General features: G+C 38.3%; 2 protein-coding genes across 6 annotated transcripts in view; one reads left to right on the forward strand and one right to left on the reverse strand.

Annotated features, from left to right (window-relative positions):
* The first annotated feature begins 2159 nt into the window (after positions 1-2159).
* FAM3C (FAM3 metabolism regulating signaling molecule C) lies at positions 2160-55424 on the forward strand. Of its 5 annotated transcripts, XM_032401692.1 has the most exons (12): positions 2203-2353; positions 3287-3381; positions 4125-4330; positions 14997-15051; positions 19633-19737; positions 27791-27820; positions 28947-29070; positions 38783-38841; positions 39982-40032; positions 42050-42134; positions 52283-52409; positions 53015-55424. In XM_032401692.1, exons 4-12 carry the CDS (start codon positions 15039-15041, stop codon positions 53102-53104), a joined length of 684 nt encoding a protein of 227 aa, XP_032257583.1. In that variant the 5' UTR covers positions 2203-2353; positions 3287-3381; positions 4125-4330; positions 14997-15038; the 3' UTR covers positions 53105-55424. The 5 variants fall into 5 exon arrangements, with proteins under 5 accessions (XP_032257585.1, XP_032257583.1, XP_032257584.1 ...); XM_032401693.1 differs by lacking the exon at positions 3287-3381; XM_032401694.1 differs by lacking the exons at positions 2203-2353; positions 3287-3381; positions 4125-4330 and adding an exon at positions 2160-2196.
* A 7808-nt stretch (positions 55425-63232) lies between these two features.
* Positions 63233-72089, reverse strand: part of WNT16 (Wnt family member 16) — a 10820-nt gene continuing 1963 nt past the window's right edge. The window contains exons 3-4 of the mRNA XM_032401184.1: positions 71071-71357; positions 63233-64082 (exon numbers count right to left, since the gene is read on the reverse strand). Of these exons, the coding sequence (XP_032257075.1) occupies positions 63618-64082; positions 71071-71357 (752 nt within the window). The 3' untranslated portion in view covers positions 63233-63617. The remainder of the gene's footprint in view (positions 64083-71070; positions 71358-72089) is intronic.

A 72089-nucleotide genomic window follows, 5' to 3' on the forward strand; every position in this document is an offset into this window, starting at 1 on the left:
CTCTGTATTTAGAGATTGTTGTGAGGATTAAGTGAGTTAATATAGCTAAATTACTTTGCAAGGAGCCTGCACACAGCAAATACGCAATAAATATTTGTTGTAAAAATACAAATTATTAATGCTTATTATCATGTAACATAGCAACGCCTGTTTGGATTAAACCTCCTGGAGTTGCAAAGTCTCTGTTCTCTATAGTCTCATTAAACTTAATCATTAATCTTGATGAATTTCTCTGCCTCCTCCACCTCTTACCAAGTAAAAAAGTAGGTGAAACTACTGGTTGCTTACCAGGTGTTCTTTTTTTTTTTTTTTTTTTTTTTATTTTTTCTTACCAGGTGTTCTAAAGAAAGCACTTACCAACTTTCAAACACGCAGTCCTATGAAGAAATAGAATTTACATTGTAACGCAGGACACTGTAACCCAGACACTCACTCACACTTAATACTGTACAAATATTTCATGGAATAATACTTACCCTCACGTTGTGCTATGAACTCTGAAGCTTTTGCCCTATTCTATTTAAGTGATTTGAAAACAACAAAATGTTGGTTGTGCCCCACTATTATTAATTTCATTACCTACTGATGGGTTCTAACCTATATATTATGGCCATTGGCACATAGCATATTAAACACATTTTCAGATCACGAATTGTTTCAAGTGTGGTGCTATAAGATTATGGCATACGTCATTTCTATACAGGCCAATTTGGCTATAGATCAGAAAGCCATTTCATAAATATGGCCTCACCACCCTATATGAGAGGCTTCATAAATTCTTTCAGTGAGATAGGGGGAAACTAGGGGAAATACATGTAGAGTAAATATTGTGGTTTTAGGTACCCTAAGAAACAAAGTGCCTTGGAGTGCCTGGGTGGCTCAGTCAGCTAAGCACCTTACTCTCAATTTTGGCTCAGGTTGTGATCTCAGGGTCCTGGGATTGAGCCCCCATTCAGGCTCCCTACTCAGCTGGGAGTCTGCTTGAGGATTCTCTCTCCCTCTTCCTCTGCCCCTCTGCCTACTCTCTCTCTCAAATAAATAAATCTTTAAAAAAGAAAAAAAGAATAAAAGAAACAAGTGCCTCATTTGTTTGAAGCTAGATGGACCTAGGCTGGAATTCCAACTTCACAGCTTACTACATTGTATTTTTGAGCAAGTTATTTAAACTTAGTTTTGGAGTCTTGATTTTTTGATTTGTTAAAAGTAATAGGCAAATAATATCTATTTTGACTAAGTTGTGAGCATTAAATGAGAACACATACCCAAAGGCCAGCAAAGGTCCAGCAAAGTACTGGGCACAAAGAAGGCTCTCAGAATGCATTTCTTGCTTCCTTCGATGGAATACAAACTGCAGAATTCACAGCTATTATTTAGGTTCTGTGTTTTATATTTTTGGAGAAAAGCTAAGGCTGGGTAGAATACTTAACTATGGCGAAACCCTATTATTTTTTTAATGCAATTTAATTTCTACAACCATGTATTGTCCTGACATTCTACTTAACAGTATTTAATAGTTATTAATTGTTCTGGGATGTGGATATGAACTATGAAACAATTTTGTGTTGTCGGGTCAGCTTTCATATAATGGGATTTGGACTGACTTCCCAATTAGCAACCCAATTGTAGGAAAAATGTGTGTAGAGGAGAAGAACATTTCTAACTGCTGTGTTGCTAAATAATTTAAACAAAAACTACGTGCAAATACACGTACTTTTTTTCCTTGGGCCAAATGTTTAAGGTTATCAGAGATCCAGTGCTTCAGGTAGCATTTTCCACAATAGGTTAGCTAGCTCTTAAGGAGTCAAAAGGTAATTGCCTAAGATGCTACGTTGATTAAGACTACCTCATAGAATCGATTCTCTAGAATGGGGCTGGTTATCTTAAATTCCTTTAAGGTCAGGATTATGAAAGCGTGTGAATGAGGGGAAGGGGGGCGCGACACCTTTTTCCCACTCTCGGGTGCTAGCCGCCGCCAACCACCGCCAACCACCGCTGCTGCCGCACCCACGTGGCAAGTCCAGCTAGCTCAGCGCCGGGCGGGGGCCGCCGGGCCCACCTCTCCCTCCGCTCGCCGGCCCTTCCCGCCCGCCGGCCGGGCGCCCGCTCGGTCCTCCACCGCCAGGGGGCGGGCGCGGCTTCCCGGCGGCGGGGGCCCATTGGTCGCGGCGGGGAAGCGGGGAGGAGGCCCAGCGGCGAGTGAGTTGGCTTCCTCCTGGCCACTTCGGGGGGTGAGGGGAAGCCGGAGGAGCCCGGGAGGAAGCGGAGGAGGGAGCGGGAGGCGGCGGCGGCAGTGGGTGCCGTCGGCCTCCGGTAGGACTGACCGCTGAGAGGCCGGAAGGCAGGCGCGAGGCCGGTGAGACGGACGGGGAGGCGGAGGGAGCCCCGGCGGAGGGCGGGGAGGGATGGTGGGCGTCTAGGGGGAGTCGGACACGCACCTTCACCTTCATCCTCCGCTCACGCGGCCCCCGCCGGCTGGGGGCGGGCCCCGGGGCGCGCCGCGGTGGTCGTGGCGCCTCCTGCGGGGGAGGCGCGGGGGGGGCGAGCGCGGGCAGGACCGGGGCCCCCGGAGCACGGTTGGCGGGGGTTCGGGCCGCCGCCGCGGCGGTGCTTCCCCGGCTCGGCGTCTCCCTGCCCGGGTCCGCGGAGGGCGGGGCGGCGCCTGCACCTGGCGCTCGGCTCGGCGCCCCAGCCGGGACTGCACCTGGGTGCGTGGCTCGCTGGGGCCCCGGCTCGCCGTCGGAAACCGGGCCCAGTGCTCTGAAGAGGCGAGGGTGGAACTGGATGTTGCATTTGTACTCTGTGGAGGGCCGTCTTGGCTCACTAGTAAAGTTTTAGCGTCTCCTAAACTGGAGGTACTTCTCAGTTTTAAAATTCATCCAGCTCATTGATATTGGGTGTCAATGATGAATGTGCTGTTCCTTCTTTCTTTTTCTTCCCCATTTTCTTCCCCGTCTTCAAAATTCTCTACTGTGTACCATGGTTAGTGACCCTAGATCTAAATAATATAATGACAAATTGATGATTTGAGGTTGAGATCTACCAGCTGTGTTTCATCATCTTCTCCCCCCACCCTTCTTTTTTTAAGTTTCATGTAATAGAGAGCTGCTGCCTAATCGACAGAACCTTTTGTTTTTATTTTCTTTAGTCAGAAATATATAGATACAAGATATGATACTAGGTAATTTTAGATTGCTTATTGGGCACTGTGCTGTATGCTTTCATATGCACATTTATTTCTCACAAGCCAAAGAGTAAGTCCTTTTATCTGTTTTTCTGATTTTTACAGTTGAAAATGTGAACTCTTCTGGAGGTTAAGTAAAGGTTGACGGTGACAGTAGATGCCAGACCCCTTGGACCCTTGACTACCTTGTGGGATTAGTGGTATGCAGTCAGATTTACCAAGTTTTTGGAAACATTGCTGATATTCATACCGTGCATTATAGAGTACAAAGAGATCTCCATTTTAACTTAGAAAATAAATAGTTTATGCTCTTCAACAAGAAATTGGCAGAATCGGCATCAGTTTGGGTCATATCATTAATTGTACCTCTTTCTTAAGGCTGCCAGTCTCGAGTTCTTTAGCTGTTTACTGAAGTTACCACCCCCCCCCCCATTTTATACAGGTGTTAGAAGCTTTGTTTCACAAATTCCATGTAATGTTTCTCAGCTCGCTGAAGACTAGCATTTCTTGATAGTGAGAAATAAAGAGTCCGATGCAGTGATTCTCAACCAGGGGATCTCTTAGAATCAAACACAAATGAGGCTTCTTAAAAAGGCCATAGGCCACAGTCTGCGATCCTCCAAAATCCCCATGGGAGGGGACTTTTGTTTCAAAAGGGAATCAGAATAAGACTGAGCACCCCTGGGTTAAAGTGGCTTTCAAAATAAACTTAATAGATATTTTATTACAATTACAAAATTTGGATTGCTACCTTAAGCATTGGTAATTAATCTTTCATAATTAATGAAGATACATTAATGAGGGAAGGTAATTGGAGAGAGGGACAAAGGGTTAAGAGATTGTTGAATGGCAAAAAGTGGTAGTTTCAGTTTTGGGTCATCAGTCTTTTTTTTTTTTTTTTTTTTTTTTTACCACATATGTCCCTGCAACTTTTTCTCCCTAGCACACAAAAACTCACCAGGGGCCATCAGTGGATGACTAAACAAAATGTGGAATGCATCCATACACGGAATATCATTTAGTCATAAAGTCAATGAAGTATTCTTACATGCTGTCCTACGGATGAACTCTAACCATGCTGAGTCAAAGAACTGAGACATAAGAGATCACATCTTATAGGACTCCATCTATATAAAATATCCAGAACAGGTAAATCCACAGGGACAGAAAGCAGACTAATGGTTGCCAGGGGCTCAAGGGAAGAGGGGATGGGGAGTAACTGTTTAATGGGTATGAGGTTTCCTTCTGGAATGATAAAGTGTTTTAGAACTCAACAGAGGTGATGCCTGCACACCACTGTGAATGTATTAAATGCCACTGAGTTGTACGCTTTAACATAGTAAATTTTATGTTAAATGAATTCAATTTCCTAAAGAAAGAAATCAGAAAAAAACTCACCAGAGTAAAACTGGAAAAATCATAAAGAGTAGATGAAAAATTAATTGGATTAGAAATAAGGGAAATGTAAGTCATCTTAGAACAGCTTCAATCAAATGGAGGAGGCCAATGAAAAAGAGAATGAAAATACCAGTGGGGTAAGCAGTGGAAACTTAGAAGAACTGGAACACTTAATTTCCTCCTCTGAAACTCAGCTGACTGTATTTTAGGAGCGGAATAAAAGTCACAAAACCTCTTAAAATTTAAATATCTTAGGAATCTTGCTCAATTTCCCCAAATTAAGAAAATAAGGCCTTGCATGGAATTAAATAATTTGGTTAATGCCATTCATGAATCAACTAAATGCAGAACTATTGCTTAAAAGCCAGATACGTGATCCCAAGGACAGGAATCCTTGTGGACTAAGTACAAGACAAACGTACGCTACTATCCGAAGCTCTGAGCTGGCTGGATTTTTGTGAGACCTGGGGTCAAAATTGGTTGGTTCTTGGGTCTTGCACCTTTCAGCCTTAAGAATGTTAAATGTATTCAGTTTTATTTTTGCCCTTGTTCTCAATGATAGGTATTTTTGTCAGTCCATCTCTCTTTTCCTGGATGGTACAGTGTGGGATTAAGTGGTTTACGTTAGAGCTGTTTAACCCGCAGTTGTAGAACTCGGAAGGAGCAGGCCGAACTAAGTGTCATTTTCTGTTTTTGGCATGTTGGTGCTCCCAGTTACAGAAATCTGATCATTTGATTTCTTCCACTGGATTATAACTTTTTAAGCGAAATTCTGCTTTGGTGGGTGAGGAAAAACTGCAAGAAAACATTTGGGTAATTTTGAATCTAATACTGTTGTAACCATTGCAAACAAGAGTTCTCTCTGCTCTGTTCCTCAGTACTTGTCTCCAGATTTATTCACTGCCTGCTTTTTCCCTCCTCACCCCAACAGGAGACCTGGCCCAGAGTCAGGCTGATTTCCATTCATTGTTAAGGAAATAATGAAATTCTTGTTTTATAAGTTTTACCTTTGGGCTTTTTTGGCCTTGATGTGCTCCCCCCCCCTCCCCCATCTCCAAACTTCTCTGTGTGTTTGGATTGCTGTACTGTAGATCTGAAGTTCTCAGATCTGAGTGAAAGTGAGAACCACCTGGGGAGCTCATTAAACATGCAGGAGTTTTAATCCTCCTAGGGATTCTGGGCTCAGGAATTTGCATTTTAAAAAGCCCACCAATAATCGTGGTGTCTGTGCTGTGGGTTACATTGTAGTTAGGGCTTCAAAGAACCAGATACGCTGTTTCATTGAATCTAAGATATTTGTAAGGTACACCATTATTTTATATACTACCATGGGGGAAAATGTGATTGTAAACCTCATCCTAGTTTAAGACATGTTATAGTGGACATGTTAGAATGAGGGAAGTAGTGTATACCTTACAATCAATAAAATCATCTCAGGTGCCCCAGGAACCACAGGCCGCTCTTAAGGTAAATGATTATTATGAGTCATGGAAGCTATGAGATACAAGAATTACAGTGTAGCATTTCTTCAGATCTTTTACCATGTGAAGTATTTGTTTACAATACGATTTAATGTAAGGTGTCCTTACCTGACATTTATTTGTAATGAAGATGATACTGATGACTTGTTTTAAAATGCAAGGTAGCTGGATGGAAGGGTGTAATGCACTCTAGTTTGGCCCCATATCATTTTCATCCTATCCATTTCCAGTCATTTATGTGTTGATAGTTCAGTTCAGAAGTCTTATTTCTAGTTTCTTTGTACTTTAGTGATTTCCATTTTGTAATTACTGAGATATTAATGTAATGTCACATTGACATCATGTGTGGCTTGATCATTTGATTTCTATCTTTCTTATCACCCTTTTTCTTTTAGAGAGTCCCTCTTGATGCCAGGAGGTGATAATATGCATGTATACCAGCCATCTACTATCCGATCTTGAGTAGTTACAGGATATAGTGGTAATAATCAGGGTAAACAGCAGTGTGTCTCTGAATAAACCTGAACTCTGGCTGCCAACTCAAGAAGGGCCTTTGTGGCGTATCAGGTACTGAATGACAGAATGCCCGTGGGTTCCAACAAACCTTTCTCCACTAATGAGCATTCAGCAAAGAGCAACCCCACCTACTTATGGTGCTTCCTTCAGTGGTATCATCTTAGAAAATGAAATATTTTTGTCAGGAAGAGGTTGGTTAGCCCTGTTAGATTTGGGAGGGGAAGCAGAACACATGTCCATTTAGTTTTTAATCACCTGAAGTGTTTACAGAAAATGTGGTTAAAAAGCTTGTTGATCAACTGAAATATTTCCGAAATCTGATACCTCAAAGTTCTGAAGAGGTAAGAACTTTAGATCTCTAGCTAATTCACATTGGTTGAAGGAGTTGGACTAGGGAATCCTTAACATTGAGATGAATCATGTTGAAATACATTTGCTCTTAGGATGTAGTGTGGGTGGTCTGCCAGGTGTGGTTACTTCTCCCTCCGTTGAGTCTTTGGGGTGAGGTTGATCTAGGAGAGGCACGGGCATGATTTTACTTAGCAGGGCACCTTCGCTTTTGTACATGGAGAGACAGGTTGATTGTTACAGTTATACTTCGTCATATTTCATTGTTAGAAGAAAGGCATTTTATCTAGCTGCTGTAGATCAGGTAGAAGTTTTCAAAGGGTTGCTCTCTCCATTCCCTGCCTGGAGAACCAACTAAAAACGAGGTGTAGGTATTTATGGTGGACTGTGGAGGAAAGCAAAATTCACCCAGAACAATCCCAGTATGCTTCATATTAAGCATTGGTTAGCATTCTGGAGGGGAGTTAGAAACACTTTCTGGCTCATCTGTGCTTTTTCATAGTATGCTTTTAATTCTGTTTGTTTTTTAGCCATAATTAGCTACTAATCCTCTTTTTAATGTATTTTGAATATGATGCATTACAAAATAAGAAAAGCCATTTGATGGTAGTTCAAATAACGTAAAAAATCTAGGCATAGATTATATCCCTCTCTTCCCAACGTTTTCAATAGGAAATTAAAATTCTTTTCTGAAAGACTTATTTATTGGTACTCTTGAGCCATTATTTAAGTTTTGGTCTGTTGCTTTACAGTCTCACCTTTTTGAAAGCCGCTTTGCAGAAGGAGTAGTTACATTCATGTTTTTCCTCAGTGATCATTTGAAAAAAATGGTTATTCTTGACATTATAGAATCCATACAGATCTCCTCTCCCCATTCCCAGGAGTGTGTGGATTTTTTGCTCCTTTTTTCTTCTAGTCAAAAGAAGGTTAGTTTGGTCCTTTAAAAACCTGGGATACTTTTCTAATTGTTAGGTAGTCATTTAAAAAATTTTTCCTCTGGGGTGCCTGGGTGGCCAGGTCGGTTAAGCGTCTGACTCTTGATTTCCGGTCAGGTCATGATCTCAGGGTTGTGAGATCGAGCCCTGTATTGGGCTCTGCACTGAGCTTGGAGCCTGCTTAAGATTCTCTCCCTCTGCCCCTCACCCCCACCCCTGCTTGCATGCACTCTCTCTTTCTCTCAAAGAAAAAAAAATTTTTTTCCTTTAATTATTACCAGGTTAAACCTACCCAGTTTTTAAAAGGTGTGTAACGTGTGTATGTTGAAGTGGTAGACTCTTTTAAATGGATGCATTTTCTAGGATTGAGAATCAGAGTGGCCTACTAGTGCTGAAATACTTTCTGAAGTTAGTAATGAGATTTTTTTCTATTAAGCATTCAGTTTTAATAACACCAAATTCTATTAAATTCACAATATTCATAACACAATGAGAGCAGCTCAGATGTCATAATCAGTTTTTAAATGTTCTGGTGCTTTCAAATGAATGCAGTCTTCTCACCCCTCTTCATTTTGTTATTTCAAAAATGTATCCAGCCTGGCAAGGATGAGTGTGCGGTGAGACAGGGTACTTGATAGCAGTCTGCAGCTACTATAGTGATAGTTTGTTGGGTTTTTTTTTTTTTTTTTTAAAGTAAAGATTTTTGAAAGCTTAATATTTGCAATTTTAAAAGTTGATCAGACATCGGATACACACCCACCCCCTTTAAGCCTATCACAAAAATAATCACTTTTAAATACATATGTAAAGAAAACAGTAGTGTCAGTTTTCTTCACCAACATAATTTTACAGTTAATGAAATGGGTTGTAATAACATTAATTTTTATCCATTTCTTTATACCTGCTCAGATTGCTTTGGAAAACATTCCAAAGTCTAGATTATACCTGTGTTTGCTATAGATGGATTGCTTCATTTATAGGAAGGGGAGGATTTTTTTTTTTCCTTCCTTTTCAAGAGGATCCATTATGTTGTTCCTCATGGAGTATCTGCTTCTTTCCATGGAGACCAGGGGAGTAAGAAACTGTATGATGAACGCATACAGAACACAAAATTTGGGGTTGTTTCATCTGTCCTCCATCGGTAGTAGTACTTCTGAGAGGACCGATAGGAGCCTTGTGGAACTTAGGTCCTGCAAATAACCCTGCAAGAAATGGTGAAATATTAGAGCATGGTCTATTTTAAAAGTTTGTTTTTTTTTTTAGTTTAAATTTTACTTTTGATTTCTCTGTCTCAGGTTGTCAAATTACGACCCATGGGTCACTGTGGCTCATGAGCCAAGATAGATTTTTATGTTTTTAAGTGATTGGGAAAAAAGTCAAAAGAAAAGTATTATTTGGTAACATGAAGACTTTATGAAATTCAAATTTCAGCGTTCATAAATAAAGCTTTATTGTAACACTACTGGGCCCATTTGTTTACGTATGTCTATGGCTGCTTTCCAGGTACAACTGCCAAGCAGAGTAGTTGCCATGGGGACTGTATGTATGGGCAACAAAACCTAAAATATTTACCGTCTGGCCCTTTTACAAAAAAGTTTGCCAACATTTGCTCTGTTTTGTTTGCATAAGTGTGGGTATTTTTCGCGAATTGTTTTTAACGCCATACTTCTGTTTGTAACTTACAGGAGAGTCACTCACCCTCATGACCATTAGGTATAGAGTCGTTTTGTTTTCAGTGTTTGCTCATTTCCCTCTTTAAGTGCTCTAGGACTGAAAATGTAATCTCTCACGTTCGGATTTTGAGGAAGCCTGTTATTAGGCTGGGTTCTCTAGAGATACTGCACTGAGAGGAGATAAAAGACCTAAGACTGATCGGTAATCATGAGGAATTGGCTGCTGTGGTTGTGGAGGCTGAGAAGCCCCAGGCGGCTGGGGGAGCCAGTGAGTCTTCCTCCAGCCGCGAAACGGCAGAGCCCGCGTGTGAGTTTCAGTCCTGATTCCAAGGCAGCTGAAGATGACGTTCCAGGCGGAAGACTGTGTGGGCAGGGAGAGCGAATTCTCCCTTACTCAGATTTTTTTGGTTCTGTTCAGGCCTCCAATTGGATGAGGCGGATTTTTGTTGGGGAGAGCCACCTGCTTTACTCAGATGTTAGGCTCATCCAGAAACGCCCTCACAGATGATCCCGTAATAACGGTTAAGCAGATATCTGGGTATTCCATGGCCCAGTCAGGTTGACGCATGAAATGTAGCCATCACAGGGCCTAAATGTACTGAAATCTATCTGCTTGCACTGACCTTTGTTTCTCTGCGTCCTTGTGAAAAGCCCTAGTTTGCATGAGTATTACAGTCATCCGAACTTCACTCCGTTGATGCATGTGACATTGCCATTTGACCAGCAACGAATTAAAGTTGGATTGAATTAAGTGATGTTTGTTTATATTTGCAGAGAAGGATTTATAGTACTTTCTTCCGGTTTAGTTGATTGTGGCTTGTTAATACTGAATCCATCAGTGGGTGTTTTTGTATGCTTCATTTTCTTCTTTCTGTCTTGGAGGGGTGTTTTAATACGTGTGCTTAATCATTTTGACGAACTGTCAAATCTCTGGAGTGGCTAGTTGGCAGCAGAGGTTAACAAATTCCCGAGCAATTTACAAAAGCCACATTGATTGGCATGGAATTTGGTCAGCAAGTTGCTTCTATTAGAGTATGTCAGTGAGCTGCTGAGGTGAGAGGGAAGTGTATTTGTACTATCAGCTTCTTACCCTTTGTATGACTTGAGACAAACCCTTTGACCTCATTTGTAATGCCATCAAAACATGCACTACACCTAGGGGGCTGCTGGGAAGATTACATAAAATAAGAATGTGTACAAAAAGCACTGCTGAGTGCATTACCTAGTTTATTTTAATTGACAGGACCTTCCCCTCTGGTAAATAATTGTTTTTATGGCTTATTTAGTTGATGTGGAATGGTGTTCTTGTCGTGCACCTGTTGTAACTCAAGTCTGCTTCTCAAGGAGAGAATGAAAGTATCACTTGACCTGTGGTTTTATCTGTTGTTCTCAAATTGATTAATTCTAGGTTGAGGCCTGTTGATTCAGGCCTGATTTAAAAAAAACTTGACCAAATTAGAGCAAAGTAGGTAGTTGGGTTAAAGAAAATGTTTAAATGACAAGGTATTCAAAGAAATTCAGGACGTCAGTCTGAGATCCTAATGTGGGCTCTCTTCTGCAGTCCAGGTCACATACTTACTGTTCCGTGGCCCAGGGGCATCGTGGTGGCCCTCCTTGCAGCAAACTCTCAGATGATTGTGCGCTTCTACACATTAGCAGCCTGATTGGGTTTGAGCATTTATTTAACACACTGAAACTTGTTGTTTTGACTTCGGCTACATTCTTGGGGAGCAAAGGTACTATCAGAGGTTTTTTTGGTTTTGTTCCTTTTTTTAAATTTTATTTTATTATGTTATGTTAGTCACCATACATTACATCATTAGTTTTTGGTGTAGTGTTCCATGATTCATTGTTTGCGTATAACACCCAGTGCTCCATGCAATACGTGCCCTCCTTAATACCCATCACCGGGCTATCCCATCCCTCCACCCCCCCCTTCCCTCTAAAACCCTCAATTTGTTTCTCAGAGTCCATAATCTCTCATGGTTCGTCTCCCACTCTGATCCCCCCTGCCTTCATTTTTCCCTTCCTACTATCTTTTTTTTTTTTTTTTTTAACATACAATGTATTATTTGTTTCAGGGGTACAGGTCTGTGGTTCATCAGTCTTAACAATTTACAGCGCTCACCATAGCACATACCCTCCCCAGCGTCTATCACCCAGCCACCCCATCCCTCCCACCCCCCACCACTCCAGCAACCCTCAGTTTGTTTCCTGAGATTAAGAATTCCTCATATCAGTGAGATCATATGATACTTGTCTTTCTCTGATTGACTTATTTCGCTTAGCATAATACCCTCTAGTTCCATCCACATCATTGCAAATGACAAAATTTTGTTGTGTTTTTTTTTTGATGGCTGCATAATATTCCATTGTATATATACACCACATCTTCTTTATCCATTCATCTGTTGATGGACATCTTGGCTCTTTCCATAGTTTGGCTATGATGGACATTGCTGCTATAAACATTGGGGTGCCTGTGCCCCTTCGGATCACTACATTTGTATCTTTATGGTAAATACCCAGTAGTGCAATTAACTGGGTTGTATGGTAACACTATTTTCAACTTTTTGAGGAACCTCCATACTGTTTTCCAGAGTGGCTGCACCAGCTTGCATTCCCACCAACAGTGTAGGAGGGTTCCCCTTTCTCCACATCCTCGACAACATCTGTCATTTCCTGACTTGTTAATTTTAGCCATTCTGACTGGTGTGAAGTGGTATCCCATTGAGGTTTTGATTTGGATTTCCCTGATGCGGAGCGATGTTGAGCACTTTTTCATGTGTGTCTGTTGGCCATTTTGATGTCTTCTTTGGAAAAATGTCTGTTCATGTCTTCTGCCCATTTCTTGATTGGATCATTTGTTTTTTGGGTGTTGAGTTTGATAAGTTCTTTATAGATTTTGGATACTAGCCCTTTATCTGCTATGTCATTTGCAAATATCTTCTCCCATTCTGTCGGTTGTCTTTTGGTTTTGTGGCCTGTTCCCTTTGCTGTGCAAAAGCTTTTTATCTTGATGAAGTCCCAATAGTTCATTTTGCCCTTGCTTCTCTTGCCTTTGGCGATGTTTCTAGGAAGAAGTTGCTGTGGCTGAGGTCAAAGAGGTTGCTGCCTCTGTTCTCCTCAAGGATTTTGATGGATTCCTGTCTCACATTGAGGTCTTTCATCCATTTTGAGTCTATTTTTGTGTGTGGTGTAAAGAAATGCTCCAGTTTCATTGTTCTGCATGTGGCTGTCCGATTTTCCCAACACCATTTGTTGAAGAGACTTTTTTCCATTGGACATTCTTTCCTGCTTTGTCGAAGATTAGTTGACCATAGAGTTGAGGGTCCATTTCTGGGCTGTCTGTTCTGTTGGTTTTGTTCTTTTCTAGTCTATCCTAAAAGTGCACTTCCTACCACCAGTATTCTAGTTTTGGTAAATAGCTCCAATTTCTATATCTCTACATTTTTAATGAATGTATCAGAAAAACTGTAGATTCTTCCACCTGTTGCTTCTGGATTAAAGAGCTGTGAATTTCTAGCCCAGGACTTTTTACTTTTTTACTGTTGTATTAATTTTCTGTGAAGCTGTTTTATCCCTGCTTGATTTTTGGAGGTTCAGCCTGAGGTTTGTGCCAGGTATATTCCACTAAATTTCTGCTTTTTTTTCCTTGAGATGATTATATGTAATGATTTTCTTTGTTTTTTATTTTTATTTATTTATTTTTTTAAAGATTTTATTTATTTATTTGAGAGAGAATGAGAGAGAGAGCGAGTACATGAGAGGGGGGGAGGGTCAGAGGGAGAAGCAGACTCCCTGCCGAGCAGGGAGCCCGATGCGGGACTCTATCCAGGGACTCCAGATCATGACCTGAGCCGAAGGCAGTCGCTTAACCAACTGAGCCACCCAGGCGCCCAATGATTTTCTTTGTTTTTTAAATGTCATCCTAAGAAGACAAGTTAGGGATGACTTGGAATTAGCATACTGTAAACACGTTCCTTGATTTGCTCTCAAATATATTTGATACTTTTTCCTTATGCTGATCTGTACTCTTGCGTCATTAATTTGTCGTAAGCAAACTAAAAATGTGTTAGGCTGAGATTTTATGAGATTTTAATTTAGAGATTTTATGAAATGTTCTCTCAGAAATTTAATGGAAAACATGAATTCCGCTAGACATTTGCAGTTGCTTATTGCAGTCCTGTTAGTATGAGTGTAGAAGCAGGCCTATGGGACCGTGCCAGTAGGGGGTGGGTTTGTGAGGCGGTGACTTCGCTGGTGCAGGGGTCCTCAGCAGGGAATGGAACTAGTGAAAAAGAACAGCACGCGTCTGCCCAACTGCTTACCCACTTCCAAAGAAATTTTCTAGGCCACATTCGGATAAGAGCGAAGTTATTTTGGAATATTAACTGGGAGGAAAGGTCTGTGAGTGTTGTGAGCGTGTAGTGTTCCATTTTGCTGGAAGTCAAAAGAGGATTTAAAACCAGTCAGGGATTTCATTTGAAAAGCCAAGGATTTTTTTTTTTTCCTGCTTTTATGTGATGGCTTGTGGATACTTTAGTATCTGTTGTTTCCTTTTAGTATTTCCCTAGCCTGTGGATAAGTAGTTAGCTTAAATAGATTGATAACACTGGCTTTTCGTATTATGTGCAACGTGTTCAGATAACAGAGGAAAAGAAATCAATAATGTTCCATTTGCTATTAGTTTAAATGTTGATATTTTCTTCAGGGGAAATTGGGCAGAAGAAAGGGAGCTCTCCTAAGAACACTGGTTCTTGGATGCTCACCACCCCCACCCTGGCCTATTTCTTACTGGTGAATGAACAAACTGGATGGTTCACTTCCTTTCTGTGTCCTTCAGGGGTGTGCTGCTATTTTTATTTAAAACATTCTGTGAATTACTAGATCAGACATCAGCATTGAAACATCAGTATCAAGGACAATCTAAAACAAAGGTCTCAGATACATTAATCAAAATTTTCTTTTGAATTCCTTTCCTATACCGTAGGTGGAGTAGACTGAGGCAGCTGTCTAGTTAAACCTGTGCATGAATTTCCTGTCAAACTCATTTACTTGCTTTTTCATTTTCTTTTTAAAATTTCACCAATCTTGGGCACCTGGGTGGCTCAGTTGGTTAAGCGACTGCCTTCGGCTCAGGTCATGATGCTGGAGTCCCTGGATCGAGTCCCGCATCGGGCTCCCTGCTCGGCAGGGAGTCTGCTTCTCCCTCTGACCCTCCCCCCTCTCATGTGCTCTCTCTCATTCTCTCTCTCTCAAATAAATAAATAAAATCTTTAAAAAAAAATAAATAAATAAAATAAAATTTCACCAATCTTGAGTAATTTCCTAGGAGGGAAACACACACAAATGTCATGACATTTGTCTAATTAGTTTATTATATATACTTCAAGTCAAACTCAATCTAGGCAGGAATGCTTATTCTAGACCTAATGATGTTTGCCTTTTCTTTTGATTTTAGGAGGTTGTTTAATGAAAAGTGCCATAGACTGAAAAACGAAACATGAGGGTAGCAGGTAAGATACTTAATTCAGTAGAAATAGTTTTACTTTTCACATAATTTGTTTATTTAAATGGCTAAAAGAGAGAGTAAATAATCTTTTTCTATATTAAGAACAAAGCTGATATATATATGTATAACAGACTAAATCACTACTTCGCCTACTTTTTTATGTAGTCAGTAAATCACAAATTGGACAAACTTGTGAAAATTATTTATATGAAATTTTTTTAAGTTACGGCTTTAATGTTTATGTTCTTACACATTAAGCTTATTTGCCTAATAGAATAAAATGCCCATATAAGTAACAATTTTGATAACCTAATAAGGAGACTGATTTTTGTTTTTGCTAAGTTCTTTTTGAGAAAAATAAGTCATAAAGTTTAGAAGAAGCTTACGTCTTTGTTATATATGTACTTACCTGGAAACTGGAAACTAGTGTATGTGAACAATTCGGTAAAATGTATGTTTGCTTAAGTGAATATTTGCTGGTTCGAGTTCAATCTGCATAAGTGAGGTTATGTCTAAGATAAGCATATTGAGGAAATTGCAAAACACAGCTTGATGTTCATAGTATTAAGGGAACTATCTTTAAACATTATATAAAGTTGCATAAATAATGGGAGATGCTGATGACCTCTTCCTGCCTTGATTGTGAAAATGTTTTCTCCCAGCGCCACCCCTCCTTCAGCACAGCCAAGGCCCTAGAGGAAACGCACACTTTACGTAGAAATTTCTACTATGTGTGTTTCCAACATAGAAGGTAACTTGTAATTTCTCAAAATCAAGATAGTCTTTCTTGTAATTATCATCTTCTCACCAGCAAGCCAAGTATTTTCCTACGGGGGGGCATCTCTTAGAAGTGTCTAAAGTCAAGGCGGGTGAACAAAACGAGGCTTCGTGCTTCAGTCGTCATTCTGTGGAATCAGGTGCAGGTGATTAAACATCATGCTCGTTAGGCAGAGATACCAGGGTTCACAGATGCCCTTGTGGAAATTTGGAAATCTGGACCCTTTGGTCATGAACTTACAAAACTGTCCTTTTTTTGAGTAGCTATTCAGTTGTTGAAGGAAAATATTCCCAGAAACTAAGAGCTTATTTGTGGTTTAAAAAACATACTACAGTGTCTTTTTTTTAATGATCTTTGAATATGGCAGGACTGACTATTGATGATCATGTGTCTCCACATGATTTTAAAAGTACATTAATTAAACATAGTGATTGAAATACAAGTTTTCTCTTCCTCACATAACTCTACATTCATTCTAGTTGAAATTAAATTTTCATTTAGTTCATTTCTCTGATTCTGACACTTCCAAGGTTAATTGATAAATAATTATTCATTGAGTATTTATTTTATGTTTGGCAGTATTCCTAGTATAGGTCTTGAAGGGATTGGTTTTGATGAGCAAAGAGAAGATTAGCTGTTAATTTATTGCCTTTAGTGTGCTTAATCTCATCTAATTTAAGAAAATCTGGTTGCTTTGAAATATTCTTATAGCCTTTATTTTTACAGTAAGGCAACAGTGTCTAAAGTGTATGCTTTTTGGTTTGTGAAAAATAGGGACACACTCAGATTAGTGCAGTCCATGGCTAGAAGGAAGAGAGAGTCTCATGGAAAGTTAAGAATGGGGACTATGACAATAGCCAAACTATGGAAAGAGCCTAGATGTCCATCAACAGATGAATGGATAAAGATGTGGTATATATATATATATCTACACAATGGAATATTATGCAGCCATCAAAAAATGAAATCTTGCCATTTGTAATGACGTGGATGGAACTAGAGGGTATTATGCTAAGTGAAATAAGTCAATCAGAGAAAGAGAAGTATCATATGATCTCACTGATAGGACGAATTTGAGAAACAAGGCAGAGGATCATAGGGGAAGGGAGGGAAAAATGAAACAAGACGAAACCAGCGAGGGAGACAAACCATAAGAGACTCTTAATTTCAGGAAACAAACTGACGGTTGCTGGGGTGGAGGGGGGGTGGGAGGGATGGGGTGGCTGGGTGATGGACACTGGGGAGGGTATGTGCTATGGTGAGTGCTGTGAATTGTGTAAGACTGATGAATCACAGACCTGTACCCCTGAAACAAATAATACATTATATGTTAATAAAAAAAATTAAAAAAAAAAACAAAACCTTGTAAAGTTGTTGAAAGGATTAAAATTTAAAAAAAACCGCCCCCCCCCCCCCCCGCAAAAAAATAAGAATGGGCACTATGGTGTGGTATGGTCTGGCGCCTTTATGTCCAGAGTTGAATGGTGACTAGCTCTGGAGGAGACCCCTCTGTAACGGAAGTTCTAGAACTCTAACATTACGGAGGCTGTGCTAGTATTCACCTGCCTGCTCCTTTCTGGGGCCATCTGTTTATTCTATTACCAGTTCATTTCTCCATCTCAAACTTTTCTCTGCCTTAGAGCTTTTATTTCCTTCTAGTTCCTCTGATGGTCCAGTGCCAGTGAATAGGTCTTGGTTGAAGACTCACTTCTGCCAGTAACTAGTTATGTGACCTTAGGCAAGTGATCAAAAGATTTTCAGCCTTGATTTCTTTTCTGTAAAATGAAAATAATACATTGGAAAGCTGTGCTAATGCGATTATGCTTGTAAAGCATTTAGCTCCATAGAAGGCACTCAGTAAATGGTGTGTGTGTATTGTATACACAAATGTATATATGTACGTATGCGTATATATGATGTATATGACGTATGCAGTTTGTTTAGTGTAGGCTCAGATCTAACTTGGTATTGAGTTTAGTCTAGAACTTTCATGTATTATAACCTTGATATTTTATTCATTTTAATATTTTAATCTTAAACAGTAAAGGTTTCATATATCTGTTCTAAGGGACAGGGAAAAGTTATCTCTGGTTGCACATGCTCATGATTGCTAGAAAATGAGTGGTTAAGGCTGTCATGTGATATACAGTCTTCCAGCCCTTGGTCTTAAGTGATCAAGAAGGAATGTGTCACCTCTTGCCATTCATCTATTTAGCAAACACTTGTTGAGAGGAATGACTATGTCCGGGCACTCTGCTAGATCCTTGGGGGCAAGAACTCAAAGCCTATTGGAATTTTGCTCTCTTAGGCACTAAACATGTAGGCAGCTTGTAGTTGCTTTTGAAAATAAGAAGTGATTTTTGGAGGGGAGAAGGTTGGACACAGGCGGTGCGGAGATTGATTAGGTTAGTGAGGCTTCCTCACTGCCATCTCATTTCTGTGTTTGTAGAGTGTTTCTAAATAGAAGTGAGGAGCTCTGTGAAACCAGCACTTCTCAGCATCACTGGCCCTTTGAGAGCATCGGTTCATTCTCTTCCAGCTCCTTGAAGGATGTAGTCCTAGTTCTTTAGGTTTAGGAAATTAGAGCGAACACATAGTTCCTTTTTTACTCTTCCTTACCCACTGAGTTGAGTTTTGGTAGTGTTTTAGGAGAATGTGGTAATTTGGTGCTAGAACGGAGTACTGTACCAAGCACTGGGCCCCGTCAGGATCCCTGGATTCTGGGCCTTCTGCTGCTGCGACGTTATTTGTAATCGGGCGCGGTTGCCTGACCTCTGGGCTTTTGTTTCCTTAAGGCTGGAGAGATGCCTGCTGATCCCATCTACCTCTTTTAGATCAATATAAATTAAACTTTTGGTAAGAGGGGAATGGAGATGGTACAGGCAAATATTAGTATTGTTCCTGCACAACCTAATGAGATGCTCTGAGATCCTAGGGGAGAGGGGAGGATATTTCTTCCTTGTCATTTTCCATTTCCTTTCCTGTCTTGCACTTTTTTTTTTCTTTCCTAGATTTGCCTAGCTATGGAGAAAAAAGACAAGTCTTCGATTCCTGTTAAGCAGTTAGTTAGCTAGTAGCTGGTAGCGCTAACTCTGTGAGGCACCCAGAAATGGTTAAAGGTAGAAAGGTATGAAAGTCTACGAGCGTGTCTTGATGGAGCTTATCATGTAACCGCATTATGAAGCATGTGCAGTAGGTGCTAGATTAAGTCCTCTAGGATTCCAGGAGGGTAAGTGTAAGGATGAACACTTTGTTGTTCGCCATAGCAGGAGTGCTTGTGTAGCTCTAAGAGACAGGATGGTTGGTGATAGGACAGTAAACCTGTTATATGTCACCTGAGAGTTCCTTACTTAGCGTCATGGTGTTGCCGTAGTATCTCCACAAGGTCCAGCGTTTTTGTATTATCCCTGTATAGTGTTGCCCTTTATATTTGGAAAGGGTTAGGAATGCGTCATCCCACATACTTGCTGATGGTGTTCCATTTGCCATGATACTTTTGTGTAGTTTTGGTTTTTTGTTGTTGTTGGTTTTGTTTTTGTTTTTTCATGAGAAAACTAGGCAGATGAGTCAAGCAGTCCTGTGTTTGGGTTACTGGCCAATCTGATAATTCTTTGATCAGGAAAATCCCTTATCTTGATAGATGGTGGGTGCAGTTTTTGTTGTAACTCAAGTAAAATTAAGATCCAATAGATAAAATTTATTAGTTTTAAGAAATTTTTTTATAAACTTAAATTTTTCATGAAAATGCATTCATAAAAGTTCTGTGGTCTCAGGAGCTCATGCCGAATTATTTCTGCCCCTTTCTAGGTGCTGCAAAGTTGGTGGTAGCTGTGGCAGTATTTTTACTGACATTTTATGTTATTTCTCAAGTATTTGAAATAAAAATGGATGCAAGTTTAGGAAATCTATTTGGTAAGTTCCATTTTTTTCCCCTTCCTTAAATCTTGTTTTTGATTGGTTGTCTATAAATTTTTACCATTTATCAGCATCAAGTCACTCTGCTGTTTAGTCTGTCTAGAAAAGAAAATGTAAATATGTCAGTAAGTGTGATCCATTAGAATATTCTAAAATACGCAATAGGAAGTCTTAAAATTAATTCCGTATAAAGCATGAATCTTCTATTCAACATTTGGAATAGATTTAATGGGGTCTATTTCATTCATGGCATTCTAAATGAATATTCTGGAAGATATCACATGCTATTCGAGTCAGCTGCTAGAAAACTTGGAACCAATTCTAGCCCTCAGTTAGTAAGTGGAGTCATGATAATGCATTTTAAATACCAGCCACAGAAATCCATCTTGCTTTCCTACCCTTATTTCCTTCTGCATCATTTTTCTCTCTGCCAATTTATTTAATGCTATATTGTAAACATACCATTGTAAGCTACTTTAACTCAGTTTTTTAACAAAATTCTTAAGTTAGTAAATTTGGAATGTTTGAGCTTTGGTTGAAGCGTTAAGGTATTAAAAAATTATGCATGAAAAGTGAGAATATGAAACCTAGAAACAGTATTTTGACCCATGAGACAGAAATCTGTTGGAACAACTTTGAGATCTCTGGAATAGGGAGTTTTGCTTTCCATAAATTAGTATTTGGAAGGGATCCCAAGACCTCGTTCACTTCTTCTCACATCTAGTTTCAAGACTCCCTTAAACCAGTGGTCCTCCAGCTTTAATATCAAAGGAACCTCCCCGGGATCTTGGCATACAGACTCGGATTCAGTGTCTGGGATGGGGCCTGAGAGTCTGCATTTCTAACAAGCTCCCAGGTGATGCTGAGGTTTCTACTCACAGACCCACATACTGAGTATCAAGGCTTTAGACAATTCTGATCTGTAATCATCAGTTTCTGTATAAACATTTTCAGGTCACTTTTCTTGCAAAAACTACTTAAAAGTACTTTTTATATTGCACTGAATTCTGTCTTTTATACTCCCCAGGAGTATCAGTGCACTGATCTTCTGTCTGCTGGAGTTCCCTTCCACACCAATGAGCTCTCAAATAGTTAAACTGCAGTCATACTCCTTCAGGCCATCTTTTTTTGTAAGTTTTCATCTTCTCCAGTTATGGAATTCCCCCCACTTTGAACCATTCCTCTCAGTGTACTGGCTGTTTTCTTCCTGAACCATCTGTTTTTCGATACCCATTTTAAAATGAAGTATCCAGGGGTGCACCTGGGTGGCTCCATGGATCAAGCGTCCAACTCTTGATTTTGGCTCAGGTCATGATCTCAGGGTCGTGAGATCCAGCCTCCTGTCAGGCTCCGCACTGGGCATGGAACCTGCTTAGGAGTCTCTCTCTCCCACTCCCTCTGCCCGCCTCTTAAAAAAAATACACACACACACACACACACACACACACACACTAGGATTCAGTATAGAGGAGTCATTACAAAGTACAGTGATATCTTCTACCTACTTCTACCTACTTCTGTTACTACGAAGAGGCCTGCCTGGTGTCCTTTGAGAGCACAGCTGGTTGCGGTTGAATAATGGGGCAGAAAAACACTGAAGGCTTTGAGGACTTGTTCAGGGTCACTGGGAAAACAATGTGTATGGCCAGGTCACCTAAGAAAGGTTGATGGTAAGGGAAGAAGATTGTGGCAGAAGCAAGTTGAATGTTTTGTTTTGTTTTGTTTTGTTTTTTAAGATTTTATTTATTTATTTGACAGAGAGAGACACAGCAAGGGAGGGAACACAAGCAGGGGGGTGTGGGAGAGGGAGAAGCAGGCTTCCTGCAGAACAGGGAGCCCGACGTGGGGCCCAATCCCAGGACCCTGGGATCATGACCTGAGCCAAAGGCAGACACTTAACGACTGAGCCACTCAGGCACCAGTTTTTTTCTTTTTTGAAGTACTGTAGAGACTCGCTTGTCTATAGCTTTGGGCAAAGATTCAGGGAATTACAAGTCAATGGGATGAGACTGAACAAACAAGAAAAAGAGGGTCCTTGAAAGAAGGAAGGCAATGGGACCATTGGTACACATAAAAAAACTACTTTGGGAACAGGCCCAGTGTTTTCAGAGAGAAGAAGTTTGGGCGAATCCACAGCCGCGCTCGCCCTAGTTTGGCTCTTCATCTCTAGTCTGGACCGTCTGTGTAAACATCGCAGGGATGCTCCATGTCTGTTTCTCGTCCTTGGTATCTGTGTTTCATTGCTGCCAGGGCAGTTCTCTTAACACTCATGAACCTTTGGTACTTCTGACAACTAGAGAGTAAAATCAGAGTCCCTACTTAGGATGGCACGCTCACACCCTCAAGCCGCCTCTGCCCCTCCCCTCCTTACCCCGTGCCTTGCACTCGCTGTGCCGGTCTGCACAGCATCTGTAGACCCACACCCCAGCCTTGCTCATGCCGATTCCTCACCCTGCTCATCTTTCTCAGCCCCCCTTCCTCCGTTAATCCTTCTCATTTTTCAGAACTGCATAAATGCCCTTCTTGAGAGAAATTATATTTGAACCTCCCCCTTTTCCTATTAGAATGTGTAGCTTCTTTTTTGAACTGTTTGTTCCTAAAGCATAGTACTTATATCTCAATTTGGCACTCATTTTATTCTGCCTTACATTGTATAATGTCTTTTATTTTCCACGTATCTGTTTCCCCTTATTAGAGAATGAATCTTAAGGGCAGTAACACCTTGGTGCTTCACCCGGCTCTAGTGCTGGGCCGTACATGTAGACAGTACATGCTGATTGGATGGAAAATGGACGTAGGTGATTGAGGATTAGGATTTTTACATGGGGAGGAAGAGTATTTCCAAAGTGGGACTCATTTAAGGCTGTATTAATTGAAAAGCCACTGGTAGTCAGCTATGAAAAGATGCTGAGCTATTTTAACTAGAATAGTTGTCTCTTAATTTTCATTTTGATTTTTCCTAATGTTGGGAATCTGCAAGGTTTTACTGTGTGTGTTTTAGGTATTTGATTTACACATTCTTAGGACAGATGGCTTATTTTGTTATCATAACTGAAGTCTTACACTGTATCCACAAAACCTTACTGGATTCCAATTTATTGAATTGGTAAAAATTTAATTTGTTATATTTTAATTCTCATCACAGAATAATTGGGCAAAGATGAAGATAGGGTTGTCTTTGCCATTTGCTTAGCATTTAACTCAGTTTACCAAAGGGTGATAAGTTTAACTCAACATTAGAATTGTTTCTATAATCAGTATATTAGTGGATCCCATGAGGTGAACAACAGTTGTATTGGTGGTGAATTTTTCCTTTTTTTTCTATGTGTTGATATAATAGCTTACTTGATAGTTCTATAAATTTAGATTCAGGTTGATTGTATAGTCCTATTATAGAAAAATAAAAACTATTTCTAGAATGGAATGAAAATTTTGCTCACAATTAGTTGAAATTACTAAAATACATTGTGATTTTTTAAAAACAAGCTTTTCACACAACTTTTTGAGATAATTGTAGGTAGATGCACATGCATTTGTGGGAAGTAATACATAGAGATCCTGCATACCCTTTACACAGTTTCTCATATGGGTAACATCTTAGAAAACTATCTACAGTGTCACAACCAGGATATCAGCGTGGATACAATCTGAGTTTTAGTTATGATTGCATTTTAACACAGTGTTAGTTTTCAGCATGGATACTTAAAACTAGTGAATGTACTAAACACATTCCAAATTATTTTTGCATATATAACTGCAGTACTTACTGTTCTATTGAGTTGATTTATTTTTACCCTCAGATTTAAACCATTGAAATAGTATATACATAAATTACTTGACATTATTAAAAACTAAAGTATGAAATAGTTCTGATTTCTGTAGCTTGACTTATTGGATGGCATTCATTGATAAAACCCAAATCTGAAAAAAAAAATTCCAAGTGAATTCATTTTATCAGCTCATCTGATAAGAGTAGGTAATAACGATTAAGCCATTAACCTTTTTCTTGAAGAAAGTAAGTGTTGTAATTCTATTTGATATGTTACTTATTTCATAGATATTGGAGACCTTTGTTTTTCAGTCATTTTAAATTATTTTTTAAGAATTCTTCAGTCATCATATAAGCCATAAAAACAACTAGTAATTTGAAAATTAAATTCAGTTAATGTAAAAGATTCAGCAGTCAGTGAGCTTCTTTAGCTTTCCAGAGAGATTTTATATCTAAACTGTACAAAAGCTCAGTTTATCTTGATGCAATTTAATCTTGAATAATTCATGATTATTATTCCACAGTTAAAAATGGTGCCTGGCTGTTTATTTTCTTAAAATAAAAAATTTTATTTTATTTTATTTATTTATTTTAAAGATTTTATTTATTTATTTGCCAGATAGAGACACAGAGAGAGAGGGAACACAAGCAGGGGAGTGGGAGAGGGAGAAGCAGGCCTCCCACAGAGCAGGGAGCCCGATGTGGGCGGGGCTCGATCCCAGGACCCTGAGATCATGACCTGAGCTGAAGGCAGACGCCTAACGACTGAGCCACCCAGGTGACCCTAAAATAAAAAATTTTAAATAAAACTTCAAAAAAATGCAAACCAAATAAAAAATGTTTATTATTGTTCCTTAAAGTGAAAAGTTGTATGTATTGGAAGAAACTAAGAATTAAAGCTTAGCTCAGGGTAGTTGGAAGAATACAAGTTGCAGGGAAGGAGGGATTTTTGCTGGCCTGCTGTGCCCATACTCTACATGTGGAGAACATCCCATTTTATTTGTGACAATTTACCTGTTTGGCTTTCAGGTGTTAAAATTCTCAGAATTGCAGGCTCAGTAGAGGGCTTTTGGTTTTGGTAAATATTAGATAAAAATTAGTTTTCATCTGGTCTGGGAAGAGAAGTCTTTCCAAGACTTGTTTGTTGTTGTTTAAAGATTTTACTTATTTATTTAGAGAGCGTGTGTGCACTCGAGCGGGGGAGATACAGAGGGAGAGAATCTCAAGTGGACTCTGAGCTGAGTGCAGAGTCTGACAGGGGGCTCAATCCCACGACCCTGAGATGGTGCGTGACCTGAGCTGAAACCAAGATTTGGATGCTTAACTGACTGAGCCACCCAGGCTCCCGTATTTGGTTTTTTTTTTTTAACCTTTAGCCTCTTTTCTCTTTATTCTTACACAGAGTAAATGGAGGTGATGTTAGTATTTAAAAGCCTAATGATTAAAAAACTGGTTTTCCCCAAATCCTATCCCAGTAACATTTTTTTGAATTAAATAGCATTTACCTTTTTTTTTTTTAATCTCTTTAAGTTTTACAAGCAAACTAGCTTGACCATTTTATAGGCTCATCCCTGGCTTTTCTTCTACCTCCCTTTGCTCAGCCACACTCCTCTTTGAGCATTAGTTGATTATTGATGTCTCTAAATTCTCTAATCAGCCTTCTGATTTTAAATCCAGAGGCCTCTCTGGTCAGCCTTTGTTAACTTTCCCATTTATATCTTCATCCCAGATCTCATTTAGGGTGGCTTTGAGACTTTCCCACTTGGATCGTCTCCAAGTATCTAAAATTGGCAGGTTCAGCAATGAACCCATTCCTTACCCCTATCTCCTCACTAGATTATGAGCATCTGAGTGCAGACATGGTGTTTTTGTTCATTGGTTCATGTGAATGAATAAATGAAGGCTTCTAAAGCCAGAAGTCCAAGAGACAAACTTGACTGCTCCCTTTCCATCATCCCTCCATCTGGTCCATTCTCAAGTCCCATCAGTGTTGCTTCCTTAGTTGTTCTGAACTGGTCTACTTGTTTCAAACCCACAGTCATTACCTTTGTTCCAGCTGCTATGCCTTTTTACCTGGACTACTTTAGCAGCATCCTGGTCCTTGTGGACTCCTATTGAATCCTCTCCAGTCAGAAGGGTTGTTCTGAAAGCTCCCTATCCTGGCTTCCTGCCCTGAGCAGGACTAGCAGTTTTTATGCATGTGATCGGAGGACCTCAGACATTTCCCATTTTGCAATGCAATAGGAGTTTGGGTGCTAGAGTGAAATAGGACTTTGAAAACGATCTCTGCCAGTTATTAATTATGACTTGAAACAAATCAAATCAGTAAACCTCTCAGTTCCCAGTTTCTTACTCTTTGAAACAGGAATGATGATTACATCAGTAATACATGCAAAAGTACTTGATAAGAGTACCCAGCATATATGAATGAGCTCTGTTATATTACCCCTATTCTGATCCCACTGTCTTCCCCGTATCTTGTTACCATAAGTTAGGCATACCAGAATCCTGATTTGAACAATGTTTTTCTGTAAATATCTTAACACCTGAGTCTGATGATATGTGTTTGTTCAGGGCAAAGTGAAGTTGAGAATATCTAGTGTTTATGCTGCTAATCACTCTCTGGGCTTTAATTTTGTTTACAAAAGTGAGAGCTTTGGACCAGATGATCTCTAGAATTGATGTTTCCCTTACTTTTATGCCATAATTAAGGAAATTAAAAGAATGAGCCCAGTAGTCCCAGCACTCTAATTTACTAAGTGGTCTTTTTTTTTTCCTTCAAGTCTTTGTCCTTATCCATGAATATGTTTCGTGTAGATAAGGCTTGATTTTTTGCTTTATTTCATGCATTAGACTTTCTCCATGTTACTCCATTGCTTTTATGACTTCAGTGGCATGTAATATTTTGAGTATTTTATAGAGTTAATGAGCCTTCATTTACTTGGTCGTTTTCCTCTTTTTAAACATTTACATACTATTTTTCAGCTTTAACTTTTCTGTTTCCAGTTTCAGTTCTGGACTTACAGGAAATTCTCAATTATCTAAAATAGTATAGAACTAAAAACCCAGTGACTATTTATAGTCATACAGCTGACAAATATTTGTGACACCGCATACTTATTAGCCAAATTGGGAAGTGGCTGCCCACAATACTGTTGATGATCTGAACTGTAATCCCCTAGACTGGGATCAGATGTTAGTGCTTTTTAAAAAGCTCTAAATGTAGGTGGCCAGGTTGAGATCTACTGCATTAAAGTTTAGATTTGATCATAAGATTCTGGCTTCCTTGAACTGATAAATTATAAAAGGCTTACTAATTGACCTTATTTTGTTTATTACACCCAATACATTTCTATTCTAGAGAAATTAAACTCCTCACCACCACCATCCCTCTTGTGTTCCCTGCCCCCGAATCTCCTAGCCTAACCACCAAGATAAGTTTATATATATTTTCCAGGACTTTATATGCATGTGTACACAACACTTGTGTACAGCAGGATCAACTTTTAAACGCCATAATAGTCACCAAGTATATATTTAAGGTCATTTAAAGGGAAGTTTGAAATAGTGTATGGTATCAGTTATATGTGAAATCTAAAAAGGAAAAACTCAGAGAAACAGTAAAATGGTGGTTAGCAGGGGTTGGGAGGAAGGTAAGGGGGAGACTTTGCTCAAAGGGTCTAAACTCCCAGTTACAAGATTAACAAGTTTGGGGATCTCTAATGTAGCATGGTGATTATAGCCAGTAATAACTGTATCATATACTTGCATCTTGATTAGAGAGTAGATCTTAAATGTTCTTGCCACAAAAAGAGAAATGGTAACTATGTGATGGGATGGAGGTGGTAGCTAATACTATACTGGTTATCATTTTGCAATTTATAGATGTATCAAGTCAACATATTGTGCACCTAAACTTACAGAATGTTATGTGTTGATGATGTCTTAAGAAAGCTGGAAAAAATTGAAAAAGAAATTTAAAAAGAAATTAAGTTTGTAGAGTATCTTTCTGATTGAGATTTAAATTATAACTAGAAATAAAAATAAAATATAAAGAATAAAATGTTCTATCAGTAATAAGATACTACCATCCATAATTCCTCTGCATAATTGTTTGTAGTGAGTTTTGTAGCCTAAAGTTACTTTCACACTTTTTCTCTAGAGCAATATTGTTTTTTTTTTATTTTATAAGTCTTCTAGTTCCAAATATGTTTAAAAAGTGGATATTTGACAATAGCTTTATTCCTTCTAACAAAGATAACCTTTTCTTTTTTTTCCTAGCAAGGTCAGCATTGGACGCAGCTGCACGTTGTAAGTATTTCATGTCAATATTTTGCAGACGGTTTATTCTGTTTTATCTTAGGCATATGAGCACTTAAAATCAAACAATGGAGAGATTTCAACTTGAGCAAAATTGAGTTAGAACTTTTTAAGTTATAAGGATGCTATTTGAATGGACAGCTTAATATTCTTGGTATATATTGGTATTCATAATGGATATTTTATTAGTGTTTTTAGTTTCAGTAGTATAAGTACAGAAACTGTGTGAAAGAAGAGTTCCTCGTTAGAACTAGAACGTGAGCAGATATTCAGTGTCAGTGATGTGTTAGGCTTTTTACTCATTCTAGAGTTAATGGTGTATTGTGCATATATGGACTAGAAATGTAAAGTAGCAATTCAAAACCTCCCCTATCCTGAATTTTTTTAAAAAGATGTATTTATTTATTTTAGAGAAAGAGAGAGTGAGCATGAGCAGTAGGGGCAGAGGGAGAGGGAAAGAGAATCTTAAGCAGACTCCGGGCTGAGCACAGAGCCCCACGCGGGGCTCAGTCTCATGACCCTGAGATCATGACCTGAACTGAAACCAAGAGTCTGTCGCTTAACTGACTGTGCCACCCAGGTGCCCCTCCCCATCCTGAATTTTAAAAATAAATTTAAAAATAATTAGAAGGGAGATGGTTGGGGGATGGGCAAAAATGGGTGAAAGGGAGTAGGAGAAATAAACTCCACGTTTAAAAATTAACAAGTCAGAGGAATAAAAGCTATAGTGTAAATAATATAATCAGTTGTATTTTGTTAGTGTTGTATGGTGACAGATGGTAGCTACACTTGTGAGCATAGCGTAATAACATGTAGAGTTGTTGAATCTCTATGTTATACACCTAGAACTAACGTAATATTGTTTGCTAAATTAAGAACTTCAGAAAAATAAAAAAAGTAATTAGATAAAATATATTTACCTTCATCAAGATCAATTACTTGATTCATTTATGTCAATTATTAGCTTGTTTCCTAGGAAGTTCTGTTTTTTGTTTTGTATGTATTTCAAGATACATATATCTTGGTGTTTTTACATAATGCTCTTTCTGGTTTAAGATATGAAACAAACTGATTATAGAGTCTACTAATACTTTTTTAAAAACATTTCTCCCCAAAGCTACAAAACCCCCCAGATATAAATGTGGAATCTCAAAAGCTTGCCCTGAGAAGCATTTTGCTTTTAAAATGGCAAGTGGCGCAGCCAATGTGGTGGGACCCAAAATCTGTCTGGAAGACAATATGTAAGTATTTATCAGTTTGAAAGTATATGATCTGCTATTAAATTGTAGCAAATTGAACCTGAGTTTAATGGATCTTTTGAAAATGTATTGGGCGTGTTTTAAAAAGTGATATCAGTTTTCATTACACAATTTCTTCTCCCACGTGTTTAAAGAGCCTTAAAATTCTGAAATTTTGGGGTGCCTGGGTGGCATAGTCGGTTAAGCTTATGCCTTCGGCTCAGGTCATGATCCCAGGGTCCTGGGATAGAGCCTCGCATTGGGCTCCCTGCTCTGCAGGGAGCCTGCTTCCCCCTCTCCCACTCCCCCTGCTTGTGTTCTCTCTCTAGCTGTGTCTCTGTCAAATAAATAAATAAAACCTTTAAAAAAATTCTGAAATTTCATATTAGAGTGACATAAGAACATAGCATTTATTCAGCTTCATGTAAAGACGAGGGATTTCCTCTCTGAATCCTCTAGACGTGGGCTGTCCCATCCGGTAGCCATAGACACATGTGATGATTTAATTCTGATTCTTAAGTAATCAGGGAAAAGTTAATTCATTTAAATGAATTAAAATTAAAAGTTCAGTTCCTCAGTCACACTAGCCACATTTCAAGCGCTCAGGAGCTACCCATGGCTTGTGCCTGCCCAGCTGAATACAGAGCATTCCCACCATTGCAGAAAGTCCCATTTGATAGCACTGCCCTAGATGACGAATGCTCTGTCTCACGAACATTCTTTGTTTTAAACGTCTGAGTGCCTGTTGAAGTGTGAAATAATCCAGTAATAACCTCCCCCTGTTGTGATACAGAACTGTTTGCCACTAAGTGGAATGGTTTTCTGTGCTGAGATGCTCTACCAGGTACAGTTTTTAAGTTTTCAGTCTCCTGCCTTAGGGTTGACGATCACTTGTATGTGAAGTTGGTGTCTGAGGTCACAAGCCCTTCCTTTAGGTTGTTGCTTTTAATCTGCTCTTCCCTGGACAATCAGACAGGTGAGCTGTGCACAGCAGCAGGGTGTGATGCAGGGCAATGGGGCTGAGGGAGATGAGATTGAGGGAGAAGGGCCAGGCCGGTAGGAACTTAAAGGCCGTGCAGGTAAGGAGATGAGATCTTTTTCTGAGTGTTTGAGTCGTTGAAGGTTTTCAGATTCTGGCATGTCATTTGATTTATGTTGAAAAAATTATCTGACTGATGTATAAAATGATTCGGGAAATAGAATAAGAGAGAACAACTGGAAGGCCATTGCCAGTCGCTGCCAAGGCTCTCACTGCCCCTCTCCACAGTGGTGACAGGGCTTTTTTCATGTGCATTCACTAAATCTATCAATAGATGCTAAAAATATGTAAGTAGAAATTTTAAGATTTTCCTGCACATGCCCTGAGTACATGCACACTCATTTTGGAGACGACTAGTCCAGATCAGTGCTTCTCAGTGGGGATGATGTTGCTCCCAGGGGACATTTGCCAAGGTCTGTAGGCATTCTGCGATGTTTTGGCCAAGTGGCTCTACTTGGCTCTGCAGTGGCTGGGATGCTCTGACCCATTCCCCCAGTGTGGCAGGACGGCCTTGCCACGTGAGTTATCGGGGCCGTAACGTCCTCATAAACTGAGTTTGAGAAACCTCAATATAGACAAAAGACGATATTAAGATTAGGGTGGTGGTTATGGTTTTAAGGACAGGTTAGATGCATCAGATATATTATGGAGATTAACATGGATTTCAAACTTCTCATTAGCTTGGGATAGAAAATCCTGGGTATAAACACCAAGTGTCACACAATACAGGAATTGTAGCTTCTTTTTATTTTGCATTAGAGAACCCATTAGAATTATCTAACGTTCAAGATACAGCTTTTATTTTAGGCATATACTCATTTGATTTCAGTTTATATGAAGTTGATATTAGGATAATACTTCGCCTTTTATTATAATCTTAATGTTTGGTATAGGAACATACAGCAAACTATTTCGATGGATTTATTCATTTACTTTACCTTGAGGAGCCAGATAGTATTTTTGACTGTAAGGGTCAAGAGGTAAAATCAAGGAAAGTGTGTAAGTACTTATATAAACATTTAAAGTGTAACCATTTAAAAATAAAAAAAACCATTCTAAGCTCAAAAATAATAACACCCCCCCCCAAAAAAAACAAAAACAAAAAACAAACCACAGGCAGTTGGCTAGATTTGTCCCATGGGCTATAGTTTGTTAAACCCTGCTCTAAACTGATCATTTTAAGATGTGGTATTTAAAACATAAAGTAGGTATTTTAAACAAAACTATGTGCAAAGATGTAGAATCTGTCTATAGATTACATAGTATTTTCTTTAGATTTTTGTCTGGAGGTGTGGAATGGTTGTAGGGGAACCTTCATATTCATGAAAGATAAAAGAAAACACTTCCACTTGTGTGAATAAGACCGGTTTATATATTTATAAATTTATATATTTAAAAATCTTCAGTAGTTTGTCATTTGCTAGTTACAGGTTTTCCCTGAATGCCAGGTTTTAAAAATTGATTAGCTGCTGCCCTCTTGTGGGAAGCCTGTGCCATACTGCTTCTTTGTTGCCTGTATTCCTTTGCTCTGAGATAGACAGGGCAGCAAACTCCATGATGGAGACACTGTGAAACTCTAATTATTAAATATTAAGACACCATGGTACACAGTTATTAATGTAACAGGTTAATCATTGGTGTTGCTTCTTAACATTAATGATGGAGTTCACTTACATATTTCTCACAGGAGCAGAGCAAATGCATTTCTAAACTGCCTTCTTTTGGGGCAGCACGTTTATTTGCTTTCCTTATGGCTCATCTTTCAGAACTACTCTTGAACACACATGGAAAACGTCTGTGCTTTATTACATGTAAATTTTAGAGAATGAAAGGTGAGATTTTGAAGGCAGATATGCAACCCATATGGGTAGATATGAATAGTTAAATGCTACTAAGCTTTTCAAAATCAAATTTTTATCCTCTTCCTTTTTTAATGGACCTTCAAGTAGGGTTATTTTTTTTAACTCTTTATTTTGAAATATTTACAGAAATCACGGGCAATTGCAAAGATCGTACGGAGTAGTCCTGTGTATTCTATACCGGTTTCCCCATGATTGTATCTTACTTAATTAGAGTACAGTATCAAAACAGGAAATTGGCATTGGTACAATGTGTGTCATTCTGTGTCATTTTATCACATGTGTAGATACAGTAGATACATGTAGCCAATAGAGCAATTAAGATGCAGAATTATTCTATCGCCATGAAGATCTCTTTTATACCACCCTGATATCATCTCCCTACCATCACTGACCCCTGGCAACCCCTCATCTGTTTATCATTTCTATCATTTTGAAATTTGAGAATGCTATAGAAATAGAATCATAAAGTATGTGACCATATGAGATTGGCTTTTTTCACTTAGCTTAATACTCTTGAAATATTGGTTCATGTTAATTACCTTTTTTTTATTGCTGAGTAATAGTCTGTGTTATGGATATACCACAGTTTATCCATCACCTGTTGTCCTCAACCAAACAATTTAGTTGTTTCCAGGTTTTAGCTGCTAACCAATAAAAGTGCTATGAGGAACCACATACGTGTTTTCTTGTGGATGTACATCTTTATTTCTCTGCAGTAAAATCCCCAGGAATTGTAGGTTGTGTGGTAAGCGTATGTTTAATTTTGTAAGAAACTGCCAAACATTTTCCAGAGTGACTGCACCGTTTTACATTTCCACCAGCAATATATGAGAGATCCAGTTTCTCTGTATACTTGTCAGAATTTGGTGGTGTTACTGTTTATTTTAGCTATTCAAATGTGTGGTGATACCTCAATTGCTAGTGATGTTGAGCATCTTTTAATGTGGGGGGTTTTTTTTGTTTGTTTTGCTATCCATATAGCCTCTTCAGTGAAATATCTATTCATGTCTTTGTCCATTTTGTAATTGGATTGTTTGTTTTTCTTTTTTTAATTACTGCAATTTGAGTTTTTGAGATACATTCTGGATATGACTCCTGTTGTCAGATATGTGGTTTGTGACTATTTTCTCCCAACCTATAGCTTATCTAGACATCCTTTTCACTAGGATCTTTTCTAGTGCCAAAGTTTGCAATTTTGATAATCCAGTTCCAATTTATTGATTTATTTTTCTTTCATGGATGTGCTTTGTTTATGGATTGGTGTCAGGTCTAAAAATCCATCATTCATGGAGCTGTAGGTTTCAAAGGTTTTCTTCTGCATGATTTTCTAAAATTTTTATAGTTTTATGTTTTACATTTAAATCTGTGATCCATTCTACATTTATTTTTGAATAAAGTATGAGATGTAGGTTGAGGTTCAGTTTTGGCCTATGAATATCTAGTTGCTTCAGCACCATTTGTTGGAATGACTATCCTCCCTCCATTGAATTGCTTTTGCTCCTTTGTTGGAAAATAAGTTGCCTATATTTCGACTGGTGCATTTTTTGGTTCCACTTGGCTTTGGGTTCTCTATTCTTTCCATTGATCTGTATATTTATCTGTCCACTAATACCACATGCTCTTGATTATACTAGTTATGGAGTAAGTCTTAAATAAGGTAGAATAATTCCTCCCATTTTCTTCTTCTTTTTTTTTTTCCCCCCAAATTAGCTACTTAGTTTCTTTGCCTTACCATATACATTTTAGATAACTTGCCTATCTACAGAAAATCTTCCTGGGATTTTTGTTAGGAATTGTGTGAAATCTATATATTAATTTGGAGAGAATTGGCCATCTTTACTATTCAGTTGATGAATATGGCATTTCTCTTTATATATTCTTTGTTTTCTTCCATTACCATTTTTGTGGGTTTCAGCTTGCAAGTCCTATGCATGCTTTATTAGATTTATACCTAAGTATCCCCCATTTTTTTTGAGCATTTGTAGGTGGCATTGTATTTTTAATTTCAGTTTTTATATTGTTAGTATATAAACACACAATTGATTTTTGTGTGTTGGTCTTGTATCTTCTGTAACCTTGCTAAATTAATTTATTACTTCTAGGAGTTTTGTTTTTGTTTTTGTAAATTCCTTGGGATTATCCATACAGACAAACATGTCATCTGCAAATAAAGACAGCTTTATTTTTTCCTTTCTGATTTGTGTGCCTTTATTTCACTTCTCTTGCCTTATTGCATTGGCTAGGATTTCCAATACTGTGTTGAATAGTAATGGTGAGAATGGACATCCTTGACTTGTTCCTGATCTTAGGGTAAAAGTATTGTCTTTCACCATCCAGTATGATGTTAGGTTTAGATTTTTGGAAATGTTGTTTATCAAGTTGAGGTAGTTCTCTATTACTAGTTTTCTGGGACTTTTTATCATGAATGGGTGTTGAATTTTGTCAAATGCATGTTCTGTATTGAGATCATCATGTAATTTTTCTTAAATCTGTTAATACAGTGGATTATATTAACTATTCAAATATTAAAACATCTGTGTATCCATAGGCTAACCTGACTTGGTCATGGTTTCTGGCTTTTTTAATATAAGGCTAAATTCTATTTACTAATGTTTTGTTAAGGAGGATTTTTGCCTGTATACTAATGAAGCATATTGGTTTGTAGTTTTCTCATGATGTCTTACTCTGGTTTTGGTATTTTAATACTGGATTTATAAAATAAATTTGGAGGTATTCTGTTTTCTGAAAGAGTTTGTGTAGAAGTAGCGTTAATTGTTTTTTTTAAAACATTTGGTAGAAGTCTCCAGTGAAACTGTCTAGGTTTGGAGATTTTCCAGTGAGGTGAGTTTATAAACTATGAATTCAATATCTTTAATAGTTACAGGATTATTTAAATGATCTATTTCATAATGGATGAATTGTGTTAGTTTGTACTTCTTGAGGAATTGGCCTAATTAATCTGAGTTGTCAAATTTACATGGGTAAATCGTTCATAGTATTCCTTTATCCTTTTGATGTCTGCAGGGTCTATAGTGATATCCCATTTCACTTTTGATTTTGGTGATTTATGTCTTTTTTTCTGTCAGCCTTACTAAAGGTTTGTTAATTTTATTGACCTTTTTAATGAACAAGCTTTTTGTTTCATTGATTTCTGCTGTTTTTGATTGCTTTCCTTCTGCTTACTTTAGGTTTATGGGATTCCTTTTAGTTTCTTTTTTAATTTAAGTACTTAGTGTTATAAATTCCTCTCTCGGTACTCTTTTAGCTATGCCTCACAAATTTTAATAAGTTAAATTTTCATTCATTGCAATGTGTTTTTTAATTTCCCTTCAGACTTCCTCTTTGACCCATGGATATTGAAAAGTATGTTGTTTAGCTTCCAAGTGTTTGGAAATTTTCCTATTATCTTTCTGTTACTGATTTCATTGTGGTTGAAGAATACACTTGGTGTGATTTCAATTCTTTTAAAAACGAGGTTTATTTTGTGACTCATGATATGGTCTATCTACCTTTAGTATATGCTCCATGGACACTTGAAAAGAATGTGTGTTCTCCTCTTGTTGGGTAGAATGTTCAATAAATGTCATTTTGACACTGTTGGTTAATGCTGTTGTTGAGTTCTTCCATACTTTGGTAATTTTCTGTCAATCAGTTGTTGAAAGAGGGCTGTTGACGTAACCAGCTGTGATTGTAAATTTTCTGTTTCTCTCTTCAGTTCTGTCTGGTTTTGATTCACGTAGTTTGTACCTCAATTGCTTGATATATACACATTTAAGTTTACTCTGGCTGGCTGAAGTGACCTTTCGATCATTATGTAATCTCCCTCTCTGGTAATTTTCTTTGCTCTGGAGTCTATTTAATTGGTGTTAATATAGCCACTCCTACTTTCTTTTGTTTAAACAGCTTTATTGAGATATAATTCATATGCCATACAATTCACTCATTTGAAGTATACAGTCATGGTTTTTAGTATATCCACAGATATGTGCAACCATCTCTACAGTCAGTTTTAGAACATTTTTATACCTCAAAAAGAAATTGTGTCCTTTAGCTGTGTTGCCCTTCTACCCCATTCCCATCCCATTCTGCTCCCTTCTCCCCCGCTCCCCAACCAGCCCTAAGTAACCGTGTTTTACTTTCTGTCTCTATAGATGTACCTATTTTGGACATTATCATATAGAAGGTATTATATAATATGTGGGGGTTCTTTTGTCATCAGCTTCTTCACTTAGCATAGTGTTTTCAAGGTTCATCCATGTAGCATGTATCAATACTTCATTCCTTTTTATTTATTTTTTTTTTTTTATTTTTTTTAAGATTTTTATTTATTTATTTGACAGAGAGAGACACAGCAAGAGAGGGAACACAAGCAGGGGGAGAGGGAGAGAGAGAAGCAGACTCCCCTCTGAGCAGGGAGCCCGATGCGGGGCTCGATCCCAGGACCCTGGGATCATGACCTGAGCCGAAGGCAGACGCTTAACGACTGAGCCACCCAGGCGCCCCCTTCATTCCTTTTTATGACAGAATAATCCTCCATTATATATAGATATATCACATTTTGTTTATTCGTTTGTCAGTTGATGGACATTTGGTTTGTTTCTACTTTTTGGCTATTAGGAATAATGTTTCTATAAATATTTGTATATAAGTTTTGTATGGACATGTTTTCATTTTTCTTGTATACATACTTAGGACTGGATTTGGGTTCATATAGTTATTCTATGTTTAACTATCTGAGGAGCTGCCAGATTATTTTCTGAAGTGGCTGCACCAATTTACCTTCCAACAGCAGTGTGTGAGGGTCCCAATTTTTCCACATAACACTGCTTATTATCTGACTTACTGATTATAGCCATCCTAGTGGGTATTGAGTGGTATCTCACTGTGATTTCATTTTGCATTTCCCTGATGGTTAATGATATTTAACATCTTTTCATTTGCTTGTTGGCCATTTGTGTATCCTCTTCAGAGAAATGTCTATTCAAACCCTGCCCATTTTTAAATTGGATTCTTTATTATTGAGTAGTAATCCTGTGTTCTTCTGATTAAAGTTTACATGATTTTTCTCTTTCTACTCTTTTACTTTTTACCTACCTATATCATTATATTTAAAATCAGTTTCTTGATCTGAAACCAAAAAACTATTAGAAGAAAATCTAGGGAAAAAAGCTTTATGACATTGGTCTGGGCAATGAATTTTTTGAATAAGACACCAAAAACCTAGGCAACAAAAGCAAAAGTAGACAAATGAGATTGCATCAAACTAGAAAGCTTTTGCACAGAAAAGGAGACAAGAGAATGGAAAGTCAACCTACTGAATGGGAAAAAAAGTATTGCAAACCATATATCTGATAGATTAGCATCCAAAATATATAAGGAATTCCTGCCGCACTAGCAAGAAACCAAATAACCTGATTAAAAAATGAGTAAAAGGCCTAAATAGACATTTCTCAAAAGAGGAATACAAATGGCCAACAGGTATATGAAGAGGTGTCTTACTCTTTAAATGAAATGTCATCCAACGTTTGTTAGAACAGCATTCATCCATCACTTGGAACCATGCTTTAGCTACAGATCTAAGTTCTATGAAAAGCAACATACTCTGTTAGAATCAGTTGGCTCTGTGGAATGCGTAATGAAATACTATAGCTTTTATTATTTGTGAAATTGTGTGCTACAAAATCCTTTATATTTTAGTAAAGTTTATAATAAACTTAGGCACCTGCCTGTGTAGGTATGGATGTCCCGTATATGGACATGTGTGTGTCTGTGTGTATATTCCCATATATGCATCCTTCTCCTGCTCCATCAACCTCAAACCAGTTGTTAATCATTGAACAGCACACCAGTAGCAGTATTACTATTACCTTGAGTTTTTAGACTGTAGATACCTACAATTTTAGTTATTAATTCTAATTCAGCAAACTGAACAGATACAAGCAAATGTTCCACTCATGCCTTCTGTTTCACAGAATCATAGTGGTCTGTGAGCTGCCCCTGGATGTTGATTACCTCAGGTGTGACAATGCAAGTGACTGTGCTTAGATGCAGTAATTAAATGAATGCAAGATTCCTTCTTCTGGGTATAGAGAAATTTTACATTGATAATCACTAAGGGAATGTTCACAATTAGGTGAAGTAGGTGAAACTCTTCTTGCTTTCAGATGATAAAAGCATCTCATTTCTGTTTCATGTCACATGGATATTGCAAAAAGTAGAAAAGAGATTATCAGTTGTTTGATCCTTTGAGAACGGTGCAAAATATGTGTTTACTGTCCACATGTTTTAAGGATTTTCTAAAATGGTATTTCAGAACCTGACACAGAGTAGCAAAAAATAGTCTACTATTTGGGTCCTGATACTTTTTAATATATCGATTTGTGAAATCTTACTTAAGGACATTGCTTAAAAATTATGTAATATTAGACTGTCTTCTCTGATGTAGTAGAGATCTTTTTTTTTTTTTTTAAAGATTTTATTTATTATTTATTTGAGACAGAATGAGAGAGAGAGAGAGAGCACATGAGAGGGGGGAGGGTCAGAGGGAGAAGCAGGCTCCCTGCCGAGCAGGGAGCCCGATTCGGGACTCGATCCAGGGACTCCAGGATCATGACCTGAGCCGAAGGCAGTCGCTTAACCAACTGAGCCACCCAGGCGCCCTAGTAGAGATCTTTTAATCTCCACTGCAGTTCTTAAACAGTTGTGTGTATATATAATATCCCCAACTTTTTTTTTTTTTTGGCATGGTTTTATTTCTCTGATAATGTTTATGTACAGTATCTAATTCTAAATTTGCTTGACTTTTCTCCTTCAGTTTAATGAGTGGTGTTAAGAATAATGTTGGAAGAGGGATCAATGTTGCCTTAGTAAATGGTAAGAATAATTATTTTACCTTACAGATGTGGTCAGTGGATATTCATGTGGCCCAGAGTAAAATGCCCTCTGCTGTCAAGGGGTCAGGTTAGAAAGTGCTACACTTGATACTAAAGCCCTCTCCCCAACGTCCTCCCATCCTCCTGAAAAACCAACTCTACGTGGTGACTTGGTGTCTAAGTGCGAGAGCATGCTTCCTTGGAAGCACCCTCCTTGCTGTGCAGCGTGTGGAGAGTTTCCCATGGGGTTGTCAGGCTAAAACCAACCTAACATTAAATTGATGAATTCTGAAGGTGTTGGATTCTAACAATGGGAAGACAGAGTGACACATGAGGGTTTGTAAATGACAAAGGGTCATGGACTGATGGAAGGGGTGGGGAGAGGGATGAAGAGTAAGGATTAATTGTAACTTTTCAGTATTGTCCACATTTGTCCCATAAGTTCATTAGTGAAAATAAGTTCATCGAATCCTGAAGGTCTCAAGTGTTCTTGCAAAATCAAATCTGAAAATACAAACCCATGAAATAAGGCCTGACTGCATGATTGTCTTTTCCTTCTGGTACGGTAACCGTTACCTCTGAGGCTGTATCGGGCGATTAGGGACCATGGCCGCCTTACCCAGTTCGTAGTATAGGAAAATATTTTTTATTTCTTTCACAACAGAAGATAAGTTTCTGCATTTTTACTCTATTTTCTTACATAAAAGTTTCTATACGTATTTGATAGCAAAAAAGATACATTTTAAAAGGGAAATCTGAAAAAAATTTAAAAGATGGCTTTAATGGTAGAAAACGCAAGTCATCTTTTTGTAAAAGGTTTACGTATTTTTTGCTAATTCTTAAATAAGGGAAGATGGTAACACACAAGGATGAAACCTAACTGAAGTTGAGCGGTCTACACTCAGCTGTGAACTTCAGTTTGCTGCTCCTTGGCTTATGAGATTCGTGAGAAAGTCCAGAATTTTAATTTATTCAAAAGTTATTCTTAGAAATATATTTCAGATGCATACAGTTCAGATTTTAAGTCTCAAAATAATTCTTTCTCTGCTAATAAATCCAAACCCATCACTGGATAAGATCTCCTGTCTTACACAGTGTATATTTCAATTGCATAATCTGACATGAATTCCATTTCTTTCAGGAAAAACAGGAGAAGTAGTAGACACCAAATATTTTGACATGTGGGGAGGAGGTAAGTGTGAATAACACATAACTGTTCTGTTGCTAACACTGACTTCTTAGGCTTCCTCAGTATAATATAGCCCATTAATGAGAGATTGATGGTATATTTGTGTTAGTTCATTTTCTCTTCTCACTAAACATCCAGCTATAGTGAAGTATTAGGTCATATTGCATTTACTTTGCTTTTTTTTTTTTATGGAAATTGTGTGTGTAATTAAGAGCAATAATATCAAAATTGAGATTTTAAAAATCTGAGTCCTGTTTTCTGCAGGACAACTAATTGAAAGCCTTGGATCCTTTAAGTCTCTGACATTTTTTAAAAAGAATAAGTAATTTGGAGAAGGGCATAAACAATTTAAGCATTTTTAACTTAATAGACATTTTTTGCATATGATTTGTTAGTCTCAAAAAGTAAATTATAATTAGGATTATTATTAAAGTAGGTGAATATTTGAGAGAAGGCCTTTTTCTTTTTAGTTCATTGCACTTAGAGCAGTTCACAGGCATCTTCCTAATGTGGAAGTTCCTCAAGGAACAGGTGTAAGTCAGTTACCCACATGCAGAAGCAAGGACCTAGCATCTTGAACAAGAGTGTGCCCAAAAGAAATTTCTTCCTCAAATCTCATGTAAGGCCAACACTGATTTATCTTTTGATTCTTTTCTAAGTTGTTGGTTCAGGATATTTCTCAGCATGAGGCTGTGCCCTGTACCTCCCCGTTTCCAACCCCTTTATATATTCCCTAGAAGCCAATAACTGGTAGTCTTCTTGAAATTTATGTTAAGTTTTCAGACCATTCAGCTTTTCTAATACCTCTTCAGCTTGTAATGAGATGTAGTGTTTTATTTATTTTTTAAATGAGATTAGGAGGACTTTTCATAGCTGTAAAAACGGTATAAATTTAAGATGCTGCCATCAGTTTTAGCTTCTAATGGCATAATTGGCCTTACCAACACTTAACTACCTGGAAACACTCTTGCAGAACCTTCGTTGAAATCAGAAGCTCTGTTGCTTCATCACAGGTAGATTAATTACACCAAAAAGTCTCTTCAAGTGAAGAAAGAGTTGCAGTTGACTTCCGTCTGTGCATTTAAAAGGAAATGATTTGTTAGCTGCTCTGTTATATTTTCTCAGAGTTGAAAATGCTATTATTATAAAATAGAATTCAGTTAGAGGACATCTTTGGAATTTTTGCTGTGGAAAGAAACTGGGTAAATTTGAAGCGACCCAGTTCTGAAGCAATGTTAGACTTGGGGACTACATGGAGACCTGACATTGGAGAGTTTGAAGACGTAGAACGATCGGTAGTATGTGATCTAGCTCTGCCATGCCAGTGTGTGGTCACCGAAGTGGTTTATCTTTAAGTTTTCGTGTATCTTGGTGCACTAGACGAAGCAGGTAATGACCGTAGTATTTGCCATAATTAGATATAACCTTCATTCCTTCCCCTAGTTTACAGGAATTAGATGTGCCCAGAGGATCCTTTAAATCAGAGTGTATATATGTATGCATGTATGTTCGTGTGTGTGTGTGTGTGTGTGTGTGTGTGTGTATTTATATAATATTTTAAGAAATTACAGAACCTTTTATGAATTAGATAAAAGCTCTGTATCCTCCTCTTAGATAAGTACCCATACAAACAATTTTACATATGCTCTGAGAATCCATGAGCTTTTCTTCTACGCTCCTCCCCCATCCCCATCAGGTTTCTTTCTTCAAATGGTCAGTCATACTTTAATACAACTTTGCTATGTTTTTTTTCATTTAGCCCCTGGAATATCAGTACAGAAGACACATAGGATGAATCAGGGTTGGGAAATTCTAAGTTGATGGTGGGATCCTATTAAAGGACAAAGTTCATTTTTAACCTGTTCATAAGCTTTGACTCCCTTTTGGTTACTCTACATTTGAAATTATTGATTTGCAAATACTTTATATTTTAGTTAATATTAACTTTTAAGTGGTTATCATGACGGCTACTTAGTCACTAAAAAACCCCAAAACCCATCAATCCTTTCTTTTTCTTCAGATGTGGCCCCATTTATTGAGTTTCTGAAGTCCATACAAGATGGAACAATAGTCTTAATGGGAACATATGATGATGGAGCAACCAAGTATGTAAACTTAAAAATTTATATTATTTTTGGAACTATAATTAATTATAAAGCAATACATTTTCAATGAAAAAATTTACAAAATAGAGCAAAGTAATCAATTCCAGATAAACACTATTAACATTTTATTTGCTTCCTTCTTTCTGTGTATTTATCATACATATATTGTCATAAAATTCGATCCACATACCTCAAGTTTGTTATGCCCTGTTTTTAACAACCTTAAATTGTTTTTTCTCTAACATTAATATTCTTAAGTAGCATTTTTCATGGCCTACCAACAGTTGATCATATGTCCCCACCTTTATTTAAAATTTCCCTATTATTGCCAGATTTATTTTATTATAAATAACATTTCCATAAACATCCTTTTCCATAAATGATTTTGCACTTTTGATTATGTCCTTAGGGTAAGTTCCTAGAAGTGGAGTTAACTGTGAAAGAATAGGTGTGATAATGTTTTTCATAATGTTTAACACATGGTAATTTATAACTTTTTTCTTAAAATTGCATATGTTGTAAAATTTGTAAAATCAGAAAAGCACAAAGAAAAAACAAGTTACAGTTCATCTATTCAGTGATGACCACTGATAATTTACTTTCCATATCTAGTTTTCTTAATATACATATTTTCTTCATCTTAAACATTTGGAATGCTAGTATTTATAGCATTTCTTTTGATTTATTTATGTGGTGGATATTTTCCTGTAACATTAAATAGTTTTGATAACAAAATTGTTCATGTCTGCCTCATATAATTCTTAAACATGTGTCTTGATTTAAAATTTATTTAATAAAACACCTACTGCTGGACCCTCAGGCTATTTCCAAATTTTCATACTTAGCAAAAGTGTACTGTCTTAAAAATTTTTGAACAGTCATCTCTATTTCCTTAAGACAGATTTTTTTTGATGTGAGGTGTTGAATTAAAGGATGTGTATGTTTTTTAAAAAGGATTTTTTAAGGTTTATACAAATTTAACATGTCTCTCAGAAGTTCCAGGACACCGATTGTTTTTAAGAAGTTTTGGAAAGAGATTTTGTTAATGTGCCTTTCTTTGGTTATTGGTGAGATTGCATTTTTTTTTCACAAGTATATTTGGCTCTTTCTCTTGCAAAGTGTCTTTTGACCATTTAGGTTGACTCCGAAGTTTAGACTCATTCTTATTTAGTGAAGTGTATGGATTTTTCATTTTAGTTTCTTCTACTTTTATACTTAAGAAGTATTTTCCCATCTCCAAATTGAATACTTAGTAGATTTTCCTATTCCAGTGACTTCACTGTTTTCATGTATTTTAAAAAATGCATTCATTATTTCCCAGTGGCTTACAATGCCTATTTTTATGTAGATTTGACTTTGTTTTTAGTTGTGTTCTGTTCCTACTTCTTCCTGCCCCAATCAGACACTATTATAATTTTTTAATAACTATTTTATAAAAATTAAGTATACTACCTTTCTGGGGTGGCTGAGACCCCTTTAATAGCGTTTCTCAAATCCCTTCTATGATATTTTATCCAGATGAAAAGTATGATACTTTTGTCAAGAATGAAAGACATCCTTTACAGATCTTAATTGAAAAGGCTTGAAATTCCACCTCAGAATATGGCATGTCTTTCTATTTATTGATTTTTTTCTACATGTATTTAACGTGTAACTACATTATTGCAGATTTGCACTAACAAAACAGGGCTATGGGCACCTGGGTGTCTCAGTCAGTTGAGCGTCTGCCTTCTGCTCAGGTCATGATCTGAGGGTCCTGGGATCAAGTCCTACATTGGGCTCCCTGTTCAGTGGGGAGCCTGCTTCTCCCTCTCCCTCTGCCCCTCCCCCCGCTCAGGCTCACGTGCTCTCTCTCAAAAATAAATAAAATCTTTAAAAAAAAAAAAAAGAAAAAACAGGGCTACTTTGTGACTGTTTTAAAACTGAAGTATTTTCTTTGACATACATTATAGCTGGTTCAACTAAGGATGTGTTAAATCCGTAGATCAATAAAATTGGCATATGCATCCATTGCCATTTAGCTACATAGAACTAAACAGAATGCAATTAGGCTTTCCTTACCAAAAACCAAGTAACTCGCTGTTTGCTTTTGCTGATAGGATATTACATGTATAATTTGAGGTTTAAAAATTTTTAAAAACCCTACTTTTCTGAATAGACACACATGACCTCTCTTTTTCATCATGTTATTTCATTATTATACCTGCTCGGCTTCAGACCTGTTTCTCTTCTAATAAGAAATTGTGGTCATACCTAAGAACTAAGGCAGGATGATGTTTATTCTTTAGCTGCTATTTATTGGTGCCCATCACATACCAAAAGCGGCCTCAGAAGACGTTCAACCTGTAAGGCAAAAACAGAAATCTAAGCTTGGATGTCTTTACCCTTGTATATGTATCAGTATATGATTCAACTTCTATGCAGTTAAATGAATTCAGTTGTGTGCGTTTTCATTTTGGGGCACATGAATTTGTATTTTGAATACTTCCTTGTTCCAAATACAGGTTAAATAAATTGTATCATGTCCTTTATACAAAAATGGACAATCCTTATAAATGGCCATCTACATCTATTAAATATAACAGAATATAAACATATTCCTTGGCAGGTATCTGATTGTGGAACATTTGAAATGATTCATCAGTGGTGGAATACCCAGTCTTTCATGGGAATAGAAGTTCTGCTTCAACTGATATGTGTTAGTGCTTTTCTTTACATAAGGATGCTGGATTTTCCCTCAAAAGGAGTAGTTTGTTCTCCCACTTATACCCAAAAGAGTCTACTTTTTTTTTTTTTTGGTAAGATTTTATTTATTCGTGAGAGAGAGCGAGCACAAGTGGGGGAGCAGCAGAGGGAGAGGGAGAAGCGGGTTCCACAGCAAGCAGGGAGCCCGACCCGGGGCTGCATCCTAGGACCCTGGGAACAAGGCCTGAGCCAAAGGCAGGCACATAACCAGCTGAGCCACCCAGGCGCCCCTACCCAAAAGAGTTTAGAATATGAAATGGATGTGCCTGCTTTCTCCAACAGGGAGTTGGTATCCGTTCTCCATAGTTGTCCCTGTCTGATCCCAGTACTCCTATCTGCAGTGAGCTCCTTGGCTGTACTGTGAACTTCTGAGAATGTCTGGGCTTGGTCTCTATCAGAGCATTTCCCAAAGTGTGTTCTGGTGGGATCCCAGTTCTCTAAACCTGTACTGGGGGAATAAGTTTGGAGATGGCACCTTGCATTTTGCCCCTTTCAGGGATTTATAATGCAGGGCCCTGAACTTTGGCCCTAAGGAAACCTCTTTACCTTTGTTTATCCCAGTATTTCTTGATTTTAACAAGGAAGCCCATTTTATTTGTGTGTGTTTTTTTTTGAAGATTTATTTATTTGAGAGAGAGAGTGTGTGCAGGGGGAGGGAGAGAGGGAGGAGAGAAGCTGACTCCCCACTGAGCGTGGAGCCCTACTCGGGGCTAGATCTCAGGACCCTGAGATCATGACCTGAGTCGAAATCAAGAGTTGGATGCTTAACTAACTGCACCATCCAGGCACCCCTGGAAGCCCATTTAAAACAAAACAAAACAACTACATTTAAGAACACTTACATTTGGAGAATGCAGGTCTCTAATGATGCCTACTTTCTACCCAGACCCCTCTAAAATAAGTTCTTTATTTAATGAAGAATTATAATAGTTTGAATGAGCAAGCTAAATTTTGCTATTGTATTCCTCCCTTTGGAGACAACACTCTATGACATGTGTACCTCCTGGCTAAGTGAAGGGTTTAAATGCAGGTGTCCTGAAGTATGGGATCTGAAAAGTCCTTGTTTCTGCACCCCACGCCGGGCAGAATTCCCAGGGACTGTTCTACAAATAGCACCTCTGAAGGGCGCCAGTATCTCATCATTCTCTATTTGAAACAAAACAAAAAAGTATCCCTAAGTCAACGAACATTATGTTCTCAGGGTTGGTCTTCCTCTAAATTCCACCAGGTAGTCTTAGTAGTCTTAGCCTGGGTAAATGGAACAATAAATATGTTCCCCAAATCATTTGATGCTTTACTTGTTTGAAACTAATGAGCATTTCTCTTTCAGTCTTCCCTTTCCCTGCTCAGTACTCAGGGCTCTTGTAACCTTCTGTCATGTTAAGTTTCTAGGTGGGTTTACTCTCCTGGCTGCATTTTTTGGGCATTGGTTCTCTGGTTGATTATCAACCCTTTAAAATGAGTGCCCCAGTCAAACCCAGGGTTCCTGATGGGGTCTGGCCATTTCAGGGTACAGCGGAGGTGCTAGCTTTTACCGTGTTGGAGATACGCTTCTTTGAATATTTATACAGACTAGTATTATATTCGTTTTCTTTAAAAGGTCACGTCACATTTTTGGCTTGTGAATTTTTGGTTAAGTTAAAGTCTCAGATCATTTCATTTGCTCTCTGATCTTTTTTTTTTTTTATAACCACTGCCAAATCAGGTCTTTCTCCGCATTCAGGACTTGATTTTGTTTAATCCTTGTTATCCTTGTTAAATTTAATTTTGCTGACTTTGGCCCATTAGGTCATGATGCTGACATTTGTCCTATGAGAGTTCCATGATCCAGGCTTTGTAGTCTCTCCAGAGTCATTCTTCTGTCTAAGTTGAAGTCATTGATAAAACTATTCACCAAGGGCGGTGCGCCATCCTGCCAGGGTCCTCCTCCAAGGGTTTCTTCTGTTAATCAACTACAGAAACTGTTTTTTAAACAGCTGCCCATGTACCCTAACAGGCACCCCATCCAGCTGCTGTTCCATTATTTTATTCATAGAGGCTGTTTTCAGAGACTCTCAGATGCTCACTTGAAATTCATGAGCTATGCTAATTACACTGCCCTGATCTCCTGCCCGCAAACCTCTTCAGATGCCGAAATAGCTGACATGACCTTAACTTGGCTTGATTTATTCCTCCCTCTTCCTCACTACCCCCTCTTTTTCCTCCTCCCCCCCCCTTTTTTTTGTTCACAGGCTCTCCTTGTTGTAATCCATTCTAGAATTTGCTAAAAATTGGAAGTAGCTTTATTGACCATTGTTTCTAAAAATTTCCTTGCCTTTTTTTGAAGACTGGAATATGTAATTTACTTTTAATGACTTAGCATCTTCATTTTCCATGATGTTTCTAAAATAACAGACACTGCCTTGAAGATTATATTGAAGTTCCTTAGAATTTAACTGTGTGACGTGTGTGGGCCTGGAGGCTTACTTTACAGCACTGATATAGACATTCCTGAACTGCTCTTCCCTTTTTATGTCGATCAGAGTGTTTGCCTCCCTGGAAAAGGCAGGCATGCTTTGATCTCCATATTATATCATTCTTGTGAAACAGTGGATCCCTTCGTTGTTTGCACTTGGTAGCAAAAGTTCTTTGTGTGGCCTGTAATGGCTTTATGAGTCTCATCTTATCCTGAGCACTACCGGTCTTCCTGGTAGTAATATTCAGAGTTTCCTCATTAGTAATATGATTTGCCCTATGCTTTTGGACACTTCTGAGTTTGTGCCCATCACAGAACACTCCTGTTGTAGCACTGATTTATAATCTATCCTCCTCTTTTCCAAGGTCGTTAGCAATTATATAGTGAAAATTATTTGTTTTTTTTTTTTTTGTCTTTGAAGAGTCCTATTCTCATAAGAGCTTCTAATCTGAACTTTTTATAATGTGCTGTCTTTAAAGTCTAGGCTACATGGTCACCTGTGCCTAGCTTTGCTTTTTCTTCAGTCTCTTGAAGTAATATGGCGATTTTCTTCCAAAGTTCTTGACACTTCTACTTCCCAGGTGGTTCTTCCCTGTTAATCAGAGTGGGGCCCAGAATATTAATTCTCCATGTTGCTTTCAAGAAAGGGAGCATTGGCCTGTTGTGGTGGCATGACTGTGGGGCTCTCAGATGCTCCTCCTCCCCAGCAAAGATGGAGGCGGGTCTCTGAGTCGCCCCCTCTCCCGTTCCTGTTGCCTCCATTGCTACTCCCTATCGCCCCTGTGCAGCTTTAGAATCTCTTCAGAAAAACTTGGTCCCTATCTCTGCCATCTTGTTTGTCGCAGAATAATTTTTGATTCATTTTAAAGAAAATTCTTTTTTTTTTTTTTTTTTAAAGATTTTATTTATTTATTTGAGAGAGAGAATGAGATAGAGAGAGCATGAGAGTGGGGAGGGTCAGAGGGAGAAGCAAACTCCCTGCTGAGCAGGGAGCCCGATGCGGGACTCGATCCCAGGACTCCAGGATCATGACCTGAGCCGAAGGCAGTCGCTTAACCAACTGAGCCACCCAGGCGCCCCGAAAATTCTTAACTAGAATAATTTATTCCATAAAAATTTTCAACATCTCAGCTAATTTTTTAATAACATTTGTTTTTTATTTTTTAATAGCTTATTTATTTATTTAGAGATAGAGCACAAGCTGGGGGCGCTGAGGGGCAGAGAGAGTAGGAGAGAGTCTTAAGCAGGCTCCACACCCAGTGTGGAGCCCGACGCGGGGCTTGATCTCACGACCCTGAGATCGTGACCTAAGCTGAAATCAAGAGTCCGATGTTTAACCAACTGAGCCACCCACATGCCCCAGCATCTCAGCGAGTTAAGACCATTCGTGGAGATTAAAGTATTTGTAACAAACTCAAGGTGCTCCTATATAGAATAAAAGCTTATATCTTTAAAATTTATACCATGTATACATTAGTTACACTGGCTTGTAAAGAAATGGGACATTTTGATACCTAACGTGTATTGAATCAGTGCTGAAAATATTGGCTACCTTTGCATGATTTTAAACTTCTTTTTGAAACATGAAATCGTCTTCTACTTAAATGAAAGATTTGAAAAAGGAATAATGAAATCCTTCAAATTCTACATAGGCAGAGCAGAGAACTTTAGAAATTATTGAGAAACTTAATCTTGTTTTACAACCATACTTAGATATACATAGAGACACGTGGCAGGGGTGCCCGAGGCCACCCCTGGGTCTGATGATTTGCTAGGACTCCCAGGACCCGGCCTGCAGCCCTGCTCACCTCATGGTACTATTTGTTACAGCAAAAGGATACAAAGCAAAATTAGCAAAGGGGAAATGTGCGCTCAGTGAAGTCCGGAGGGAAATGGGCTTCAGGTTCCCCGAGTCCCCTCCCAGGTGGAGTCGCACAGGACGCGCTTCCCTCCTCCGGCGACAGACGGTGACAGCACTGCGAAGTGCTGTCTAGTATGTACTGGGGACTCGGTGCCCAGGGATGTTACTTGCTGCTGCTCAGAGGCACCCCCGCCTGACCCCCCCCCAAATTTCAGCCTGCCCGGCAGGAAGTAGGTGTTCTGCAGAGACTGCACCGCTTGTGCAGCGTCCCGTTGCCGTCAGTTCCGGAGTGGGGGGAGCCCTCGCCGCATCCAGGCTGCCCCGCTGGGCCTTTCTACAGACAGCCTCCCAGGCCGCTGTGCCCCACCCTTCCCTGCGAGGGACCTGCGGGCATTCTCCCGGGAAAGGAGGAGGAAGGAGACAGATGAACGGAGCGAGTCCAAGCAAAGCGAAATTTTCCAGTTGCTTCTAGATCTCTGGCTAACTCGGCTTAGTTTATTCACGTAGATCAAAATGATCAGTTCTGAAATTCAGAAGTACAGGAGTAAAAATGACTGCCCTTCAATGTATTTCTTAATTGATGTAAGACTCATAGACAAGGAAGATTTTATTCACAATTTTTGCAGGCAGCCAGGCCTGCACTGGGATAAACCACCTACTTTGCAGGCAGTTTTTGCATCTAAAGCAGTCCCTTGGCATTTGTGAACTTCACATTCATTCATTCATTGAGCAACCCTAAGAGCCCATGAGGTGCCAGTGGAAACAAGAAGACAGGGTTCAGGCAATGCCTTCAGGGAGTGTCCCTCTAATACACACCTTGCTTATCAAGTGAGCAAACAAATGTGGAGTGATGGCTGATTCATGTAAGCACGGCATAGGATAACGTGGCTGCAGACTTCGGGGAGAAGGCTGGAAGCACGTGGACTTGAGTCTCTGAGGTCTCAAAATCTTCAGAGAGGCCAGGACTCCAGGGGTTCTTTTGCACAGTTATTTCATTTATTTTTATTTCACCAGGTTGTAAGTGCATCACTTTATATCGATTTGGGTCTGAAAGTCTAAATATTCTAGGGTTATAGGTGATTTTCTCAGTGATTCTCGTGAACTTCCTCCAGGAGAGCAGTGCCCAGGCTGTGGTTAAAACAGTTCCAGTACTGGGTATTTACCCCCCAAAATACAAAAATACTAATTCAAAGGGGTAGAAGCACCCCTATGTGTATTGCAGCATTATTTACAATAGCCAAGATAACAGAAGCAGCCCAAGGGTCCATCGAAAGGTGAACGGATAAAGAAGATGTGGTGGATATGTATATACGTGTACACACACACACACACACACACACACGAATATTAGCCATAAAGAAGAATGAAATCTTGCCATTTGCAATGACATAGATGGATAGAGCTAGAGAATATAATGCTAAGTGAAGTCAGTAAAGAAAGACAAATACCGTCTGATTTCACTCATGTGGAATTTAAGAAACAAAACAAGTAAAGGAAAAAGAGAGCAAGACAAACCAAGAAACAGCCTCTGAACTATAGAGAACAAACTGCTGGTTACCGGAGGGGAGGTGAGTGGGAGGATGGGGTAATAGGTGATGAGGATTAAGGAGTGTCCTTGTTGTGAAGAGCACCAGGTGTTGTATGGAATCATAGAATCAATATATTGTACACCTGAAACTACTATAACACTGTATCTTAACTACACTGGAATTAAAATTAAAAAAAAAAAATTGTTCCACTGCCGATGGATGTGGTTTGCATCAATTGGAAGTCTAATATATATATATACATATATATATATATATGCAGTTCTTTCTTTTTTATGAAGTTTTTTTTAAAACATAAATTATTTTGTTCATCTTGAAGTTAGTTAAATGAGAACTCTTGTACCTAGTGTTTCTTTCATTAATACATTGAAGGAGCTGACTGATACTAGCATGAGATGTTTCAACACTGTCAGATAAATAAGTACCTTCTTCACTCATGCTATTTGCATTTAGTGATCCCCCCTCCTCCCCCAGCTATTGGCAAATATAAAACTTCCCTTGACTCAGATTTTAGCAGAACAGACCTCTCCAACTGACCTGTAAGTGCCATCTTTTGGGAGCTATAGAGACCTTACTGCCTTTTTTTTTTTCTCTACAGCCAGCATGTTATCTACTGAATCTCTTCTTTTTTTGTGAGACGGGAGATTGAGAATTCTCAGCATTAAGATAATAACCTACATAAAATTTATTTCTTTTTCTAAAGATTTTATTTATTTGACAGAGACATAGAGCCAGAGAGCACAAGCGGAGGGAATGGCAGAGGGAGAGGTAGAAGCAGGCTCAGCACTGAGCAGGGAGCCCGATGGGGACTCGATCCCGGGACCCTGGGACCATGACCTGAGCCGAAGGCAGACGCTTAACCATCTGAGCCACCCAGGCGCCCCCCCTACACAAAAGTCCTTAATGCCAAATTTCATTTAGCTGTTTCCCTACCACTTGACTTTTGCCACTGCCCTTCCTCGTTGGCAGGTACTTAACTGCTGTCTGGTTAATGTTCATTTTTATTAAATAATCACTCGACATTATTATTAAAGTATAATTTATATACTTACTCTCAAGGTTCATTTTCTTTTAAAGACACCATAGTATTAGAAGCACCTAGATTTTTGTTAGCATTTACCTTTATTCAGATGTAATTCACAAAGGGATTAGTGGAAATTCAAAGTGATTTTTAATTTTACGAAGATATGGGTTGCTTAAGACCTTGTATTAACCTAAGTAGGCATCTGCTAACTACAGGATCCCTTATTTATTTGATGGATGTGGATGAAAGTGAATTATTGTAAAATAAAGACATCTAAAAGGTATTTCTTCGTGGAATAAACTTAAAACTAATTGCTAGATTTCGTGTCGGTTGTCACTAGAGAATTCAAATAGCAGGAATGTTGCTCTGAAAAAAATTCTGTATTTTTTTATGTTCTCTTATTTGAGCTGGTATTTTCTCATCCATGTTACATGTTAATATAGTGGCGAATCAGTATGACTTAGATAATGTACAGTGCTCTGTGTTTATCGTGTTATTCTTTTCTTCCTCTTTAAGACTCAATGATGAGGCACGGCGGCTCATTGCTGAATTGGGAAGTACATCTATTACTAATCTTGGTTTCAGAGACAACTGGGTCTTCTGTGGTGGGAAAGGCATCAAGACAAAAAGCCCCTTTGAACAGGTTAGTGTCTTAGACTTTCATAATTAATGGACAAAAGTAGATTGTGTGAAACCATACAGTGCATAGTCGTATCCTAGTTATTTGAAACTTAGACAAAGCAGCCATTAAATATGTTTATATGTTTTTTCATAAGCTCTTGGTAATCAGTTACTTGAAATAATCGTGCACTGATTTAAAATCAAAACTGAAAAATAGTCCTATTCTGCATGGAGAATTTTTTCCTATATGACAGTGCATCGGCATATGATTGCCTTTATCATGAGCCGTTTAGGAAGCGTTCATAAAGATTTTATTTGAGCTTTTGATAGTATAATCAGTTAAGTTTAGAAATACTTTAGAACTTAGTAGAATGTAAACTTTGCCTTTTGGCTAACAAATGATCCTTCCGAAAACTTCTGCACTGTTTTGTTCTTTCGGCTGGTATTTGAAGGTCTGCCCGGCCCCAGGGGTTGCTCATTTACTCTTGAACAGTAATTTGCATGAATTCATCACTGACATGAGTGTTACTGAAACGAGTACACTAAAGTATGTTATGGGAGAGAAGCAGTTCATAAAGGTGGTTTTTTTTTTTTTTTAAACTGTATACTATTACTGTATTCCAACAGCACATAAAGAACAATAAGGACACAAACAAATATGAAGGATGGCCCGAAGTTGTCGAAATGGAAGGCTGCATCCCCCAGAAGCAAGATTAATGCAGAGGAACTTGAAGGAAACGCACTTTCACTATTAATGGCTGAGCTGTGACAGAGAAGCTACATGTAAATACTTTAGGAGCATGCAGCCGTCTCGGTGTGTGCATGAGCATTATCTCTTTTGATATCAGGATTATTTATTGCTAACGTAAATAGACGCCTTTGTAAATAGTCATCATAATGAGCAAATCACTGAACCATTTCTAAGCACATTTCCCTAATAATAGTACAGTGTTAGACTGCTACAGTAATGACATCTTTTAATTCTAAAAGCATACCCAGTGGATAACTGAATAGATTGTGAAAAATACATTGATATACATACGGGTTGCTGTGAAAACCTATCATGGAATAATATGGATTTTAGGGAGGAGACTTTGTTTTATTTTATATATGTATGCGTGTGTGTGTGTGTGTATATATATACATATTCGTATATATATATGCATATATATGTTGACTTTTAATGATAGTATCTTTTAAATTACAAAGATACTTGGCTAGTTGTGTGTGTAATGTTCCTTTATAGTCTGACTTTCTGGTGTACCTTTTTTCTGTTTTTCTCTTCTCTTCCCAAAAAACCTAGAAATAAAATGATATGAAAACCTGTATCAGATATGTGAAAAGCACAACAGAATTCTTTTTTTTAATGTACACAGTAAAAAAGGAAATATGTAAATGTAGGTGGTATTCAGGACTGTAGCTTTCTGGGTTTTGTGTTGGCAGTGTGAATAATCTGAATTCACAGAAGCTGCTTAGAATGAGGCCGGGGGCGGCAGCCGCACAGAGCCAGGGACACGGGCCCCGGCCCTTCTGCACCCTAACCAGGGGGTTCGGGACAGCCGTGGCTATGTAGTTAACACAACGCTGGTGGAGGTTTCCTTATTTAATTGTTACCAGCATTGGCCAAGTGGTTTGGAAAGAGGCATGCTTTAATGTCACCATTATTTTGATGGTAAACCAAGAAATATAATTCTGTATTCATCTAACTTCATAATAGCAATTTTTGCCTGAAGATATAACAACATATTTAGGAAAGTCTTAAATACTGAGTGGACTGATAACATTTAAAAAATAATCTTTATTTGACTCCAGATGATTTCATACCCAGCTCTACATAAAATTGTGTTCACTTGAGATGTTCACTGAATGGCTCAAGTTTGTTTTTGTTTTGTTTTGTTTTTGTGTTAGGGCATTAAATACCTACAGTGTATGAAGTATCTTAAACTGGAACATAAATTAACGATCATACTACTCCCAATAGAAGGCAGCACTTAAATTTTGAATCTAAATTTTAGATGACTTGTATAAAAAAACTAAAGGCAGTATTTTTATTTTGCTGTAAACCAACTTGGAAGCTATTCAGCTATTTCTTAAATATTAATGAACTTTGGGGTACTGGTTCTTCTCTCAAACTGAATGTAATTCAAGAATAAATGCACCTTACACATTTAAAGAATTTTTGTAAACTTTTCAGATTTCTGGTGCTTATATTATAACTCACATTCAGCATGTGTATCTTGACATTTAAAATACTTCCCTAAATTCTGTCAATTAAAAGAACAGCTATTTTCCAGTTCCAGGGATGGTGAAATAAATGTTGCGTTTTTGCATTTTTTTTTTTTTTAAATAATGAAAATACTCTTGGTTTTGCATTGTGAATTGTTTTGTATTGTCTGGCAAAGTAATATACCTGCAGAACTTCATATTAATGTTTGTCAAGCATTTATTGTACTGCTTAGCATGGAAAATTTAAGACATTCCTGTGGTTTAACACACTAGTATCCTCAGGATATATCTTAACATGTATAGAATTTAAGTATCCAGATGGCAAGACATCCCTTTCGCGGTAAAAACTATAAAACGATAGCTTCATGAAGCTGTGCAAAATGTCCGAAGAAGGGAGAAAGACAGATTCTTGGGGCGGCTTTGGTGCAGTTTGCTTTTGTTTCAATTCTGTCTTGTATAGATCGTGCCAACTTTGGAAGCAATAATTTTACTACATTTCATCTTCAGATGTCTTTTAAAAGTCCACATTGTAAATGAAACAATGTTCCTTTAATGTTAAGAATTTTCTTTATTAAAATCAGAAATTTGGCATTGACATTTTGGTATATTAAATGGTGTATAAGGACTTTCGGATGCATATTTTTTATTTGTAATCACAAAATTTTTTTTTTCTGGAACAAGTGTATTATAATGTTCCTATTAATTAAGCCAAGACAGTAGGAAAATAAGTGATATTTGGGAAATTAAAGAAAAATTGAGCCAGAGTCTTTATATTCCTGACTTTAATTTGATTAAAGTAAAATTTATCATTGTTCTGTCTGCATTTTGTATTTGTTTTGAAATGAATCAGCTAATATTTTATTATTTTATGCCAGGTGAAGCTCAAGGCATTTAGCCTGCATTGCATTTATACTTCAACAGTTTTTACAAATTATAATTTGAAACCCCCAAAAGAGATGATAGTTTCAATTCAGTTGACATACCCCATTTTTAATCGAAGGAATGAGAAATGCATTGAGTTCAGGTAGAATATTAAGAGTACAAATATATTTAGAATACTTTTTAAAATGAGTATTAAAGAAAAAAATTACTTGTGTTGATCAGGGAAAAGATTTGCCACTTAACCTCTTCAATCAGGCCTTGGACAGCAGTTGGTACATGTAGATTAACAGTGGCAGGGTAAAGTACCAAATTTTACCTTTTCTAAAGCACCCCTCGGAATTATTTTGCTGCCTCTACCCAGGATGATTTTTCTATCACATACTTCGTTTTTGATTGTCACATGCCAATAGCTACTCAATACCTGTTCCCCTCAGAGCTCTCTCAATTTCACTACTCCCATCCTGCTGCTTGTGTCTCTTCTCCCACACCCCCTTTCTTGAGGTTCCTGTCAAATCAAAGGTAGCTAGAGCAAAAACTAGGCAGGCCTGGCTTGGGAGCGGCAGTCTGTTGCTAGGCAGCTTGAGGAAGCATGGGGAAGGCCATCCAGGAACCTAAGACTACGTCCACCAGTACCTTCCTGCAATCCAGCGAGGGTGTAGGCCACTGGAGGGCAGCTCTATGGAGGAAATGCTTTCAACACTACGATGTCTCTTCTAGAAAGGAAAAGGACTGGCTGGCCCTTCAGTTAGAAGAAAAATGCCTCTTGCCTTGTTTGATGGGCAGTTTATAAGCAGACTTATTACGGGGAAGACCACCTTCCCAGAACAGCTAGTTCACAGGTACAACTTGCTGCCGTTACTAAACTCACCGTTCAGGGGCGCCTGGCTGGCTCAGTCAGTAGAGCATGTGGCTCTTGATCTTGGGGTTGTGAGTTGGAGCCCCACCTTGGCTCTAGGGATTACTTAAATAGAAACACAACTCACTTCAGCTCTACATAAAGTATGCCCATCACTGGAGTGCATTGAACATTGAAAGAAGTTGAGACTAAGTTGGCAAAACATAGTCCTATATTTGGGAAAATTGACTGATGAAACTGCATGCTTCTGATGTTCCATGTAATCCGCCCATGTTTATTTTACTCGATCGCCAGCAAGGAAAAGGGCCTACAACCTTAAAGAGGAGTGAATTCGGTAATGGAGACAGTGTGTGTATTGGGTAAGAGTCAGACTTGCCTGAGTGTGTGTCTCTCTCCCTCATTGTTGACTGCACGAGGAACCTGAGAAGGTCCGCCTCCTCACTGCGGTAAGTGAGGGATGGTACCACGCGTTCGTGGTGCCTGCCGAAGTGCCTGGCACGCACTGCATGAAATGCAACTGCTAGTCTTGCTGTTCTGATCGACTGTGCCTCTTGAAGGCTAGTCATGTTTTAGCCAAAGAGAAAAGTTGGCCAGCCTCCTTCAGCTTCCCAATCCCATCCTACCGAATGCTATGGTCTTAATGTTTGTATCCCCCCAGCATCCCTATGTTGAAACCTAATCTCCAATGCAATGGTACTTGGAGGTGGGGCCTTTGGGAGGCGGTTAGGTCGGAAGGGTAGAGCCCTCACTGAAGGTAGAGCCCTTATCAAAGAGACCCCAGAGAGCTCCCTGCCTTCTGCCATGTGACGACACAGCAAGAAAACACATGAACCAAGAAGCAGGCCTTCACCAGACACTAAATCTCCGAGCACCTTGATCTTGGACTTCCCGGTCTCTAGAACTATGAGAACTGAATTTCTGTTGCTTATAAGCCCCCCAGTCTATGGTGTTTCGTTATAGCAACCTGAACGGACGAAGACACCAAGTCAGAAAGGAGCCATTGAATGACTTGGACGCTAAAGCTGCGACAAGGATGCAGCTCTTCACCTGGACCTAAGCCTCTGGCCATACACCTGCTCTTTCATTCAGTCCGCACTGACACCAACCAAACTCCTTTTCACACACAGAATTCGGGCTTTTGTGGTTCTCCAGGCATTGGCAATTCCAATAATCACCTGAGCTTGTACTTCTATAGAAATCTGGAACTCCTGGCCCAGGAATGAGGTGGAAAGCCAATTCTTGTGGAACTGTTAACACCTTACAAGGGTACGTTAAAATTCTGTTATGGAAATAGTCTGTTTAGGGAAGGTTCCCTCTAATTCTACAGCATTGGGTGTGTTGGACATGGACACAATGACAGTTGTGACAGTTGCAAATTTGAGATTGTAGTTCTCTATCAACAAAGTTTAGTTTCTCAAGAAATGATAAAGTGGGCATCCGGGGAAAGGAAGAAGTGTTCAAACCAGCAAAAGGAGGGAACTTCTCATTCTGAGTAGTGAAATTTATTTTTCAGCTTGTAAAGTCACTCAGCCCGTACCCATTAAATAGGGGGCATGTTGAAGAGGTTTTATCACATTCACTTTTTCAGTGTTTCCATTTTGCTGGCTTGCCTCGTACAAACCTATATGGAGCACACGTTGGTTGTCTGCCCGGGAGCTTGAGATGAAGCAACTTCACTGGATAGGCCCTTAAACTTACAGAATGTTGTACGTCAGTTATATCTCAGTAAAGCTGGAGGGAAAATGAAAATGATACAACTTACAAAAAACCACTTTAAAAAAAAAAAAAGGGATTATGTACTAGAAATAAAGGTGATTACTGACTTATATTTTGTATATTTATACCTTTAGTTAATGAAGAGTTCGAGGTGTATTTAAATGTGCAGTTAATTTTGGTGACATTTCTCTTTTGTCAAAGAATAATTGGGGGCTGCAAGAGGCCACCCTTCCTTCTTAGCTAAACATGACCGAGTGGGTATGGGCATGATTACGAGGGTTTGATTGTTCCTAGCATGCAAAGGGGAAGGCTCCTTGGCCCGTTTGGAGGTGAGCCTCCCCAAGGATTCAGAACAGCACTGGGACAGAAAGAACCGGGCAGCCCTCTGTCCCCCACTTGTTCCATTCTTTTCCATTCTTGCACACCAATCAGATGCTTCCACTTACTCTGCAAATTAAATCACATACGAAACTGCAGTTTGTGTTGACTTGGTCCACATTTATTATTACTTTCCTTTATAATCAGTGGGAGAGGCTGCTTTTCTGATCCTGATTTTGTTTCAAAAGGTTTTTTAAATCATGCAAACCACCTCTAGTGGTTTTGCTTTGGATATGAATGTAAATCATTACCAATGGTTAAGATTCATCCATGTATTAAAAATGACACTTTATGCAACAATTGGCTGTAAGCACAATAAAAAGGACGTAAGTATTTATTTAATGTCGCACTAAGTTAGTTTGATCTTTACCCCTGGTCATTTCCTTTTGGAATGATTGTTAGGCTCCTGCAAAATCCAACTGTTAACCACACTGGGATCTAAAATAGCAGGGAGTTTAAATCACTTTGAGCTTAGAAATCAAGAGGCAGTGTCTTTTAGTTCTATTTCATGGTGAATTCTAAGATCTCAGTTCTTCCATCACTTCACTACTGTGCTTCAACCAAATTTATACAGCCAAACCCTGAAGGAACATCCTGTAATTTTTATTATATTTACAAATACAAAAAAACTCTTTAAATGGTATGCTGTAAACGCAGTGTGTGACAATTTTGATGTTGCGTGAGGCACAATATTACGTGGTGGCGAAGGGCACAGATTCTGATTAATACATAGAAGTTACTGGAAACAATGCCCGGTATAGAGTAAGCGCTAAGTGTCTGCTATTATTTTCTGTTTCAAAGGAAATGAGTCCCTGGTGTCCCCCTGTGTCCCCCTTTCATGCTGTGCCACATGCATTTATGTCCTTCAGCTTACCCCATCACCCTACTCCAAGAAATGTTATGACTTATCACATCTGGTCTACAGTGAGAGTGAAATTTTAAAAAAAGAAAAAAATCAAGGCTTCCTAGCCAACTTTCCTTGAAAAGGACTTGTCCTGAGGAGTATTCATGGTTCCTGGAGATAGGATTTGAATTTTCCTTCTGCAAGTCAGCTAAGTGGATTATAGTGCTCTGGATCATGGACTGACTGACTCCAAATGGTTGGTTTGACTCTGCAGTCTTTGGTGGACTTTGGGATGTGATGCAACAAGTACCAGCAGCTCATCCAATTGCCTATCAAACAATATGCTGATGGAAAGCTTTTCTGGTCCCACATTTTAAACTAAGTGAAAACCCAAACCTACCAGGACTGACAGTACTTCAGAAAGTTAAAGTGTGTTTCAAAAATACCTACTGTGGATGGATGTCACATGATTACAAAGCTGCAAAAACATACAGGGTCCAAGTATCTAACTTATATAATTGAATTCTATCATTATTCTAAATACAACTATCATAGTTTGTTTAAAAACAAGAACAACTATCATCCAGATTGTGAATAAGGAAATAATGCAGTTGTTTATAGTCAAACAAATTCAAGTGCTTTTAATGTTTTGTAAAATACTGCTATCAGGGAAATGTTTTAATTAGCAAACTTCTTTATCCAGAGGCTACAGATAATGCCATTTGATATGTTTTTCTTGGTATCATTTTTAGACAATCATCATTGCCTCTTACCGCTGCCTCTATTAGGCAGTTCCCAATTTATAAAATAGTTGAACTCCTAAGTGTAAAATTAATACACCAGATCACCTCTCCTCCCCTTTTACACTTCTGAGGTCATAAAGGGCATTTAAACAAATGAAGGCACTTTGTATCCTATACATAATCCACAGCACTTTGTGTGGCTATAAGCCTGACGCAAGTGCTGCCAGAAAGCTGTTTTCAAAACACATCACGAGAGCTGAGGACAGCTTACGTCTGTGCTGCCCAGCACCCACGTACCCTTTAATGGTAACATCACATCCCGGTTTTCCTCTGCGGATTCACCCCTTCCCTATTCTCAAGCTATGTGGGTTTAGTTAGAATTGACCCCACTGCCAGGTTCGGCATGGGTCTTGATTACCTTAAGATGATCAGTGTATTTATCCCCTAACTCCAACTTCCAATGGCCATTCTGATTGGTTCAAGGATGGACACATTAACCAACTGGAGCCAATGAGACTCAGAAGAACCTTTGCTGGGCATTCTGTGAAGAAGGAAAAACAAAGTTCTCCATCTCTCCTATGGGAGCAACCAAAAAAGAACCTCTCTCTTCCCTTAGAATGAGTAGTAGGAGAAGGTGAGGTCTGGGGGGAGTGTGGCAGCCATGTTGCTAAGAAAAGAGGAGAGCCTGAGGCCACTGGGGGCAGAGTGGGGGCGGGGAGGGTCCACCCCACCATGTGGGGCCTGAAGTAGACGACAACACTGCAGAAGCCAGCCTGTTTTTGGCTAGAGCTGGAAAGACCTGAACCATGGGAGCATAGTGTGAACTTTTTGATCAAGCTTTATCGGAACCAGTCACAACTCTGGACTTTCAGTTACCTAGTCAGTACATTTCCTTTACTGTTTGTCAGTCTGGGTTGCGTTTTCTGTGACTTGCAACATAAAGAGCCCTAAATAACGTGGGCAAAATAGCCTAGACTGGATAGGAGCATTTGGGCTCCACCAAGAGCACCATGGTGCTACCTCAACCATGATGGAGAGTGGGAAGAAAATGAGCCAAGTCCAAGCTCAGTAAAACGGGTGAGAAATTCAAGGATGGCTTCCGTGGTGATGCCAGGGAGGAGAAGTAAAAGAAGAAGCCAGAGACATAGCGTGGGTCTTAGGAGTTCCTGCTCAGGCATCCCAGAGAGGAGACTCTGAGTTGGCATCACCATCTTCAGCAACCGCTGAATTGTAACCAGGTATTTGGGAATTAGAGGCTGTCTGGTTTTTCCAATTGGTTGGTAAAGTAATTACGAAAAGATTTCTAGTTAATAGAGGAAATTGGTTGTTAATGGGAACTATTCTTTATCTTAAAAAAAAAAAGTGCTTATTTTCAATGCAGACAAAATAGATTTACTATGCAAAAAAAAAAAAAAGACATGAAAATAAGTGTCTCTCAGGTTATTCTAATCAGTGGATGCTAAAGATTGATAAACCACTCTTTTAAATAAGTACTATATTTATTCAATTGTAATTTCTGAGTTTTTCATTTATAAATAATATTTTTTTGTTAAACTTTAAGGGTCACAATTAAATGTTTTGCCTTGAATTTAATAATAGGCAGGCCTGAGATATTTTCCATGGGTTTGCTGTTTTTCACAAATTATTGCTCTGCCTTGGTAAATAAAATGGAAAGGCAATAGAATGAGACCTGTGGGCAAGAAAACATTTCTTTAGCTTATTATAAGAAAAAGAAAATTCTTTCTTTGTCCTTTCTGAATTTAGAAATTTTTCCTACATAATACTGAAATGTTTAACAATTCATAAAAAACATAAGCGTCTACATTTAAACACAGCCTTAAATGTAGCCATGTAATTTTTAAACAGGAACCTTGTAAAATATGATGAATATACATGCATGAATACTAAACTTAGAAAGACCATTCAACATTCACATGGAAATGCAGCGTTACATACAATATAATAAATATCCAGGATATCAAATCCACAAATTGATCATTATTTTGATTTAGATTCTTTTATCCGTTAACACTTTTACTGCATAATTTATTATAATAACCTTACAAGTTAAGCATAACTAATTAAAAGCAGAATTGAACTAATCTGCTGAAATAACACAATTCTCAATATTTTGCAGCATATTTTAATCTATAACATGTAAAACTGTCATTTTGACAAGAAAAACACATCCATATAACTAACTACTCAACTTCTTTTTCAATGTTTAAAAAAAGAGTTAATAGTATGAAAAGAAACAGAGGCTAATCTTATTTCTGAGATAATTTTATTGCCTTAGCTCTTGGGCTTTGGCAATAAATGTCTTAAGTTTTAATATATATCATATAACTTAAATACTGTATTTACAAAATATATAACTTTTTTTTTTTTTAGCAAAATACTATACAAAATACTGTCTTTACACATTTAAAGGGTGCTTTCCCTTACAATGTATGAGAGCCCTTTATGTTTTTACCTTTAATTTTCCCACCTGCTTTCAAGATCCCTATCTTCCCCATTATTTCCAAGCTGGGGTTTTAATGGTAGAAATTGGTCTCCCATTAAAGAATGAAGCCAACTACAGTATATGTTAAATAACTTAAATTTAAATTTTTTAAAAAATGAAGCCAAAGATAAAAAGATTGCTGTATATCTGACTGAGATTTTTCTAGATAAATTCTCCCAGGCACTTAAAATCCAAACCATACATTTTACTTTTTAACGTTTAGATTCTTCCCTTTTGTCACTAAACATCTCTAGCAAACACTTTTTTTTTTTTTTTTTTTTTTTTTATTTATTTATTTGAGAGAGAGAGAATGAGAGAGAGCGAGTACATGAGAGGGGGGAGGGTCAGAGGGAGAAGCAGACTCCCCGCCGAGCAGGGAGCCCGATGTGGGACTCGATCCCAGGACTCCAGGATCATGACCTGAGCCGAAGGCAGTCGCTTAACCAACTGAGCCACCCAGGCGCCCACTAGCAAACACTTTTTAGGGATACTGTATCACTTATGAAAATTCTTTTTAATTGCCTTCCTTTTAAAAGGCATGAAAGGGTAAGTAAGCACCCACCACTTCTGTTAACTTCTCAGCGTCTGTTTCTACGCACAAACAGTATGATTTCTTCATCTAAAATACTGAGAGAATAAATGAGATCATGTTTACTGTTCCTTTCTGCTAGAAGAGGTGTCTTTTAAAAATGCCTAATATTCACCCACCACTATTGAGTTCCATAGCTGAGTTCCACAGTCCAGGATCTTATCCTGAGTATGGACCGGGTCTCCCTGCGTGAAGGCTGCTTCCTGTTCTTTCTTGTTTAGGAGACAGATTATCTTCCTGGTGTGTCAATATATATTTCTAAGCCAGCAAAAGATGAACCCAAACCTTGTCAACTCTGGCATCCCCCCAAAATCCACATGCTCCGTGTGCGATTGGATATGCACCAGGTAAAGGGGGCTCGGCGAGAGGCACGAGGGTCTGGGGCTTCTGAGGCCGGAGTCCGCTTCCCCAGCCCTGCAGGGTGAGAGGCACCCTCCGGATGACACGCCCTCAGCTGTAACTGAGCAGCGTTGCTCAACGCTGGATGGAGGGGCTACTTGCAAGTGTGGACGTCAGTCATGCTTTCACACCTCCTGCAGCGAACGTAGCAGCACCAAATAAACTTGCACTCGCACCTCTCCACGTGCCTGACCACGTGGGTGTTGTAGCCTCGGCCACAGCAAAGGAGGTTGCAGCCGTCCGCGCCCTCTGACGTGCGGTTGCATTCTCTGCCTTGTGTCCCCGGGATCCCTAGTTTCTTATCCTCGACACAGTAATTGGGAGACTTATTAACGTAGAGCAGATCATCCTTGCGAATCGGTATTTTCCTCTGATCTTTGTCTCTCCTGCGCATTTTCCTCTTTATTTTGTCTGAGATTTGGACACTGTTTTCATATTTATCCTTCAACAAGTGGCCAATCTTCTCGAAAGAAGACATGGTTTTCCAGCACGTTTTCACAGCGCAGGAGCCGGAAACTCCGTGACAGCGGCAATCTACCGACATCAACTTGGCGACAGCCTGAAACCAACGTAATGGTATTAAATGTCATCCTGAAGGGCTTTACCCAACAACCGAAGCACGACTGACTTCATGACTTCACTTTCTGGGTCTACTGAGTCCTGCATAAAAATGACAGCTTTGAGCATAAAGGCTCTTTACAGTTGCTTCAGGGTTCAAGTGTTTTGTCCTTCTCTTGACCCTGCAGAGCAAGCATTTCCAAGTCTAACTGAAAGTGGTGGACCAGGCTAATATTGTTATCGGGGGTAATCTGAGGCGACAGAGGGAAACTACTTTTATTTCTATATCTTTGCTTAGTTTTGGGTGTGAGGATGTTCACGCGTCCCTCCGTGTCCCTGACACCAAGAGTGTGTGCTTCATGGACCAGCAGCACCGACATCACTCGTGAGAAATGCAGACTCTCAGGCCCCACTCCAGACCCGCAGCATCGGAATTTGCATCTTAATAAGATTCTCAGGTGACTGGTATGCACATTAAGATTTGAGAAGCACTGAGAGGGCAGGTGTCCTGGGTGCACAAGTGCATAGAAACATCTGGGGAACTTTACAAATAACCAGTGCTCTAGTCCCTGAGATTCTGATTTAATTGGCCGAGGTGGGGTCCAGGCAGTGGCACTTCTCTAAAGCTGCTCAAATGACTCTAATGGGCATCCAAGCATGAGATCTATGGAATTGAGAGCTCTCACGTTTGATCACTTAGGTTCACGCGGGCAGGGGGGGACCATGTTATCCTTTGGTCACAGACCACATGAGAAACCCTGACTAATCAACTTAACTTGGTCAAAAGGAAAAGGGGCTGGAGTGTGTGGTTGCTCCCAGCACATTCTTCCCCCCTTCTGGAAAATTAATCCGAAACATATGTCCTATTCTTGATGGATCAGTAGCACCATCCTAACGTAGAAAAGGGATAATATATGTATGTAATTTTTCAATTCAAAGTGCTGAGTTTGCTTTATTCAGACTAAGGAATTAAATGAAATTACATATATCTGTAAGAGCCCTCTGCCTGGCACACATTAGAGTCTAAATAAATGCCCCCTTCCCTGAAGAAGAGGGTACAGGAAGAGTTGAGAGAAAATTTTAAAAAGGGGCTAACAGTGCAAAGGCAATATAGAGATTTCAAGAATTTCAGGGTTCTGATCTCTTACACACCAGGCTAGTCAGCACAGCTTCCTTCAATCCCCAGAGGATGGCAGAGCAGATTAATAAATCGCCAGGACTAGCTCTAGCGTTGACGTTCTGTCAACATGCTGGGTAAAATGACAAATTGATCTGTCCATTCAATAACTTGGAAATTATGTGTGTAATCTCACCAAAGAAAGGAAAAACCTCACAGCTTAAATTCCACTTACACTTCTTATCAAAACTATAAAATGACGGGTTTATGCTTTGCTATTTTATACTAAACCTGACACTGACATGTTTGTGGAATGTTATGTTTCCTAACAAATTAAAGTTTCTGAACTATCTAATGAGACAGAATATTTCAGACAATTTATAATATTTGCAACCTTGAGTGAGAGCATATGGTATTGATTTGTGCAATATTTGATACTTCTTATTAGTGTTTAAAATAATAAACAATAATATTTAAAGCCTGTCCTTTATAGAATAGAGCACATATGCTCTTTGTGAATTCACAAAACCTAGAAGCAAGTAGCTATGTCTATTTCTTATTAACGCAGGGCAAAAGATACCTCTCAATGATATGAAAGCAATTTATAAAGTATGGCACACACAAAATAATAAAGTATGGCACAAAAGCTTATTTGCTTAAATTTATGGCATTTGATATTCACAAAGACTTCAATTCTTTCAAATGTCTCCAGGCAAATGAATGTTCAAATGAATGCAATCTGCCTACTTTTGTTCAGATTTTAAAGGCTCGAAGGATATGAGAAAAAGAGAGCTCAGTTAATGCTAGGTAATAACAAAACAAATTGTCCAAAGAAAGCCTAAAATCGAAGAATGTCTGTTTATGTATTTAAACCTGATCAACATTCCTCACAGTCATCACTTAGTGATTTAAAGCTGCCTCTCGCTCAGGATCTTACTGAGCGGCCAACTTCTTCTTTCATTAACCAATTCAGACATCACGTACAGTGTTGCCAATTTGCAAAGCATGGAAGACAGAGTAGATGTTCACCAAATACTTATGGAATAGTTAGTCCAGCTCACTGGAACAAGTTTTAACTCATTCTCTGTCGGTGATATGAATCGGAAGGAAGAACTAAAAACCGCCTTTAGCAAAAGAATCACTGCCAGGAGAGTCAATGGTATGGGGAGACTTTGATCCTGCTGGGTTCTCTTCCCATTCCTCAGTCCACAGCAGTGTTAGTCCACAGAGTGACACGTTACTTCACAGGTTTGAAGGATAAAAAGAGAGACTGATTTTCAAATCTAATGATACCACCTGCTGAATGTGTATCAGAATTTGGGGAAGATTTTCCTGCCATAGGAAAACTAGAATCTTTTAAATACCTGGAGTTGATTATAACTTTTCAGGGATGATATTTTTAAAGTTTTATTTTATTACCTTTCAATTCCATTCTTTTTGTCCTTAACAATAAGTATAAAAATAGCATTTTTATCATCTATATATTTTATATTTTATCATATATATTTTATATATATTTTTACCACATATATTATCATAGATATAGTCTAGGATAGAAAGACAAAGACACTTCAAGGAGAGGAATTCCAATAACTTGACATGCAATTTAAATGATTATAGCCCCAAAAAACTCTAAGGAAGAAACTTGGACAAACAGGGATTAAAATAAAGCAATGTAATTACCACTAGGAGAATTTGATGAAATGCAGAGTTCAAGGGCAGATCACACACACACACACACACACACACACCATGGTTTAACTGCAGAACTTAGTGTTTCTCAGAGCACCTTTTCATAAATTATTTTACTTGATTTAGTTTTATGGGAAGAAATGCCTTGCACACAGTAGGTCGTTAATGAACACGTACTTACATATTATTCCAACTTTACCAACAAATAAACAGCATGGTTAAGACACTTGCCTTGTTTCAGGAATGGCGATATATGATATAAAGTCTTTATATCCAGCAGGAGAATTTTAGTAGACCAGAGAAAAGTGTGAGTGGAAAATGGAGTATATTTAAGGAAATTGTACGAACACTCCACAAAAAAGTATATTCTGGAGCTTTTCAGCTAGGATTCTTAATTAATGTCCAACAGCCATTCTGAGCTGCAGTGATAGCAGTCCTTTCCTGCTAACAGGAAAAGTAAAAGGATAGCAACCGTCTGAGTAGCATGTGGTTATGAGAAAATTCTTTTCTCTACTCTAGTTGAGTTGTTAGGGTTTATAACGATATTAACAGAGGAATGTTTTGTGAACTATTGCAAACAGATGTGCACATTTTGGTGGAATATTTTTAAACTATGGGACTGCAATTAGGAGGGTAGCATTTAATTTACTGGGCTCTTTGTGTTAAGTGTTGGTTTGATAAACTTCTAATGAACTGAAATAGGAAAGATGTATCATTAATACTTAATGTAAAAATAGAAACTGCTTGAAAAGTGGGCTGTGGAGTGACTGGTCCCACTATTTTGACTCCGAGGTAACCCCAGCGGGAAATGATTGTTTCCCAGTATATTGCTTTATCCAAACTTTACAGAAATGACCCCAAAACTGCTGTGGAACATTTTGTTATGAGCAGTTCATTTTGTCAACTATCAGATGATCTGGTTAAGTTTTTAGGAAAACTGTGACATAAGGTTGGATGGTTATATGTAGAGTTCCTATTCCTCTGACCCATTTTGTCTCTTTCAGTCCAAAAATATATTTGAACCTGCTAAAAGGCAAAACACTTATGTGTTGTTCAAGTACTTATAAATATTCTTGAAACAGGTCAATGAACATTTGGGGTTGGGCCCCTCCCACTTTTTTGAGTTACTCATCATAAAACAAATTATGGGGTAGGGAAACTTAAAAGTTTATGAGGTGGACATGGGAAGAATGGAAATATTTTAAGCACACCAAAAGAAATACCCATAAATATTCCAAGTCACATTATTCCCAGAAGTTCTGCCCCTGGAAGACATCACATCATTCTGTCAGCCAATCACCGTTCAGCAACATTATTCTTGGAGTCAGAACTTTAGGAATGGTGTCAGAAACCAAGTGGGAATCAGAGTACTTAAGGTCAGCGGTTAGAAAATCATCTATCCTGTTCACAGCACTACTAAGCGCCAGTACCCACATTTCTCTGAACGCTTTCCTACATTTTGAGTTTGGGATTTTGAGACCAGGAAAATCAATTCAATTGAATGCAGACCTTGAGCTTTACCCAGAAGAATATGCCTATTAGATTAAAATCCTGATTGCCAATCTTAAAAATGGAGTTGGTTGTTCTTCCATGTTAGATAATAGCCTGCAAACTTGGTTGGTTTTTGTTGTTGCTGTGGTGCTGGTGGCGGTTTTTTTTTTTTTGGCCACCAGTGGAAAGAAAAATACAAAAATGTTTGAGTTGTAATATTTCCTGAAAAAAGACCAACAAAAACACCAGTCCAGGTAATATTCTGTAATATTTTAAGATTCCATCTAGACCAATGAGGAACAAAAAGATTCCGTAGAGAGAACTCTGAAATTTACACAAACTGTATATATATGTATAGGCTGAATTGTTTTCTGCATAATTAGAATAATGGCAGAAACCCCGGTAATGTGAGAAGATGGTTTTTTTGCCAACAAACACAGTGGATTAAAATTGATGCTAAACAGTTGTATGTTTTTAATAAACTCAGAATATAAATAATAGTTTAAGATCAAATAGTTACAGAGGCAGATATTGCTACCTAATTTGAAACAACACACAAGACAGAGTAAAACTAACTAGCTGCCTAATGACACTAATAAAAATACAGTTAGAATACTGCTGAGCTTCTCACAAGTTTGGGGATAACCTTTATTCAAGGGAACTAATTATGACATGAATTTCCAAGTTCTGTTTTCTAGTTAAATTTGTAAAAATCTCTACGAAATTATTTAAAGAATGGCTAAAGAAGAGTTAAGAGATCTAAACTGGTAATCAATATTCATTTAGGTTTTTTTTGTTTTTTTAAATATATTAATTTGACTTATTTTAGTGTTTTTCTTTTTAACTCCAGAATTTTAAAGAACATATATTTAAAAATGTAAACATCTATTTAACCCTCTTTTATATGTTAGAAATAATTTTAAAAATTCTTTATTGGATAATATTTAAATTGAAGCAGAACCCCATTCGTTGAATTTTTTTACATGCAAAACTTTAAGGAGAAGAGACACGTGCATAACTATGGTGTTAAACAAGAGTTACTTTAGTGTGATCAATGGAATTTTAAAATTTCTAAACAAAAATATGAAAAGCCTACCTTGCTCTTTACTGCCTTTCCTACTTTCTATTTTGTTATTTTAAATCAATATTCAAATTGAATTGAAAGTTCAAATTGGAATTTGAAGTGCTATGGTGATAATAACATTTACTGAGTTTTCTGGTTTTGTATTATAAACCAGTGTGGTTAAGCAGAGAAAGCTGGCTGACACTTGCACCTATTCTAAGTGGGTTCCAGTTATTCACTTTCCAAAAATGTAAAACAAACGCAACATATATTTTAAATATTCCTGACAGATACTGCAACTTGTTTTAATTTATTTCAGGAGATTGTGGCAGATTGCAATGACTACTTTGGGACTCTTACAGGTTATTGGATATTTACAATAATATAGGACATGTGCTGATATTCCTGTCCTGAAAAGATTATTACAACACAGAAAATGTATATTCACAAAAAAGTTTTGACTGTTTTAGGAAAATCACTATGACTCGCCAAGTAATTCAGCTATGCTATAGAGCTCAAACTTTATTGTGTCAATATTCATTAAAATAAATATTAAAAGGTAAATTAAGCTACAGATTTATTCCATTTTAAGAAAACAGTATGAAAAACCAGAATTCATAAAAGAGGTTAATTAGATGGTGGTTCTTCAAATTTGTCTACCCCCCAGTCTGTAATATATATATTTAAATATCCATACATTTAATATAGCTAGAGCTTCTTTACAATTATCTGCATTTATCATTTTTACAAGGTATTTATATCACTTTGTAATAAAATAGCTAATTATCTTTAAAAAAAACCTTTGTTTTACCAAAATGTTAGTTAAGAGTTATGTATTCCCGGATGTATTCAAGAACGTTTGCCAGACAATGTAGGGACATATCGATAACATGTTTAGGAACCATTGCCCACTAAAAAGAGATTTAAAAAAAATCAAAATTCAAATTTGAGATGGACTTTGATTCAGTCCCATTAGAAAGGCAGATACTATAGATCTTATTCTGGCTCTATCATTAACCAGCTCAGGGGATGGAACAAAATGACCCAAAAGGCATGTGTACATCTGTTATTTCATAATTAGTGTTCTGGGTGTACAAAGTACAAAATCACCAATACATTCTATAATAAGATTCAACGCATATCAGATGGAGAACTTAAACGAAATCAACGTAGAAGTTATTCATATATAATAAACCCATATATAATACATATGTATGACATATATATTTCTTAGACTGCAAGTGTATGTTTTTTTAAATCATTTGGACAGGGGCGCCTGGGTGGCTCAGTCGTTAAGCGTCTGCCTTCGGCTCAGGTCATGATCCCAGGGTCCTGGGATCGAGCCCTGCATCGAGCCCCGCATCGAGCCCCGCATCGAGCCCCGCATCGAGCCCCACATCGGGCTCCCTGCTCTGCGGGAGGCCTGCTTCTCCCTCTCCCACTCCCCCTGCTTGTGTTACCTCTCTCGCTGCATCTCTCTCTGTCAAATAAATAAATAAAATCTTAAAAAAAAAAAGATTTCTGTTAAAAAAATAAATCATTTGGACAGATTCATTCAGAAGTGTAATCCCAGTGTTTTTTACTTAAAGGCACTAGATTTCATCCCATTTTCTAATACATACATACCTGCCTTCCCGCTTCGTTGTTGTGTAGATTCATTGCTAACAGTACTTTGCTTTCTTTTCCTGTGCTGTTTCTGACGGGGAGATCTAGGAACTTCCTGCTGAACCACATGCCATACTGGACATCATCCGAGCAGCCCCCCCAGTGCCAGCCTTCACTGGCAGAGCCGCCGCTCTGCAAGCTGGTGTCGCAGGAGCACTCGGTCATGTTGCCTGCACTGCAGGACCTGGTCACAGAATGCACCAGGCCTGCAGCCATCACAGCATAAATAAACGCTGTTTCCTTGGTGCCTAGAACAAAACACACATTGCTGAATGGAAGAGTCTGTTTATGTTCATAACAAAGCTTCCTGCTCATCCCCTTCGCAGGGACGCGATTTTTCAACTGCTTTCAATGGATGCTTGAATGAGTACATATTCAGGAAGGACAGTTTCATATTGTTTTAGTCTTTCACAAAAGCAACATTAATTTTCAGTATCTCACTTGGGGGGATTTTTATATATTGTGTATCGAATCAGCTGTTTGTTTTTAAAATTTCACACGTATGCTAGCACCTAGCTCAGGGCTTAATAGACAAGTTCAATAAATACGTGTTGAATTAAAAATCCTTTGCATGGATACAGCAAATGATAGTACAATGTCCCAAAGAGTCCAGATTACCTTTCTTTTTAAATTTCAAATGTGTTCTCGTGAAACACACGCTGAAATATTTGGTGTGATTCTTGTTTGTATAAATAATACATGTTGGAATGCAAATCAGAATTAAGCAAAGGCCAAAGCAATCAGTAGATGTTACAGTTTACTTTCATATCAAAGACTGGTCTTCTTTTTAAAGGATATTATAAATAACAATCACAAATATTAATATGAAACAGTTAAATATCTTATATAGTACTAGCTAATCCTCTTACAGGCTGAAAGAGAATGAAAAATTGAAATGTCACCAGAAAAAGAAAAAGAATTGTTATAGAAAACTATTGAATATATATTTAGCACACCTGCAATAAAGTTTGAGCTAAACT

This window comes from Phoca vitulina, unplaced genomic scaffold (assembly GCF_004348235.1).
Source record: "Phoca vitulina isolate PV1807 unplaced genomic scaffold, GSC_HSeal_1.0 scaffold4, whole genome shotgun sequence".
NCBI classification, from domain to species: domain Eukaryota; kingdom Metazoa; phylum Chordata; class Mammalia; order Carnivora; family Phocidae; genus Phoca; species Phoca vitulina.

Bases quoted from the DNA above. Each gene is read 5' to 3' on its own strand.
- FAM3C (XM_032401694.1), top strand. The intron at 38,842-39,981 runs GTAAGAATAATT...CATTTCTTTCAG, and splicing joins CAATGTTGCCTTAGTAAATG to GAAAAACAGGAGAAGTAGTA. The intron at 42,135-52,282 runs GTATGTAAACTT...TTCCTCTTTAAG, and splicing joins TATGATGATGGAGCAACCAA to ACTCAATGATGAGGCACGGC.